The sequence below is a fragment of the Oryza brachyantha genome, chromosome 11 (assembly GCF_000231095.2).
Source record: "Oryza brachyantha chromosome 11, ObraRS2, whole genome shotgun sequence".
NCBI lineage: Eukaryota > Viridiplantae > Streptophyta > Magnoliopsida > Poales > Poaceae > Oryza > Oryza brachyantha.
In genome coordinates, this window is record NC_023173.2 from 16,158,781 (window position 1) to 16,230,489 (window position 71,709).

A 71,709-nucleotide genomic window follows, 5' to 3' on the forward strand; every position below is an offset into this window, starting at 1 on the left:
GTTTAGGCAAGGGCAGGTCACTAGCTTCCGAGGTGACCATCGGCCTGAAATTTTGATATTTTGGTTTTTTTGAAAAACTTATTTTATAAATAGATCTATGAAAAAACTTATTGTATAAATAAACCTTTTTAACCGCGCCAACGTCATTGGCGCCGTCGTTGTATAGGACGACGCTAGTGACATTGATGCCATCCTCCTGACACACGAACCTATACAACGACGGCCCCAATGACGTTGGCGCGGTCAAAAAGGTCTATTTATGTAATAAATTTTTTCAGAGGTCTATTTATAAAATAAGTTTTTTAAAAGAACCAAAATGTAAAAAATACAGCCCATCGGCCGTATCTCCTTCGGCGGATCGGCTCCACAGTGCCAAGTTTTTTTTAGATGAAGTGCCAAGGTTAATTCTTGGTTGGAAAACCGCTCACCTGCGCTGTAGACGATCGTGGCATGCCCGATATGTGTACTATGGGTTTCCTTTGTCCAAAAGTATTTGAATTTTAACCTATCTTACATATGACTGTATAATGTTATAGGATTATAATGCATTTTACTTTTAAAAGTATCGATATGTTTATCTCATACTTTATTAAACTCTAACATGTCATACTTTTCGTTTCCGGTTATACTTAGAAGCTATAAGTCAATGTTTAAATTTTCAAAGTTATTTGCAGTAAATTTTAGAGTTTTTCATCGTAGTTTATTTTTCAGTCTTAGCTTTTATATAACTAAGAACACATATATAAAATTCTATTTATAAATTGATAATTTTGTAAATATGCTGGTTGCCCTTTTATTTTCTGAAAATACCAAACAATCGCCCTCTGATAAATAATTACTTAAAAGAATAAATTCTTTAGAGGGTAAAAAAAATGAACTATATACATCGGATGGTAGTAGCTAAGGTTTATCCGGTCCAGCTATGTCTCGCCGTCATCAGGACTTAAGAGCGGTGCCGGCATGCCCCACAAGCTCTGTGTGTTGTTCTTTTTCAATAGATTATGTTTTGGTTTTTGCATATTTTCTGAAATTATAAACAATATATTTTTCACAAAGTTTCTATATAACATTTTGCATTTATAGAGTATATTTTTAATTTTTTAATAGTTATTTTTATACTATTAAAAATCAGATAAGTTTTTATTTTTCATCGATCAAAATAATACAACCCTTGTCTTTACCTTCTTTTCTCCTTCCCGTTACTGCATGACTTGGTCATCATTTCCGTCTGTTCTTGCTCATCTCATAAATATCAATATAAATCTAAAAAAACTAAAATTAATATTATGTGAAAAAACTAAAATTAATATTATGTACTTTATCAAATTCCATACAATTGGTTTCTATATTATCTAGTCTCAATGTATTTGTTCCTTATTTTCATAGACTTCGATGCTTAAGCTTAAATGTAAATAAAAATAATCTTATTTTAAGACAAGTACATGGAGCTATGGACAATAAATGACTTAGGACAAGTACAATAGGGTGACATAAGTATGCTACAAGAATTAACAAATTAGATTATTTATGCTTACTTAAAAGACAGAGAAAATGAGAGAAAAATATATTGCTACAAATTTTTAGGTATCGACGGTACATGCATTCTAAAAATACTGTGTGTGAGAGGTAAACTATGTAGTATGAATCTAATGCTAACTATTATATGATCTGACTAGATAATCTATAGATGATGTGGTAGTAATTTCTAGAGCAAGTAATTACCTATAGGCCTTGTTGTTTTGAGTTGTCTTTTTCAAACTCAAACCAACCAAATAATTTCACCACGTCTCACGTTGCGATATTAGTAAAATATGATTAGCTTCCGTTTATTAGTGCTTTTTCCAAGAGCATATTAGTGGGTTTTATAATTAACTGGCCGGATTGGTTTTTGTTGTAACGTGTGCATGCTCATCACCTCTCACATAAAGAAAGATGCACACTAGTACTGTAGTAGTGTACGTAGGAGTGCAGTATGGTGGGATATGTCAGCGGCTTCACGTACACCGTCTTTCTGTCTGGGTATGATGTTGACCGCGCCCTGGCTAGCTAGTTTATACACAGGGAAAGCAAGCATGTCTACTCGGATCTCATATGGATCGGCTAACTACTTAGTCCCATTAAAAAAATCAACTTTTTGATTTTGTGTCACCATCCGTTTTATTTGAAAAAATTTTAAATTATTTTTAAAAAATAGTCACACATTAAGTATGGTTCATGTTTTATTATCTAATAAAAATAAAATTATTAATCATAAATTTTTTTAATAAGACGAAGAGTTAAACATTGTATCTAACAACTAAAAAGTTGATTTTTTTTAGGACGGAGAGAGTATGTACGTAGTGCTAAATCGTACCAGAAAAATATATTTTGCACGGTTTATATTCAATGTTTCAAATGCGTCTTATTTGAAAATATTTTATAATAAATGTCTTTATTATTATTATATGATAAAACATGAGATGTGACTATTTTTTTAAAAAATTAAATAAGATGAATAGTCAAATTTTGGACACGAGAATCTCAAATGCAATTAAATTGGGACGGAGGCACTAACTTTTACAAGGATTAAGGTTGATAAAAAAATCTTTAATGGACTTTAATAAATGAGTAATGGATGAGAGTGAGAGGGTAAATAGGAATAAAATTAGAAGAATTTTAAATGAGAAATGATTGATGAGATAAATAATATTGTGAATAGTACCAAACATACTTATATTTTGGTACATTCAAATAATATAAATAATTATATTTTAAAACGGATCGAGTAAATACTGCTAGATGAGAATGATACATAACATGAATAATTGTACTATAGACTATAGTAAGGGCTAGGAGTGGTTTCTGTATAACCTCATTTGCAAACAGATTTTTACAAATTAAAAGTTAGCTACTCTTTTTTAAAGGAATATTAGAGATGGACGACAATGCTGCTATATATAGTGTTTAATTCATTAAATTAAGTTTAAAACTAGTCCCAAAGTTAGTCCGGAAATAGATGTTGCAGCACCATTCTTTTTAGTTTTACAGGAAGAAAAAAAGCTGACACAGAAAGAGGGAGGGTGCAGGCAGGCAGGACTGCAGGCAGGCCTGCAAGAAGCAACGTAGAGACAACAAAGTCTATGGCGTGGGAGGCCCTGCACATAAACCACTAAAACTCTATATGGCTAAGCGCATATAGAGTTTTAAGCAAATAAATTTTGAGTTATTTAAGTATAAATATTTGTCCGGCTAGGAAACCCAGACAAAGTTCAAAGGTAACCATCCAACGTAACCGTGCGGTATTGCATGCATTATTTAGAACAGAAATCTCCGATTAAATTGTGGTAGTACTACCTTAGTAGCATGTGCATTACTACTACTCCTAAAGTATGGCTCCTCGTTGGTTTTTAATTATAGATTTTAGATGTTTACGAACACGCTTTTTATAAACCTCTAGCTAGGGGATGTATTTGGTAGTAGATGAACCATTCGTTTATATTTTTAAATAATTATAAAACAAATTCAGACAATCTCTTGATGATGTAATGGCAGATGTCTTAACCAAAACACACATGAAATGAAATCGTAATGGCTGGGAGGCGACCACCGGCTCACGCTGTTCCTGTTTCGTTGTTCGACGCAATGCACGGTGCATACACCGGTGGATCGAAGGGACAGCTGAAGCTGAGCCGAGGCGCGTCGCGTTCGTCTGTCAGAGAGACATGGGATGTGACTGCCTTTTCTCTTTGCAGCCGGAAATACAATACTGGAGTTCTTAAAAAAGAAAAGAAAAGAAAAGAGAAAAAAGCCAAGCGGGCTCGCAACAGAAGGAAGCAGAAGCTGAGCAGCTGCTCGCCGCCGTGGTACGGCCAGCAGCAGGATGGGTCGCGGCCGGCGACGGCGGGGAAAGGGGGAGGGCGAGCCGCGCGAGGAAGCACGTCCGGCGCCGCCTGTCGCGGTGCCTGAGACGACGACGGCCGCCGGAGGAAGCGCGGCACGCCCACCCGCGCCCGCGGTGGCCACGGCGGCGGCGGCGGGTGAAGGCCACCTCCTCGTCGGCAAAGACGGTGGTTTCTTGGGAGGGCGTGCACCGCACGCGGTGGTGGAGGGCGACGGAGAAGGGCTTCTCCGCTCCCGCTCCGATGAAGGAGCCGATGATGGCAAAGCAAGCTCTTTTCTAATCAGAGCTGTTCTAAGCTGGACACTGGAGGATGTTCAAAATGAAAATCTTTTCGAGGTTAGTCATATAAATACGCGCTATACATCTCTGGTTGCTGTTCTTTTGCTCATTGTTAATCTTTTAGAGAGTGCGTTCGCGGGAGAAACTTGAAAAACCTTCCCCTAATACGCAATACAGGGTGCCTTATTAGTGCATAACTGTATTAAATTAGTATATTGAGTTGAATCAAATAAAATATAGTATCTGCATCTACTCATTCTATTATTATTAGCTTAAAGAAAATCTCTTACTGTGTGTCGTACAAACTTTAACGTGATTTTTATCTTGTGAACCAGATCCCTAAAATGCCAGCCATGTATACTTCACTGCAACAATACTTGGACACTCATTCTAATCTACTTGTGGAAGAAGTCCGTGCGAGTATACATTCTAGCATGTTGGAGACTAGAACAACTCAATATTATAACGTCCTTTCTGTGACATGGAGTGGTCCATCATCTGAGTATTATGTTGATATTGATCTTCATGGTTTGGATGACTGTCACCATGTAGTACATGATGGTGATGTATTTGTATTGAGTAGTCAACTTCCAAGAAATATGGATAATTTAGTTGGTTGTTTGGCCGTTGCGGTTGGAGTTGGTCAAGATATATTTTTCCAAAAAGGTTTTAGAGTTTTGACATCAAAGCATTACAAGGAGGCAGATAGTAAAGCAATTAAGTATGTTAGTTTTTTAACTAATATTATGGATGATACAGTAGTATCAAAAGCAATAGAGAAGACTATGTTTGACAATTTCAGTACTATCAAGTCACTTCTACAACCCATTGAGAAGGTAAAGAAATTCTTTTATTTGGTGAACTCTGCACTCTTTTAAATTAGCTGCACAAGGTTTTATATTTGACTTAAACAATTTTTTGTGTATTTTATTTGTAGATTAAAGATGAATGCATCTATTGCAATGATACACTTGTGGCATGGACAGATCATTCGAATAAATATGATGAAGAGCAATTAGATGCAGTGATAGGTATAACTTCAAAACTGAGATGTACACATCATGATTCTATCAATCTTGTTTGGGGACCTCCGGGTAGTGGGAAGACACGAGTGGCTATTGGTATAGTCAAATTTATGATGGATATAGGATTTAGAACTCTTGTGTGTCTTCCTAGGGAAGATGATATTGCTGATCTCCTAAAGAATTTGAAAAATCACTTTCCATCATTCAACTTCAGTGGTACTGTTGTTCTCAATAAGGTCAATTATCTTGGAAATACAGAGAATCACAACATGTTTCATGACATGAGATTAGAGAATAGGGCCCAAGCGCTCTATTGCTGTATATTTTTATGGAGAAGTTTTGTGAAAGAAATAGGTTTCGTTCTAGGATTGAAACCATATTGCAAGGAGAAATGTGTTCATGATGGGTCCAATATGTGTGACAAAACCAAGTTACTTGTGTTCTCCTGGAGTTCTTTTAAAACAAAAGTCAGTGCACTTGCTATGGAGGTGAAAAAATGTTCACATCTTTTGATTGATAGATTTTCAGATATATCTTTGTCGGATGATGATATTCAGAACTTAAACAAATTAACGAGGGGTATATCACATTTGGAGAACCAAATGCAGAATTGTGATATAACCCACTCTAATGTTGAAAGAATATTTGGACTTGGATCTGGTCTTGGTTTTGACTTGGAAGGGATAGGATTTTACATTACAGAGCTAAATGAGACTAGGATGAATTGTCTTGGTTTAATAGAGATTGTTGTCAACTCAATTGAATTACCACAGCTGAATGATAGAAAGGAGTTTGAGGAATTCTGCATTAAACATTCTCGTACCATTATTTGTACTCCAGCCTGCTCCTCTCAACTACATGATTTAAAGTTGGATTCAATTGATATTTTATTAGTCGATGATGCTGGACAAATTAGGGAGAGTGATATGCTTATGCCACTATCATTTTCACCGAGACATATTGTAATGTTGGGGGATCATCTCCATATACAGCCCATGGTGAAAAGTGAGGTATTTGATACATCCTTTTTAATTATAGAAGCATAGATGTTGTTATTCTTTTATAAACTGAAACCATACTAGTTGCATAATATAAGAGTTTTAAATCGTTTACAATACTTAAATGCATTTTTTATGGTAGATTTAGATTTAATACCGATGCATGACTAGCTTTTTGATGATCTGATCTGGCATGTTCACCATGTGTATTTATGTTAGTTTGAGTTATTACCATGTTTTCACACCTAAATTATTTTTTAATGGTGAATCACTAGGTCTGTCAAGATGCTGGCTTTGGCTCAAGTCTTTTTCAACGTTTGTCACACATATATTCTCAAAAGAAGATACTCTGTAAGCAGTATATGATAAATCCTTCAATTAGTCAGTTTATGAATGAACATTTCTATGAGGGTAGACTTGAGGATGGCTGGATTGTCAAGTCCGATGGCTACAATAATCTTCTCAAAAAATTTCCGAGTTATACTTATGGGTTTTTTGACATTAGTGCTGTTGACGAGTTAAGAGAAAAAGGAAATTTCTTTGTGGAGTCAGCTGCAGTTATGGGCTTGCTTCAGTCCCTTTGTAAAGGTATATCGTTTTTCTGTTTTCTAAAAACGTATTCTTTTCTGAAAAAATCATATATGTTATCTTTTTGTTAGAAGAGAGAAAAAAAAGAAAAATACATTCTTATAACTGTAAATTAGTAGTGTTTGACTTAGCAATGTGTGTACCGGTTAGAAGAGAGAGAAAAAGAAAAAATGCATTCTCATAGCTGTATAAATTAGTAGTGTTTGTCTTAGCATTGTGTGTACCATTTTAGAAGAGTGATAAAAAAAATGAGAAATGCATTCTCAGAGCTGTAAATTAGTAGTGTTTGGCTTAGCTTAGCAATGTGTGCACCATGCTTTTTTCACTATAATTATGTTGTGCTTAGGGATGTGCATATAAATATTTTGTTTAACCAACTTCCCATTACAGGGCTAACAAATGACACTGGAAAGATCAATGTTGGTATGGTTTGTTTAAGCTACAGTAAGATGGATGAAATGCAAAATTTCCTAGGCATTAAGTATGAAAATCATGAGAGAATTAATGTGGAAGTCAGTTCTCTTGATAATTTGAGTCAGAAATGGTATGATGTGGTAATCTTGTCGTCAGTCTTCGATGATAAATCAGAGCTTCCTGAGGGCAACAAAATAAATGTAGCCCTTACAAAATCAAGGCATGTTATACAATTGTGATCAACACGCATATTGCTTATCGGTTTTTCTCTTCTTACTAACAAAAGCTGTACATTGATAATTTTTTTTCTAGGCACTGCCTGTGGATTATTGGTGAAGCAGTAAAACTAGGTGCAAGTGGAGATACATGGCAGAAGCTGATTGCTAATGCAAAAGAACGACGTTGTTGTGCAAAATTGAACAGTAAGGTACTCGCTAAGGTCATGAGACAGTCTGAAGCGTATCATCAGGATAGAGATAGATCCACTGCTGCTAATTCTGCACTTCCAAAAAACATTATGCAGAAGGTAATTTTAAAAAGTCAGTCTCCTTTTTTTTTCAATCAGCTGGTTCTAATGTTCTCACAGGCCGGGAAAGAGGCAATAAGTGTATGTTCATGCATTTTCAAGAGAACAAGGAAAAGTGACATTGACAGTGTATATAGTTCAAATTTCACCAATTGTTTTCTAAAAAAGGAAAATGCAGGGAAAATAAAGGGGAAAGCAACAAGAGTCTTGTTAATAAAATTGTATTTAGAAGAGCGGTTCTTGTTTTTGATACATGCAGGCTGTTTTAACTAGAGTCATATAGTGCAATATATAATTGCTTTGTGATTTTAAAGGTGGTACGAACTCAATCAATTTTTTTGAAGTATATAAATTGTTAATTATTACATGTTGATATCACCCAACAGCAACAAAATGGCGACGAATATTCAAACTACCTCTTCCAGTTAAATACCTTTTTGGCCTCTATGGTACATTTGGAGAACCAAGATGCTATTGCAGGGCATTGGTATAGAGAGGGAGTGGAATTTGTGTGTGAGTTGTTGGGTTTGAGGCAATGGAAGGAAATAGATGCAACTAAAGGAAGGTTTTTCTTTGATGAAGCATGAAGATATAGATAACAAATCAAGCTATCTAAAATAGCGGATGTCTTGGTCTTGTACACCAAGAATCCTATAGAAACAGAAGCCTACACAATCTACAACTTCCCTAACCGAATTATATCTTGCTTACTCTTTCCTAGCCGAACGGCTTTCTCCTCATTCTCATTCAGCCGTCCAGTTGGGCTAAGTGCTCACCACTCCAATTGTGCTGATAGCCTAGAAATGAGTCCACAATACTAATCTTCTGATTAAGTTAAATCAAATTTTCTTATAGGATGAATGTATCAATTAAAGCCATCACCAAAGTCTCGTTCTGCTTGAAGTGACAACTCTCTATATATACAAGCTTGAGTAGTTATGTTTTTCACTAGATCTCAGTAAATGTGAACAAAAGATTGTATCTTTTGCAGCCAGGGGAAGAATTTACATGGGCAGGAAGACCGAACAATAGTAAATACATTCTGGCTCCCCTTCGAGACCAAAAGGCTGCTCCTGGTATGATATACATAGTGCCATAAATAAAAAAATATCCTAAGTTTGTGAGTATTATGATGTACTATTAGTTAATCTTTTTAACTTTCTATTCCTGTATAACTTTTCAGCTGAATTGGTGAATAACATTGCATCTACTTTTTACATGCAGATACTTGTACATTTCAGGCAAGTTTAGGGGCAGTTGAATCGTTAAAAAAATTTCAGTTCTCATGCTTTGATCCTCCACAGGATTTCACATGGACTTTGTCGTTGAGTAACTTAAAGAGTCAGTATGAGCATACTGTTGCTGGAGAGTTTGCATCTGAGGAGACTAAGGAAAGGGGAAAGCGTCGACTAGAAACTGCGCTAGACATTCTAAAAGACCATGGCGTCATAGGCCATCACAAAGTTGAGTTTGAGGTAAAAAATTAACTTTACATGCAAGTGCTGTATTTCACTTTACTCTCTGTTCTACAATATCAGTTTTGTGGCGTTGAATGTAGAATATCAGCTAGAGGTGCTTGCGGATATGCTTTATCACTATATAGTACCTATTTGTTGATTTGGATGGATGAGTTTTAGCTTTTAGGCATTGCTATCTTTAACTCGGCTGCTCTGCGGTGATTAAGCAAATTACCGTCTGTTACCAGAATCAACTCTATAACTCTTAATCAATAGTAAGGAAATCGTTAACTTCTCTAAGGATACACTAGTTAGAAAACTATGGAAGAACTGTGTCTTGTCCAATATCATATCCCATCACTTTCCTAGTTCCAACTTCTTGTACTAACTCTCCAACTGTCTTTTGATTCCAAGTTCCAACTGTCTTTTGATCCCTGATACAATAATAATAACTCCAACAAAAACATTACCAACAAGGGAATGCTAGGAATCTGGTGTTAGTGAAGAAAGGGTAGACCTAGACTCTTATATCTTGATGGGTTAAATACTTAAATCCAGGTTCAAATCAGAATAGAGTAACCCTCTCGTCTAGAAGCTGTGGACCAGCCTGTGGTAACAGAACACAAAATGGTATATCCAGCTAACTTGCACTCTTTATACGTGCAAGAAGCTAATAAAACGGAAAAGAAGAAGAAAGGACAGCGTTTAGCCATTGTGATTGCTTTGCGGTTAGAATATATTGGTACAACGACTTTGTATTTGGTAGTTTAAGATTTATAATCCAATGCTGTCTAACAAGTAATGCACTCTATGAGCTGCTTATATATAATTGTTGCTTGGTGCGGTGCACGCTACGTACCGTGATATGCAACATGTCACTATGTGAGCGATGTTTTTGAATAGGTATATTAATTATTAGTAGTACTAGTATTAGTTTGTGTTCTGTTCACATAATCTTGGATTCTAATTGGTATATACACCTGGACTCTATTCTTAACTAGAGTGGGTTTTTGCAGGATCGCCTCTTCAAAATCTCATCATATGAGAAGGTTGACGTAGATGATTCACAGAAGGTAAGGTCTCTCCTAGAAGCTGGAAATATAATGGTAGGCTATTTCCGTGTCTCGCGCAACTACTTTTATTTGAAGCCAGGAGAGATCTACATGTATGACAAGACTAGACCATACATTCATGCCAAGTCCAATCTGCCAGTTTCACACGCCGTTATGGTTATTGGTGATGGAAGGAAGCCAACGGCCTCTGCTGCCAATGAGACAAGCCAGCTGCCAACCTACAATGAACATGTTATGATTCAAAACAGTGAAGGGAAGAGATTTGGGATAGATGGTTTGGGAAGAGTTGACAAGCCCACCTTGCGTAGACTCTACAAGATTACTTTGCCAGATTAAGTTTTGAGAAGTGATAATCACCTGATTGTTGCAGTTGCAGCGCTGACCAAAGAGACTGATTATATGGAAATGCATCTGCTTGTTTCCTTTACTGTCTGTCTGTATGTTAAGCTTGGGGCAATGTTTGTTGTAATATGATCTTACCACATGTGTGACAAACCGAGCCTTTTTGGCCTTTTTTTTTTCCCAGAGGGTTGAGGTTACACCAGCAGAGCTGCTGATGCGTCATGCATGTATACGGTGGAAAAGGGAGACAAAATCTTGCTGGTTGTTTTGTTTTTTGACTGAGCAGTGAGCGCAAAGTAAATCTGTGATTTGGTAGTGACAGGAACAGCACATGGTCAATCATATCTGAGTGTGAAATCTTTTAATACGAAATATTTCTTTGCTGGGAAGTCGTCGAGCTGGAACAAACATTTCTTTGCTGGGAAGTCGTCGAGCTGTTCCAGGTTGATGTTCCTCTGATTCATACAGTAGTATATGCAGCAACACTACATATCTGCAGACCCTGATTATATGACTAGCAATATACCCATGCTAACGCTACGACCCAATTTAATAGAGATGAAAGAGATTGCATTGTTAAGCGTAAACTGGAACGCAAACTGCTTCACTTTTCATTGAAGAAGGCAAGCCAGTTGGTGAAAGAGATTGGTAGTCAGGTACTCAGTTCCCCCCATCCCCTCATTGCATTCATTTGGAAGTATATGATAAAGAAATTCAGTGATATGAAAGGCAAACAATCACCGCCTTTAACTCAGTAGAAAATCACAACACAGACTAATCAGTAGAAAATCAGTCGAGGGTTCGTGTATGCATAATCTAGCAAAAAAGATAAAATATAGAATAATTCAGAGCATCTGTTTTTTGATTATCCAGATACAACAATTGTTATGGCATTTCAGTACATTGAGTAGCTTTATTATTGAGATGCTAGCAGGACTCATGCACACATATGCTAGCAGTCAGACAAAGTAGGTAACAGGAACAAAATATTTATTTGTTGTCACTACCTAAATAAGTGTGAGATGTGGCTGACTGTCGCCTTCTCCTCGAGCTTGAACTATATCCACTTGCTTGGGTTAAGCGCTGAAAAGCAAGGCAAAAATTGTTAGGTGGAAGAAAATGCGGAACGACATACCACCTACCTATCTTTTACCAAAATCCCTTGATCTGGAGTGCTTAGCTAACTATATAGCACAACAGAAAAATGGTTACATATACAACCACTATAGCACAGGGCTAAAAATGATGAAAGAAATCTGTATCTAGAGCGCTTAGCTAACTGTCTGAAGATTACATAAGTTGCAAGGCTTTCTACATCTAGTCCAATGGATTTTATTTTATGCCATTTTAAGTCATAACTCAGAATTATTTTTTGAGAGGGATAATCTTGGTATAATTTGTGCTAATTAATTTCTGCTACAAGACATTTGTACAAACAAAGACAAAATTGTTTGTCAGTTACCTGCAAATCAGCTATCTGAAATCAACTATCAGCTATGGTTCGTTGCCATGGTTTGATAAGTGATACTTTTTATCACAAATATGGACCAATTGTTTATTTATCTACATATCAGACAAGCTTATCCTTGATAACTAAACAAGCATCCAATTGTTAGTGGATATATTCAGTAAACATGTCCAGTTGAACAATTAAAAAATAATAATCAGAAGTGCATGTTCACCTGGGGTATTATTTTATCACAACTGAAGTATAAAACATGTAAAATACCCATTCCAATATAGCGTTATACTGGATACAACTTTTAAATAGTGATAACATCCAAAGTTATACAACCTTTTATTGGCTCCAACAACCAATCACCAAGATCCTTTGCTGTTGCAGCATGATCCCAATCGAAGAAACATTGCATCGGATTTTCCAATTAACAAAAATCACATAGGAGATAGGAGGATGTGAGAAGGTTCAGGAGAAAGAGGACGAACCGGCGGGGCCTTCCTCTTGCCAAGATGAATCAAATGGCAGACTATTGGCAGTGCGGTGAGGCGAGTGTCAGCGACAGCGGCATGTAGAGGCAGGAAAATGAGGCAACGGTAAGAGGCTGTCCGTCCAATCGTCTCACTGAACAAGAGAAAGCTCAAAAAGAGAAAAAAAACATGTACAGAGAAGGAAGGAAAGTAAATGAGGAAACCTTGTAACACATGAAATTTGCGATTAAAGAGAATGTCATCCGAACGATCAATTCAACCTAGATAGTAATAGTACCATCTCCTATTAATAGTCCACCTTTCATTTAAAGTTGCCCAACTCACTGTAAAAATCGAGCATATACAACATTGGTTTACTATTCTACATATCATGATGATGTACCTTAGATATGTACACAGAAGTTCAAGCTTATTTATTGTTCTAACCCAACAATAGAGTTCTGACCATCATACAATACAATAGCTCGATTATAATACACAAATAGATGAAAATTAACTTGTGGGGAAGAGAGACAATCCACGGTCAGACAAATAATTTAGTGTTGCTTTTGCACCAGGCCTGCATGCTAGCCTACAACCATTTTGGCATTTGGCAGCTAAAACAGTCTCCAATTCTTTTTCTGTGCCAGCCAAAACTGTCACTTAAATATAAAAAACCAATTAAATATGAGACCATATACTGCATATGGATATATACAGCTGAAGTGGATCCTATGAAATAAATAAATAAACCATGTCCTACACTCCTAGTAAACAAAAGGAAATCAGAGACTCTAAAATTTTAAGAGAAAACACATTCATCTCATTGTATACCTGTTATATCAGAATCAATAAGTCTAATGGTACTGTGTATATGTTAGAAATTGCAGCAATTAGAAAACAGATATGAAATGAAACCATACAGGTTGGCTGAGTTATATAATGCTTGATGTTTCTTCAAACAAAACCACCATACTTGCTGCCTAGTGACTGTCAAAGACTTCTTAATGTGAATGTTACCTATCTTTTTAACTCAGACGTGATGAGGAAATTAACGAGGAAAATAGATCAACATTTGTGCAGAACATACCAATGCCTTGTGTGCTGTACCTAACTACCTATAGAACTTCTTATGAACTTCCGAGAGGAACAGTCTGCTTTCTGCTGCTGGTATGCTCTTCACAAAACCAAAATAAATCCCTCAATTAATTACTGTATAAGATAGTGCAGAAATAATAACCGGAAGGATAATGTAAACTCTGCCAATCATTGGGTTACCTTGAAGCGCTGAATCCACCTAAAGAAACCGAAGCAACAATTATGAGTAGAAAAGGGGCTTTATCCAATGTTATATTTGACTGTCCATAAATATAGCAGTGCTGTGACGGAGGTGGGAAAATATATGGAGAACAAATTTAAGCAAGTTGCAGTGAGCTAAATGAAAATGGTTTTAGCAACAGATGGAAATATCACATGATTCACGTCACGTCATGATCTAATAAAATTGTATGATCAGTCATCAGTTCATCACCAAGTTTAGCAAAAGAAATTTCAGGTTCTGCACTTCAGTTCCACTTTAGTAGTTGATTAACAGCAGTTAAAATTCATCCATCATTGTTCCTTTAGCTTATTGATGTCCTTATACTGAAAAATGTTCATATCCACATGTGAATTTGCTCCAACTGATGAAATAACTCTGAGTTAGTCTATTCCATCATTGTTCCGTCAAGACATGGATAGAGACATTTTCTGGTTAAAACTAATATAATGTGCAAATTTAGAAATGTCAAATATAGGGCATTCAAGAACATGAAAGCTTGTTCGAAAAGATGATAAATATATTTCTGAGTTGTTGACATCATGTTTTCTCTGCAGTTAATTATTTAGAATTCTTTGCTGTTTGTCAAAGCATCCATGTCTAATTTAGAACTCAAAATTGCAGGCCGGCGTAGAGGCGTTCACTGACCAGGGCTTACAGGTGCCGGCGAAGGAGGCAGGGATGGGGGCGGCGGCGGAATAACCAGATTCGGCGAAGTCGGCGGCGGCGGGATCGGCGCTGGAGTCGACGCACTCAGCGAATGGAGGAGATGAAGGAGGCGGCGTCTGGCTCGGCGGAATCGGCGCAGCCGGTGAACTCGGCGGGGTCGCCGAAGTGTGCGCCGGAGGTCGATGGACGGATGGAGGCGGTGATGGAGGGGCGGTAGGGCGGCGCCGGCGGGGCGGCAGGGCGCGGAGGCGGGACGGAAGCGCCGCGAAGGAGGGAGGGCGACGGAGGAGGGAGTGGCGACGGCGGCGGGGGAAGGGCGACCGAGGAGGGAGTGGCGGCGGCTAGTGTTTGGGAGGCGTCCGGGCGGAGGGAGCCGGCGTAGAGGTGTCGGCGGGGCGGCAGGGCGCGGAGGCGGAGCGCGACCGAGGAGGGAGGGCGACGGAGGAGGGAGCGGCGGCGGCTAGGGTTTGGGAGGCGTTCGGGCGGAGGGAGCCGGCCGCACGCGGGATGATGGGAGGGAGGAAGCATACTGATCTGGGCGTCCGATCCAGCGTAGATCGATTCCGAAAGTTGGATGTGTAACATGAGTATGAATACGAGTAAATTAGTTGGTGTAAACGAATCCGATTCTGAGTGGCAAGTAACATAAATTATCTTTATATAAAGGTTCGTAATGCACGGAAACCTATTTATCCCTGACTCGAATTGAATTCAAATCCGAAACTTGTTTGGATATTTATATCGGCAGGTACGTACACACAGACCACGTATTGTTTATATATATACGAAGAGAGAAGAGGAATCAATCGTAGCAGCTTAAACTTAATTACGATCGACAGAAGAGGCCATGGAACACGCCGTCGGCGAGTCAGAAGGCGGCAATGACGAGCAGCCCAAACTTCAGCAGCTGTCACTGGTTACTGGCGCACTCGACTTAAGGTACTACGCTAGCTGTATATAAGTCAATTTTGAATTTTGCAAGTTCTTTTTTTTTGACCTCTAACAAAATACAACTTTAACTTAGAGATTTGCTCTGGTCCAACAAAAAGTACCTCGATATACCGATATCTCGAGGTACCAATCTTCACCAAATGAGTAAATTTTTTTTTGTTGTCAAACCAATCCTGTAACCAAAGGAAAAAAGTTCGTAGAGAGACCTAAATTAGACATACTGAGGTAGATGGAGACGCGTACGAAAATGTAATCGGGTGCGACCCAACCACACCCGAACCCAAATTCCCAATCCCTAAAAGCAGAATTCCCAATACCCAAAAGCAGAAATCCCCAGCCGCCGCCGCCCCCGCCATGGACGCCGGTGCCTTTGCTGGCGACGTTCCAAACCCTAGCCGCCGCCGCTCCCTCCGCCCGAACGCCTCCCAAACCCTAGCCGCCGCCGCTCCCTCCTCCATCGCCCTCCCTCCTCGGTCGCGCTCCGCCTCCGCGCCCTGCCGCCCCGCCGACGCCTCTACGCCGGCTCCCTCCGCCCGGACGCCTCCCAAACACTAGCCGCCGCCACTCCCTCCTCGGTCGCCCTCCCCCCGCCGCCGCCGCCCTACCGCCCCGCCGCCGTCGCCACTCCCTCCTCCGTCGCCCTCCCTCCTTCGCGGCGCTTCCGTCCCGCCTCCGCGCCCTGCCGCCCCGCCGGCGCCGCCCTACCGCCCCTCCATCACCGCCTCCATCCGTCCATCGACCTCCGGCGCACACTTCGGCGACCCCGCCGAGTTCACCGGCTGCGCCGATTCCGCCGAGCCAGACGCCGCCTCCTTCATCTCCTCCATTCGCTGAGTGCGTCGACTCCAGCGCCGCGCTCGTCGATCCCGCCGCCGCCGACTTCGCCGAATCTGGTTATTCCGCCGCCGCCCCCGCCATGGACGCCGGTGCCTTTGCTGGCGACGTTCCAGCTGGCCGGAGACGCTTGACCTTATTTGGTGGGAACTCTCCCACCAACTGTCTGCCTGGCCTCAGCCGAGCCCACTTCGCTACACTGGGAGAAGAAGAAGAAGAAGAAGGGTGTAGCGTTGATGAGCGTCGTGGTGGTCGAGGTCGTCGGTGAGCTCCTCTCCTCTCCTCTCCTCTTTCCTTTCTCCTCCCCCCTCTCCGTTTCAATGGCAGTCAGCGGAGAGCCTCCACCACACAACTATTTTTGCGTAAAATGTTCGAGCAATATAATGTGTTGTGCGATGTGGATTACAGTTTATTTCCGCAAAAGAGCAATTTTGGGGGCACTCTGATCAATATTTCTGCTCTCCCCTCCATCCAGCTGCTGTCTATCTTCTGATACTCCAACCCAATTGACCCTGCGGGCATTACCTTGTGCATAGCAATCAAAATCGCAACTTTAAAAATTGCACATGCTTCTTCTACCTCTGAAACCATTTTACAGCCAGAATACTGTTTCTATGTAGCAGCCACCGAAGTGGGAAATTACTAGTTTTGAAGGGTAATTTTCATTCTCCACAAATATTCCTGAGTAGAATAAATCTTCCATGCTGTGCTCATGCTGACTTGTGGTTTATAGGTGCGGAATATTTTGTTTTCTGCCCTGAATGTTTTCTTAGCAAATTTTTCAATATATATGCGTATGGATGCTAGTAAAACTTCACCAAAATTTTCAACCTTGACAGGAGACTTGGAGATGCACAGTCTGGAGCTAGAGCTCTCATTCGGCAAAGTGCTCTTTATTCAGCTCGCCGGAAGCGATCCCGAGGCAGACGAGGACAAGTAAAGTGGGTATCTTTCTTAATTAAAAAAAAAAAAACCCTACTCTTTGGCCCATTTTGCAATACCTTCATAATATCTGAACAACATGATCTACTCAGGGCTGAGAAGGATGCAAGTGAGGTTAGCAGTAGTGAGCTTGGCACTACAACTACGGACATGCCAAAATTCAAGACACTATCGCTGAATGATTCACCCTCTGCACCTGATTCAATTGGCAGGTATGACCTTGATTCCTTTGAAATAATGGGGTGGTTGTTAATATGTTACTATCCGCAAATATCAGTCCACTTCCAAGGGTTATAAATCTAGTTTATGTTAGCAGACAATCATATGATAGTCCTATATATTAGTTCATCCCGTAGCATGACCATATCTTAACTTGGTGGTGAGCTCCTCCTTTGTCCTTCCCCTTTTTGGAGCGCCCCCTGCTCGACACACACACGAACACACAAAAGAAAGGGCACAAAAATCTACTATTGAGTAAAATAGTCAAGGAATTATTTTGTGCAATTTGCGATTTACATGTTATTTCCCTTGAAGAATCATTCTGGGTTTTTGATCGAGCACGATACTTCTGTTATGACCAGAATATTCAACTTAGTTGGTACTTCTGTTATGACCAGAATATTCAACTTATTGGATCTACCACATCACCTGGTGCATTGCCATCAAAAGTGCATTTTTTTAGCAAATGTCACATGTTTCTATTCATTGTTTATGACAAAGGCCAGAAGTCCCTGCTTATATTTAAAGCAAAAACAGAGTGCGGCTGCATGTTTTAATTCGGAGGATAGGATTGAAATAGTTATCACCATTCTCCTTGCTTTTGTCCACTACAATTGCAAGCTGTTCATGGGCACCCAGGGCTTCCCATAGTGTTTAGCTGTGTTCTTCAGTAGTCCACTGAGTGATCTTCTGACCTGGCTGGGAAGGTGTTGTAACGTATGTTCATAAAAAAGTTGTATTTCTGCTGCGTCTTTCCTTCTTTTTTTTTTTGATTTATTATGTGTTGTCACAAGCTCCCCCGAGACTAATGATTTGATTGATTTCTTGTTACAAAAAGAATCTAGAGACAATCCAAACTCTCTTTCTCTATATTTATGTGTGTTTATTGTTAGTTTACATGAAAAATCTTACAACCTTCACAGGGAACCTGGACACGCAGAAGCTGGAAGTAAAACTCATATTCGACAGAGTTCTCTCTATTCACAGCGGAAAAGGCAGCCTAGACGGAAAAGAAGAGAAGCAGACTCACTAACCTTACCGTAAGTTCCACTAATTATTTTTCCCTTTTCATTTTAGCTATATGAATGTGTACCCGTGGTTATAAATATGAGTTATGTTTACGAAAAATTAATCATATGACTATTTTTTGCAATTTCAAATGGACATCTTGCTGTAACAGAACCTATTAACTGTAGCTGATTTATAAGAAAGTAACATTCGAAACTAACCAAGCTAGTCGAGGGTGATCATGGTGGTGTCTAGATAGATACCGTAAATTTTCCAAACTCCTGTTGATTTTGCATTGTCACTGCATATGCTTTCACTGCTGCCTTTGCAATTAGTACAAAGGGAACTGAATTAAGCCAATGCCCACCCTGAACCTAGTAATATATTCTGCATTAATACTATGAATAGGCGCATACTGCCCTGGGTAATTAAATATTACTACTGCTTATCCTAGCACCTCTTGGCGAGGTACTTAAAAGTTCTGTCTAGTAGTGTTGCACTTTCCCCTTATACGATCAAAAAGCCACCACTGTGACCCCAGTGATCCGAGGCCTGTTCTTCACTATCCTCCTATGCTACTGAGTTAGCTCCTGTTTTGCATTGCCTTTCTTCTTTATGTAATCAGAGAGTAGCATCTGCAAGTCTCAATATGCGTCAGTGTCCCAACTACTATATAAGTTGGTAATCCAAACTAAGTCAAGCTGGACTGAACTAACTGGGCCCAAAGGAGTGATAGTGTGATACGATACCTAAGTTCCACAGCTTAGAACTCCCCCACACTATTCTTTTCACTGGTGAAAGGGTTGGCTTTGCTTTGCCCTCACCATCAGCAGCTGTCCATGGCTCCATGCCTTCAGCACTGCATGGACAACAATTCCAATCCAGGGGGCCAAATCCTCTGTGCATTGTCGGTCTGGTTGAACTTCCCTTTTTAGTCCTTTTCATTTTCTCAACAGTGCCTTGATTACGGTTAGAAAAAAAATGATTTCCAGAGAACTGTGCAATACTGCAAATACTATTACAATTACTGTCAATGAGTGATTTCCGTTGAAATAACAAACCTCTTGAGATGAGCCAGCATGCTGCTGCTATGGATTGCTCACGACACCAGTAGCAGCTACCTTGTTTGTTCCACACCCTCAAAAAGTATTTTCAGTGCATTATAAGGTTCAGTTTCTGGTTCTGCTAATTTATTTTAAGCTGCTGTAAAAATTTGATCATGTAAAAGTTTTAATCAGATCAAAGTTTAATATTTTTTATCAAGAAGTGATGCTACACTTATGAGCTTTAACGTATGGCTTCTTTACCATGAATCAAATCATATCTTCAACTCGTTGACTTCTTTGACCAAAACTTTGGCCGCATCGGGTCAGAAATAAACTTTGAGTAGAAGGTGCTTGAACTGGCTTTTATAGTGAGAATGAATATTATATTTTCCATCTGTAAAATATCTCCTCCATAGTTGTCGCTGACTAATGGCCATGGTGCCATATGTTGGTACATGTATTATCAGGGTTAAGGAGCGTGCTGATGATGTGAGGAGCAGTGATCTTGACCCTACAAACAAAGATCTGTCAAAAGTTGACGAACTGTTGCTGGATGATGAACCGTATATACCTGGTTTAACTCACAGGTATGAGCATTATTATTTGTTTATTTCGAATGAGGAGTTTGATTCTTACTATGTGTATGACTGACTGCATCGGTGTTATGGTGCATATGCTGGCAGCAAGGGCAGTGCTGGACCTGATTCTACATTTGCAAAGCCATCAGCACATAAGGAAGCCTCACAACCGTTGTAAGCGCTTCACAAGCATATGACATTTAATGTGTATAATCATTTTTATGTTTGATTGTCAGTCTCTGACACCACCACTGCATGACTTTACTAACTACATACGTACTGGTCGGTAGACAAATTAATATTGTACTGATTTTTCATCTTTTCAATCACTTGCATGACAGTTCTGATTTGTTCTTTAGCTTTAGAGAGTAAGCTCACTTTCTGAACGATAGATACCCTTATCTAATTTATTGTTTTGTATGACATAATTTGTTGGCTTAATTTTTCCATTTGGAATAATGTAGTATGATTTATAGCCACTGTATGACATAATGGAAAAACGTTAATTCTTCCATTTAGAATAATCCTCTAATTCATTGGATGTTACATATTAGACATAAAATAATAAGTTTCGGTAATCATATCATCATGATTTTAATTAGGTCCGAGTGGCTACAAGAACTTGAGGATTACTTGAGAGAAAATACAATCAATAGTCTTGAGGAGTTCTTTGAATATATGCGTCCTCCTCAAGGTTATCCTTCACCCGAAACTAAAGTAGTGGAGGATGAAGCAATGACCCATCAACAGTCTTCACAAGAAAGATCAATATTGGCACCAGAACATGCCCAACTAGATCCGGCCGAAGGACAATATGCTGATGACTCTGACAAAGAAATTGCTCAGAATGGGATGAAATGGATGAGTGAGGAGGCGATGGTGGCATTTCAAAAGTACATTGCAGAAACAGACGATCTGAAGGTTTTTCTCTAATCTTTTCATTGATTGATTGAATTGCATGTAGCTAGCTTAGCTTTGACTAACCAGTAGTGTTATTTTCAGGGGTACGATTATCGATTTGATGAGCTTCTCCTCCAATGTTTCACCGTAGAACATTATTACAAGATTTTTCATCACTTCAACTTCACCGTTAAGATGAAGGTAGCCAGTGCAACTGAATGGACTTCAAAGCTGTACTTTGCCGAAGTCCATGAAATGCTTGGGGAGAAAATTTACTTCTGCTCTCCTTTAGAGCCGGATGAAAATGGTATGAAAATATATCTGTGTTACTAGAACTTAAATCTGTCATGAACAACCTTTTGGCCTCTTGTTTATAGTGAAATCTCTCTCACTATGTATATGTATATTTTGTTAGGTAATTGCTTTGCATGCAAGAACCAAGGGATGGATGATTTGAAGCATCCAATAGTCGGTGTATTTGATCGAGGCTCTCCAGATCTATCGTTCCCCTACACGTACTCGAGTGGCTCTGATGACGAAGCTTGGCTCTAATGATCATGAAGCTTATTGATTGATTAGTAGCTAGTGGCGTACATGTTAATTTGTCCTGGATTGATCAGCTCCAAAGTCCAAACCTATCAGCCTATTTTGCATGCTTAAGATGAGGGGTCATACATGTTTAATTCTGCCGGTGTTTACGTAAATTTGTGAATGCATCGTACGTTCATGCATTATAATGATCTATTATATACTGGAGTACTCCTAAGTACACTGTAGGAGTATAGGTTGCCTGCCTGATCAAGTGTGTCGAAAACCTCGTAAATGGGTGCTTTTGTAAATTTATCACTTGTTTTTCCTATTTCGTAGGTACGACACTCGAATGAGAATTTTACATTTTTATGATATTTTTGGAATAACGATAAACAAGTGGTAAAATTAGAATTGCTCCTTGAAAATTCCAATTGTTTAGACGGTAAATACTAAATCCAACAGTGTAAATTTGTACTTTTAAAGAGCCGCTATTATTTTCCTAAAAATAAGGTGTAATCGAAATTAATCAACATATAACGACCAAAACAAAAATCAAAACAGAATAGCTAATGAAGTTAAAAGGGTTACTATTATCACACAAATTAAAAGACATCCCCACCTTCAACAAATATATACAATGCATGTATGTTTTCAAGCTCTAGGTGGCGTATTTCCTAAAAAAAACACACACACTATTGTTATCAATATTTCTCATAACATTTTAAAAATTAGCTCATCAACTTTCTACTAACTAGTTAGCGTGCACGTGTAAGACACGTCAAAATATATATCGAACGGAGTAAATACTCTTGTATTGTTTACACAAACAATAGAGAGAAATTGATTCAAAGTCCTGAAGCATCTTACAAAAAGGATAAACAACATTGGTACTTATGGAGAACATATATCTTATTATTTAATATAAATTTAAATACCTTATTGCCAAAAGCATATGTGTTCCTATTCCCTAGATCGAGAAAAAACAAAATTAAATGACATATTTCTAAGAGCATCCTAATAGCTAATTTATCACACATACGACCTACCAAACAGTCCTAATTGTTTATCCCATCGATCGTGCAAGGGTGATCACAAAAATGCTATTTAGCGAATGTTTGTGCACCACAGCCCTACGCAAACTCTCGCTATTTTCTTTTTGGTATTTGTCTGAATTTCTTTTTTGAAAAGATTACACGTGAAGTTTGTACATGCAAAAGTTTGTATATTTGACTCTGATTCGGACCAGGATTCAATTTCTGATTTGAATCCATATGTTCATATATCTATATGAAAATTTTACGTGTGCAAAGTTTATATTCTTAAAGTTTATAAGTGTAAAATTTATATGTTTGAAGTTTGTATATGTAAAGTTTATATGTTAAATTTGTACCGTGTATGCTTAAATAGGGTGTTCCATGCTTGGTCTCCAAATAAATGCAAGGAGAGAGATCATAAAAAAGAGCTATCATTCAATTTTCCATTTCCACCCAAAGTGCACATATTGATCATGACTTTATGATTAGATATCTTCTTGGATCCTATTTTTGACTTAACGATATATGTGATATAAGTATGCCTCTCTTATTCCTACCATGAGCTCCAAGTAAGCTTTACTAGAAGTAGGATAAGAAAAGAAATGCAAAACAATTTTGGTGAGGAATCGAAACACATGAAATGATCGTGATTCTCTTCAAAATCGTGTCCTATGGTAAGGTTGACATCGATGAATGACAGAAGATAAAATCTCTCAGAGAGGCTGAAAATATAACGGTAGGACATTTTCGTGTGTAACGCAACTACTTTTATATAAAACCAGGAGATGTCTACAGTTTCACATGCTAAGTCCAATCTGCCGGTTTCACATGCTGTTATGGTTATTGGTGATGACCCCTGCTGACAATGCCACAAACCAGCCACTCTACAGTGAACATGTTATGAATCTATTCTCGATCAAGTCCTCGCGAGTTCTTTATTTAATTCGTCGATATGAATCTATTTAACTTGGTTCTGTCTCGGTTTAGTCCGATCAATCTGGTTGACTAGATTTGTATCGTCAGATCGGATCGAGTGCCCGTGAGGGCTTATCGCTGGAGTTCTAGCCAACATTATCTCCAGTAATCCATCGGTTTATTTATTAAACTTATCGATCTTCATGTTTCCTATAGTTATATCGTGCTTGACTGCATATTGTCTTGGTTAGGTCCGATCTATGTACGTTTTGTTCTATCTGGCTATAGGAACTTGTCCGATCGGCTAAGATTAGTGAATCTATTGATTGGTCACGCTGGTTTGGTATCTGTTTACTCATACGCTATAATATTTTACTGATTTCATGCATGACTACATTTAGATCTGAACTGTCTTGGTTTAGCCTGATCTTCTAATCTAGTGCCAGCTTGTGTGTTTAGTTTTTCTTGTTTTGTATTAGTAGTAGCTATAACAATCCAGTTTATCTCGAATTCCATGTTTAGTCTCCTATCGGCTGCTGATTGTGCATGCAATAAGCACTAGATCGGTCCAATCGGCTGATGAACCTTAAAACTGTCTCGGTTAAGTCCGATCTTTTAAAATTAATTGGTTGATCGAGCTATTTGGCAGTTATCCTACTCCTGATTCACCTGATTGGACATATTTTCATCTGTTACCATGAAATTCTTGTAAAGCCGATCGTCTAGCTCCTCGACGGTATCGGCTATCCAGCCGATAGCGGTTTAGGTTTAACTGCTTTTTCTATGTTATATCTTATCAGTTACAAGATCAAACTAACTGGCACGCCCAACAATCTAAGAATGTAGGTTCTGCACTAGAGCGGCCTTAGAGTAACTTTCAGGCTTTCGTGTGTGATACGTTGTTGTCATTTTCAGTGTCTAACACCGCTGGCCCCACACAACTAACCTGTGCATCTGCCGGACGTCGTCAAACCCAATACAACCCTCCCCGAACAAGCCTACGACTTCACCAACCAACAACCAATCCCGCGACTGTGCCGATATTTCCGGCACCCCCACTACCGCAACGCCAACGTCACCTAGCAGGGGAGCACACTCGTCGTCGAGTGGAGCAGTCAATGCTGGCCAGATCTAACACTACATGCTCGCCTCCGGCCGTGCTCCTGCAGTAGCCAGCCAAACAACGGAAGTTGACGGCTACGCGCCCCAGCCGGCCACGCTTCGTCGTCCCCTTCTGCTCCGGTGGGGCTGTGGGGGCGCCCACCGCGCCAACCCCGTCTACACCCTATTGCCAGGGCACGACGGCGAGCAGCGGAGGGGGAAAGGCGGCCCAACCCTCCTTAGGCCGGTGACCCAGATCTGGCGCCAACGGTGCGCGCTGCCACTACGCCGGTGTCGGTTGCCTCCATCCGGGCTCCTCCTCTGGTCGTCGCCGCAGCGCGCGATCGCCCGCCAAGGCTACCGCGCACTCCGGCCCGCCGCCGCCACCACACGCTCCGCCCCGCCCTTTGCTGCCCCGGTCCCCCATCCAAAGTCGCCTGGGCTGGGGAAAGCCCCGTCGCTGCCGTCATGGCAACTGGCCGCTCAGGCGGCGGCGGCGAGGAGGGGAGGGGAGGCGGACCGGTTTTGGGGTGTCGCCCGTGCCGCCCTGAGGAGGAGCGACACGGGCCTCTAACGGTCCCGATCTCTCGCTGCGTGAGCTGTTCCAAGTTGATGTTCGTCTGATTCATACAGTAGTATATGCAGCAACACTACATACCTGCAGACCCTGATTATATGATTATAGAAACGAATCCGATTCTGAGTGGCAAGTGACATAAATTATCCTTGTATGAAAGGTTCGTAATGCACGGAAACCTACTCGTCCCTGACTCGAATTGAATTCAAATCCGAAACTTGTTTGGATATTTATATCGGCAGGTACGTACACACACGGACCACGTCTTGTTTATATATATACGAAGAAAGAAGAAGAGGAATCAATCGTAGCAGCTTAAGCCCAAACTGCAGTCGGCCGTGCTCCTGCAGTAGCCAGCCAAACAACGGAAGTTGACGGCTACGCGCCCCAGCCGGCCACGCTTCGTCGTCCCCTTCTGCTCCGGTGGGGCTGTGGGGGCGCCCACCGCGCCAACCCCGTCTACACCCTATTGCCAGGGCACGACGGCGAGCAGCGGAGGGGGAAAGGCGGCCCAACCCTCCTTAGGCCGGTGACCCAGATCTGGCGCCAACGGTGCGCGCTGCCACTACGCCGGTGTCGGTTGCCTCCATCCGGGCTCCTCCTCTGGCACCGTATACATACCTGCAGACCCTGATTATATGATTATAGAAACGAATCCGATTCTGAGTGGCAAGTGACATAAATTATCCTTATATGAAAGGTTCGTAATGCACGCAAACCTACTCGTCCCTGACTCGAATTGAATTCAAATCCGAAACTTGTTTGGATATTTATATCGGCAGGTACGTACACACACGGACCACGTCTTGTTTATATATATACGAAGAAAGAAGAAGAAGAAGAGGCCATCGAACATGCCGTCGGCGAATCAGAATGCGGCAATGACGAGCAGCCCAAACTGCAGAACGTTCAGCAGCTACCACTGGTTACTAGCGCACTCAACTCTAGGTACTACACTAGCTGTATATAAGTCAATTTTGAATTTTGCAAGTTCTTTTTCTTTTGGACCTCTAACAAAATACAACTTCAACTTAGAGATTTGCTCTATTATTAGTAATACTAGTATTAAGTTGTGTTCTGTTCACATAATCTTGGAATCTGAATTGGTATATATACCTGGACTCTACTATTCTTAACTAGAGTGAGTTTCTGCAGGATCGCCTCTTCAAAATCTCATCATATGAGAAGGTTGTCGACGTAGATGATTCACAGAAGGTAAGGTCTCTCCTAGAAGCTGGAAATATAATGGTAGGCTATTTCCGTGTCTCGCGCAACTACTTTTATTTGAAGCCAGGAGAGATCTACATGTATGACAAGACTAGGCCATACATTCATGCCAAGTCCAATCTGCCAGTTTCACACGCCGTTATGGTTATTGGTGATGGAAGGAAGCCAACGGCCTCTGCTGCCAATGAGACAAGCCAGCTGCCAACCTACAATGAACATGTTATGATTCAAAACAGTGAAGGGAAGAGATTTGGGATAGATGGTTTGGGAAGAGTTGACAAGCCCACCTTGCGTAGACTCTACAAGATTACTTTGCCAGATTAAGTTTTGAGAAGTGATAATCACCTGATTGTTGCAGTTGCAGCGCTGACCAAAGAGACTGATTATATGGAAATGCATCTGCTTGTTTCCTTTACTGTCTGTCTGTATGTTAAGCTTGGGGCAATGTTTGTTGTAATATGATCTTACCACATGTGTGACAAACCGAGCCTTTTTGGCCTTTTTTTTTTCCCAGAGGGTTGAGGTTACACCAGCAGAGCTGCTGATGCGTCATGCATGTATACGGTGGAAAAGGGAGACAAAATCTTGCTGGTTGTTTTGTTTTTTGACTGAGCAGTGAGCGCAAAGTAAATCTGTGATTTGGTAGTGACAGGAACAGCACATGGTCAATCATATCTGAGTGTGAAATCTTTTAATACGAAATATTTCTTTGCTGGGAAGTCGTCGAGCTGGAACAAACATTTCTTTGCTGGGAAGTCGTCGAGCTGTTCCAGGTTGATGTTCCTCTGATTCATACAGTAGTATATGCAGCAACACTACATATCTGCAGACCCTGATTATATGACTAGCAATATACCCATGCTAACGCTACGACCCAATTTAATAGAGATGAAAGAGATTGCATTGTTAAGCGTAAACTGGAACGCAAACTGCTTCACTTTTCATTGAAGAAGGCAAGCCAGTTGGTGAAAGAGATTGGTAGTCAGGTACTCAGTTCCCCCCATCCCCTCATTGCATTCATTTGGAAGTATATGATAAAGAAATTCAGTGATATGAAAGGCAAACAATCACCGCCTTTAACTCAGTAGAAAATCACAACACAGACTAATCAGTAGAAAATCAGTCGAGGGTTCGTGTATGCATAATCTAGCAAAAAAGATAAAATATAGAATAATTCAGAGCATCTGTTTTTTGATTATCCAGATACAACAATTGTTATGGCATTTCAGTACATTGAGTAGCTTTATTATTGAGATGCTAGCAGGACTCATGCACACATATGCTAGCAGTCAGACAAAGTAGGTAACAGGAACAAAATATTTATTTGTTGTCACTACCTAAATAAGTGTGAGATGTGGCTGACTGTCGCCTTCTCCTCGAGCTTGAACTATATCCACTTGCTTGGGTTAAGCGCTGAAAAGCAAGGCAAAAATTGTTAGGTGGAAGAAAATGCGGAACGACATACCACCTACCTATCTTTTACCAAAATCCCTTGATCTGGAGTGCTTAGCTAACTATATAGCACAACAGAAAAATGGTTACATATACAACCACTATAGCACAGGGCTAAAAATGATGAAAGAAATCTGTATCTAGAGCGCTTAGCTAACTGTCTGAAGATTACATAAGTTGCAAGGCTTTCTACATCTTGCCAAGATGAATCAAATGGCAGACTATTGGCAGTGCGGTGAGGCGAGTGTCAGCGACAGCGGCATGTAGAGGCAGGACAATGAGGCAACGGTAAGAGGCTGTCCGTCCAATCGTCTCACTGAACAAGAGAAAGCTCAAAAAAGAGAAAAAAAACATGTACAGAGAAGGAAGGAAAGTAAATGAGGAAACCTTGTAACACATGAAATTTGCGATTAAAGAGAATGTCATCCGAACGATCAATTCAACCTAGATAGTAATAGTACCATCTCCTATTAATAGTCCACCTTTCATTTAAAGTTGCCCAACTCACTGTAAAAATCGAGCATATACAACATTGGTTTACTATTCTACATATCATGATGATGTACCTTAGATATGTACACAGAAGTTCAAGCTTATTTATTGTTCTAACCCAACAATAGAGTTCTGACCATCATACAATACAATAGCTCGATTATAATACACAAATAGATGAAAATTAACTTGTGGGGAAGAGAGACAATCCACGGTCAGACAAATAATTTAGTGTTGCTTTTGCACCAGGCCTGCATGCTAGCCTACAACCATTTTGGCATTTGGCAGCTAAAACAGTCTCCAATTCCTTTTCTGTGCCAGCCAAAACTGTCACTTAAATATAAAAAACCAATTAAATACGAGACCATATACTGCATATGGATATATACAGCTGAAGTGGATCCTATGAAATAAATAAATAAACCATGTCCTACACTCCTAGTAAACAAAAGGAAATCAGAGACTCTAAAATTTTAAGAGAAAACACATTCATCTCATTGTATACCTGTTATATCAGAATCAATAAGTCTAATGGTACTGTGTATATGTTAGAAATTGCAGCAATTAGAAAACAGATATGAAATGAAACCATACAGGTTGGCTGAGTTATATAGTGCTTGATGTTTCTCCAAACAAAACCACCATACTTGCTGCCTAGTGACTGTCAAAGACTTCTTAATGTGAATGTTACCTATCTTTTTAACTCAGACGTGATGAGGAAATTAACGAGGAAAATAGATCAACATTTGTGCAGAACATACCAATGCCTTGTGTGCTGTACCTAACTACCTATAGAACTTCTTATGAACTTCCGAGAGGAACAGACTGCTTTCTGCTGCTGGTATGCTCTTCACAAAACCAAAATAAATCCCTCAATTAAATACTGTATAAGATAGTGCAGAAATAATAACCGGAAGGAAAATGTAAACTCTGCCAATCATTGGGTTACCTTGAAGCGCTGAATCCACCTAAAGAAACCGAAGCAACAATTATGAGTAGAAAAGGGGCTTTATCCAATGTTATATTTGACTGTCCATAAATATAGCAGTGCTGTGACGGAGGTGGGAAAATATATGGAAAACAAATTTAAGCAAGTTGCAGTGAGCTAAATGAAAATGGTTTTAGCAACAGATGGAAATATCACATGATTCACGTCACGTCATGATCTAATAAAATTGTATGATCAGTCATCAGTTCATCACCAAGTTTAGCAAAAGAAATTTCAGGTTCTGCACTTCAGTTCCACTTTAGTAGTTGATTAACAGCAGTTAAAATTCATCCATCATTGTTCCTTTAGCTTATTGATGTCCTTATACTGAAAAATGTTCATATCCACATGTGAATTTGCTCCAACTGATGAAATAACTCTGAGTTAGTCTATTCCATCATTGTTCCGTCAAGACATGGATAGAGACATTTTCTGGTTAAAACTAATATAATGTGCAAATTTAGAAATGTCAAATATAGGGCATTCAAGAACATGAAAGCTTGTTCGAAAAGATGATAAATATATTTCTGAGTTGTTGACATCATGTTTTCTCTGCAGTTAATTATTTAGAATTCTTTGCTGTTTGTCAAAGCATCCATGTCTAATTTAGAACTCAAAATTGCAGGCCGGCGTAGAGGCGTTCACTGACCAGGGCTTACAGGTGCCGGCGAAGGAGGCAGGGATGGGGGCGGCGGCGGAATAACCAGATTCGGCGAAGTCGGCGGCGGCGGGATCGGCGCTGGAGTCGACGCACTCAGCGAATGGAGGAGATGAAGGAGGCGGCGTCTGGCTCGGCGGAATCGGCGCAGCCGGTGAACTCGGCGGGGTCGCCGAAGTGTGCGCCGGAGGTCGATGGACGGATGGAGGCGGTGATGGAGGGGCGGTAGGGCGGCGCCGGCGGGGCGGCAGGGCGCGGAGGCGGGACGGAAGCGCCGCGAAGGAGGGAGGGCGACGGAGGAGGGAGTGGCGACGGCGGCGGGGCGGTAGGGCGGCGGCGGCGGGGGGAGGGCGACCGAGGAGGGAGTGGCGGCGGCTAGTGTTTGGGAGGCGTCCGGGCGGAGGGAGCCGGCGTAGAGGCGTCGGCGGAGCGGCAGGGCGCGGAGGCGGGAGCGCGACCGAGGAGGGAGGGCGCCGGAGGAGGGAGCGGCGGCGGCTAGGGTTTGGGAGGCGTTCGGGCGGAGGGAGGCGGCCGCACGCGGGATGATGGGAGGGAGGAAGCATACTGATCTGGGCGTCCGATCCAGCGTAGATCGATTCAGACAGTTGGATGTGTAACATGAGTATGAATACGAGTAAAATTAGTTGGTGTAAACGAATCCGATTCTGAGTGGCAAGTAACATAAATTATCCTTATATAAAGATTCGTAATGCACGGAAACCTACCTATCCCCGACTCGAATTGAATTCAAATCCGAAACTTGTTTGGATATTTATATTGTCAGGTACGTACACACAGACCACGTATTGTTTATATATATACGAAGAGAGAAGAGGAATCAATCGTAGCAGCTTAAGCTTAATTACGATCGACAGAAGAGGCCATGGAACACGCCGTCGGCGAGTCAGAAGGCGGCAATGACGAGCAGCCCAAACTTCAGCAGCTGCTACTGGTTACTGGCGCACTCGACTTAAGGTATTATGCTAGCTGTATATAAGTCAATTTTGAATTTTGCAAGTTCTTTTTTTTTACCTCTAACAAAATACAACTTTAACTTAGAGATTTGCTCTGGTCCAACAAAAAGTATCTCGAGATACCGATATCTCGAGGTACCAATCTTCACCAAATGAGTAAATTTTTTTTGTTGTCAAACCAATCCTGTAACCAAAGGAAAAAAGTTCATAGAGAGACCTAAATTAGACATACTGAGGTAGATGGAGACGCGTACGAAAACGTAATCGGGTGCGACCCAACCACACCCGAACCCAAATTCCCAATCCCTAAAAGCAGAATTCCCAATACCCAAAAGTAGAAATCCCCAGCCGCCGCCGCCGCCCCCGCCATGGACGCCGGTGCCTTTGCTGGCGACGTTCCAGCTGACCGGAGACGCGTGACCTTATTTGGTGGGGACTCTCCCACCAATTGTCTGCCTGGCCTCAGCCGAGCCCACTTCGCTACACTGGGAGAAGAAGAAGAAGAAGGGTGTAGCGTTGATGAGCGTCGTGGTGGTCGAGGTCGTCGGTGAGCTCCTCTCCTCTCCTCTTTCCTTTCTCCTCCCCCCTCTCCGTTTCAATGGCAGTTAGCGGAGAGCCTCCACCACACAACTATTTTTGCGTAAAATGTTTGAGCAATATAATGTGTTGTGCGATGTGGATCAAAAAAAAATTTACTCATTTGGTGAAGATTGGTCCAAAAATTATATTATAAATATTACCTTAAGTCGAGTGCGCTAGTAACCAGTGGCAGCTGCTGAAGTTTAGGCTGCTCGTCATTGCCGCCTTCCGACTCGCCGACGGCGTGTTCCATGGCTCTACTGTCGATCGTAATTAAGCTTAAGCGGCTACGATTGATTCATCTTCTTCTTTCTTCGTATATATATAAACGAGACGTGGTCCGTGTGTGTACGTACCTGCCGATATAAATATCCAAATAAGTTTCGGATTTGAATTAAATTCGAGTCGAGGATGAGTAGGTTTCCGTGCATTACGAACTTTTAGAATCGAATTCGTTTACACCAACTAATTTTACTCTTATTCATACTCATGTTACACATCCAAACTACGCTCGATCGGACGCCCAGGTCAGTATGCTTCCTCCCTCCCATCATCCCGCGTGCGGCCGCCTCCCTCCGCCCGAACGCCTCCCAAACCCTAGCCGCCGCCGCTCCCTCCTCCGTCGCCCTCCCTCCTCGGTCGCCCTCCGCCTCCGCGCCCTGCCGCCCCGCCGACGCCTCTACGCCGGCTCCCTCCGCCCGGACGCCTCCCAAACACTAGCCGCCGCCACTCCCTCCTCGGTCGCCCTCCCCCCGCCGCCGCCGCCCTACCGCCCCGCCGCCGTCGCCACTCCCTCCTCCGTCGCCCTCCCTCCTTCGCGGCGCTTCCGTCCCGCCTCCGCGCCCTGCCGCCCCGCCGGCGCCGCCCTACCGTCCCTCCATCACCGCCTCCTTCATCTCCTCCATTCGCTGAGTGCGTCGACTCCAGCGCCGCGCTCGTCGATCCCGCCGCCGCCGACTTCGCCGAATCTGGTTATTCCGCCGCCGCCCCCGCCATGGACGCCGGTGCCTTTGCTGGCGACGTTCCAGCTGGCCGGAGACGCTTGACCTTATTTGGTGGGAACTCTCCCACCAACTGTCTGCCTGGCCTCAGCCGAGCCCACTTCGCTACACTGGGAGAAGAAGAAGAAGAAGGGTGTAGCGTTGGTGAGCTCCTCTCCTCTCCTCTCCTCTTTCCTTTCCTCTTTCCTTTCTCCTCCCCCCTCTCCGTTTCAATGGCAGTCAGCGGAGAGCCTCCACCACACAACTATTTTTGCGTAAAATGTTCGAGCAATATAATGTGTTGTGCGATGTGGATTACAGTTTATTTCCGCAAAAGAACAATTTTGGGGGCACTCTGATCAATATTTCTGCTCTCCCCTCCATCCAGCTGCTGTCTATCTTCTGATACTCCACCCAATTGACCCTGCGGGCATTACCTTGTGCATAGCAATCAAAATCGCAACTTTAAAAATTGCACATGCTTCTTCTACCTTTGAAACCATTTTACAGCCAGAATACTGTTTCTATGTAGCAGCCACCGAAGTGGGAAATTACTAGTTTTGAAGGGTAATTTTCATTCTCCACAAATATTCCTGAGTAGAATAAATCTTCCATGCTGTGCTCATGCTGACTTGTGGTTTATAGGTGCGGAATATTTTGTTTTCTGCCCTGAATGTTTTCTTAGCAAATTTTTCAATATATATGCGTATGGATGCTAGTAAAACTTCACCAAAATTTTCAACCTTGACAGGAGACTTGGAGATGCACAGTCTGGAGCTAGAGCTCTCATTCGGCAAAGTGCTCTTTATTCAGCTCGCCGGAAGCGATCCCGAGGCAGACGAGGACAAGTAAAGTGGGTATCTTTCTTAATTAAAAAAAAAAAAAACCCTACTCTTTGGCCCATTTTGCAATACCTTCATAATATCTGAACAACATGATCTACTCAGGGCTGAGAAGGATGCAAGTGAGGTTAGCAGTAGTGAGCTTGGCACTACAACTACGGACATGCCAAAATTCAAGACACTATCGCTGAATGATTCACCCTCTGCACCTGATTCAATTGGCAGGTATGACCTTGATTCCTTTGAAATAATGGGGTGGTTGTTAATATGTTACTATCCGCAAATATCAGTCCACTTCCAAGGGTTATAAATCTAGTTTATGTTAGCAGACAATCATATGATAGTCCTATATATTAGTTCATCCCGTAGCATGACCATATCTTAACTTGGTGGTGAGCTCCTCCTTTGTCCTTCCCCTTTTTGGAGCGCCCCCTGCTCGACACACACACGAACACACAAAAGAAAGGGCACAAAAATCTACTATTGAGTAAAATAGTCAAGGAATTATTTTGTGCAATTTGCGATTTACATGTTATTTCCCTTGAAGAATCATTCTGGGTTTTTGATCGAGCACGATACTTCTGTTATGACCAGAATATTCAACTTAGTTGGTACTTCTGTTATGACCAGAATATTCAACTTATTGGATCTACCACATCACCTGGTGCATTGCCATCAAAAGTGCATTTTTTTAGCAAATGTCACATGTTTCTATTCATTGTTTATGACAAAGGCCAGAAGTCCCTGCTTATATTTAAAGCAAAAACAGAGTGCGGCTGCATGTTTTAATTCGGAGGATAGGATTGAAATAGTTATCACCATTCTCCTTGCTTTTGTCCACTACAATTGCAAGCTGTTCATGGGCACCCAGGGCTTCCCATAGTGTTTAGCTGTGTTCTTCAGTAGTCCACTGAGTGATCTTCTGACCTGGCTGGGAAGGTGTTGTAACGTATGTTCATAAAAAAGTTGTATTTCTGCTGCGTCTTTCCTTCTTTTTTTTTTTGATTTATTATGTGTTGTCACAAGCTCCCCCGAGACTAATGATTTGATTGATTTCTTGTTACAAAAAGAATCTAGAGACAATCCAAACTCTCTTTCTCTATATTTATGTGTGTTTATTGTTAGTTTACATGAAAAATCTTACAACCTTCACAGGGAACCTGGACACGCAGAAGCTGGAAGTAAAACTCATATTCGACAGAGTTCTCTCTATTCACAGCGGAAAAGGCAGCCTAGACGGAAAAGAAGAGAAGCAGACTCACTAACCTTACCGTAAGTTCCACTAATTATTTTTCCCTTTTCATTTTAGCTATATGAATGTGTACCCGTGGTTATAAATATGAGTTATGTTTACGAAAAATTAATCATATGACTATTTTTTGCAATTTCAAATGGACATCTTGCTGTAACAGAACCTATTAACTGTAGCTGATTTATAAGAAAGTAACATTCGAAACTAACCAAGCTAGTCGAGGGTGATCATGGTGGTGTCTAGATAGATACCGTAAATTTTCCAAACTCCTGTTGATTTTGCATTGTCACTGCATATGCTTTCACTGCTGCCTTTGCAATTAGTACAAAGGGAACTGAATTAAGCCAATGCCCACCCTGAACCTAGTAATATATTCTGCATTAATACTATGAATAGGCGCATACTGCCCTGGGTAATTAAATATTACTACTGCTTATCCTAGCACCTCTTGGCGTGGTACTTAAAAGTTCTGTCTAGTAGTGTTGCACTTTCCCCTTATACGATCAAAAAGCCACCACTGTGACCCCAGTGATCCGAGGCCTGTTCTTCACTATCCTCCTATGCTACTGAGTTAGCTCCTGTTTTGCATTGCCTTTCTTCTTTATGTAATCAGAGAGTAGCATCTGCAAGTCTCAATATGCGTCAGTGTCCCAACTACTATATAAGTTGGTAATCCAAACTAAGTCAAGCTGGACTGAACTAACTGGGCCCAAAGGAGTGATAGTGTGATACGATACCTAAGTTCCACAGCTTAGAACTCCCCCACACTATTCTTTTCACTGGTGAAAGGGTTGGCTTTGCTTTGCCCTCACCATCAGCAGCTGTCCATGGCTCCATGCCTTCAGCACTGCATGGACAACAATTCCAATCCAGGGGGCCAAATCCTCTGTGCATTGTCGGTCTGGTTGAACTTCCCTTTTTAGTCCTTTTCATTTTCTCAACAGTGCCTTGATTACTGTTAGAAAAAAAACGATTTCCAGAGAACTGTGCAATACTGCAAATACTATTACAATTACTGTCAATGAGTGATTTCCGTTGAAATAACAAACCTCTTGAGATGAGCCAGCATGCTGCTGCTATGGATTGCTCACGACACCAGTAGCAGCTACCTTGTTTGTTCCACACCCTCAAAAAGTATTTTCAGTGCATTATAAGGTTCAGTTTCTGGTTCTGCTAATTTATTTTAAGCTGCTGTAAAAATTTGATCATGTAAAAGTTTTAATCAGATCAAAGTTTAATATTTTTTATCAAGAAGTGATGCTACACTTATGAGCTTTAACGTATGGCTTCTTTACCATGAATCAAATCATATCTTCAACTCGTTGACTTCTTTGACCAAAACTTTGGCCGCATCGGGTCAGAAATAAACTTTGAGTAGAAGGTGCTTGAACTGGCTTTTATAGTGAGAATGAATATTATATTTTCCATCTGTAAAATATCTCCTCCATAGTTGTCGCTGACTAATGGCCATGGTGCCATATGTTGGTACATGTATTATCAGGGTTAAGGAGCGTGCTGATGATGTGAGGAGCAGTGATCTTGACCCTACAAATAAAGATCTGTCAAAAGTTGACGAACTGTTGCTGGATGATGAACCGTATATACCTGGTTTAACTCACAGGTATGAGCATTATTATTCGTTTATTTCGAATGAGGAGTTTGATTCTTATTATGTGTATGACTGACTGTATCGGTGTTATGGTGCATATGCTGGCAGCAAGGGCAGTGCTGGACCTGATTCTACATTTGCAAAGCCATCAGCACATAAGGAAGCCTCACAACCGTTGTAAGCGCTTCACAAGCATATGACATTTAATGTGTATAATCATTTTTATGTTTGATTGTCAGTCTCTGACACCACCACTGCATGACTTTACTAACTACATACGTACTGGTCGGTAGACAAATTAATATTGTACTGATTTTTCATCTTTTCAATCACTTGCATGACAGTTCTGATTTGTTCTTTAGCTTTAGAGAGTAAGCTCACTTTCTGAACGATAGATACCCTTATCTAATTTATTGTTTTGTATGACATAATCTATCGGCTTAAATTTTCCATTTGGAATAATGCAGTATGATTTATAGCCACTGTATGACATAATGGAAAAAAAAGTTAATTCTTCTATTGAGAATAATCCTCTGTGAGTCATTGTGTGTTACATATTACACATAAAAGGTAAAAAGTTTCGGTAATCATATCGTCATGATTTTACTTAGATCCAAGTGGCTACAAGAACTTGAGGATTACGCGAGAGAACATACGATCAATAGTCTTGAGGAGTTCTTTGAATATATGCGTCCTCCTCAAGGTTATCCTTCACCCGAAACTAAAGTAGTGGAGGATGAAGCAATGACCCATCAACAGTCTTCACAAGAAAGATCAATATTGGCACCAGAACATGCCCAACTAGATCCGGCCGAAGGACAATATGCTGATGACTCTGACAAAGAAATTGCTCAGAATGGGATGAAATGGATGAGTGAGGAGGCGATGGTGGCATTTCAAAAGTACATTGCAGAAACAGACGATCTGAAGGTTTTTCTCTAATCTTTTCATTGATTGATTGAATTGCATGTAGCTAGCTTAGCTTTGACTAACCAGTAGTGTTATTTTCAGGGGTACGATTATCGATTTGATGAGCTTCTCCTCCAATGTTTCACCGTAGAACATTATTACAAGATTTTTCATCACTTCAACTTCACCGTTAAGATGAAGGTAGCCAGTGCAACTGAATGGACTTCAAAGCTGTACTTTGCCGAAGTCCATGAAATGCTTGGGGAGAAAATTTACTTCTGCTCTCCTTTAGAGCCGGATGAAAATGGTATGAAAATATATCTGTGTTACTACAACTTAAATCTGTCATGAACAACCTTTTTGCCTCTTGTTTATAGTGAAATCTCTCTCACTGTGTATATGTATGTAATATTTTGTTAGGTAATTGCTTTGCATGCAAGAACCAAGGGATGGATGATTTGAAGCATCCAATAGTCGGCGTATTTGATCGAGGCTCTCCAGATCTGTCGTTCCCCTACACATACTCGAGTGGCTCTGATGACGAAGCTTGGCTCTAATGATCATGAAGCTGATGAAGATTACTAATTAGTAGTGCGTACATGTTAATTTATCCTCGAATATTGATCAGCTCCAAAGTCCAAACCTATCAGCTTAATTTTGCAGGCTACAAGTCGGGTTAGCATTGACTGGACTAGGTAGTATGTATGTAATTTTCTAAGCGTCACTATCTTAAGATGAGGGGTCATACATGTGTATTAACGTAACACTTAGGCCACTTTCGTGGCTGGGATATAAGTTAACTTATGCCCTGGCATAGAAAATATAGTAAATAATATAGTAATAGATTAGTATATTATTAATTAATTATTAATTATTAAAAAAATATAAAATAGATTAATATGATTTTTTTAAAATAACTTTTTTATAGAAAATTTTTATAAAAAATACACTGTTTAGCAGTTCGGGAAGTGTGCGCGTGGAAAACGAGAGATAAGTTAACTAACGGGGGCTACCGAACTCGGCCTTAATGCAATGGATGCTAATTAACCTTGATTGACTCTAATGATGAAGAGTGGCTATGATGTTTTAGCCTTGATTGATGCAGGTAGCCTTTGTAATTCAGGAAGCCATATGCATCCTATATGGAGACAACGAAGCCAGATGCATCCTGTATGGAGACAAGGAAGTATTACTTCGGAAGATCAATCGCTCTCGGAATAGAGTTAGTCATGAGCTTGTTAATTATGCTAGAATTTATGGTATTTCTATGTTTCGGAGAGACAACTCTTATGACCTCGTATCAATAGAGGATATTGCTCTTACTTAATATATTCATGATTCCAGTGATACAATATCCTCTTTATCCTCTTTGACTCTACTGATGACTCTACTGTCATCAGTAGTCGATGCAAAAGTTAGCTAATCTGATTTCACGAGGGGTCGATCGTACGTGTGGACTCAAGCACGGCAGCACGAGGGGTCGATCCAGCGCGTGCGTCTCTGACTAAACGGAGCAAGCGAGGCCGGAAGACAGAGAGAGCATGATTGCCAAACGACATATTTATAAATAAAAAATGATTTGTGAATAAAAATTTTATATACGTGATTTAGGTGATCTAAAGTTAAGTCCAAGTAAAAATTTCTCACCCTCAACTTGGTTGAAAATTTAATTTTTAGCTTATACGAGTATAATAAAAATGGAAAGACAGAGATAGCCCGTAAACCGTGCTTACTTTTCTGCTTCTTGTGGACAATCGTGACATGGCCGATATGTACTGTCTATTTCCTTTGTCCAAAAATAAATATTAAGCTATCTTACATATAAATGTATAATGTTACAAGATTAGAACATATTTTACTTTTTTAAGTACCAATATATTTATCTCCCGCTTTATCAAATTCTAACAATCACATTTTTTTTTCTCTGCTTATACTTATAAGTCAATATTTGAATCATTGACCTTAAATTTAAAGTTTTTCATTGTAGTTTATTTTTTAGCGTAATTTTTATACGACTAAAACACACACATATATAAATGTTCTATCTATAAATTATTTTTTATTTACGAATATACATGTTGCCTTTTTTCTTGAAAAAAATTCAAAGAATGACTCTCTTACTTAAATAATAAATGCAAACAAAATGAGCTAAAACAGCGGGCGGAGGCAGTAGCTAGGTTGATCGGGTCTATCTATGTCTCGCCGTCGTCGGGAGCAGTGCCGGCATGCTCCTTATTTTTTTAACAAATTATTACTTAGTTTTTATACATGTTTCCTTAACACATATACAATATATTTTTGAAAAAAATTCTATATGAAAGTTTAACTTATATTTATGGAGTAATTTTTAATTTTGTATTAATTGTTTTAATATTATTAAAGATCAGATAATTTTTTATCTTTCATCTATACTCCTATAAAGAGCCGTGTTAGTGGTGAACCTGTCACCTATCCCACCACCAACTTCCTCCAATTTTTTGAAATTAAAAATAACTAAAACATATATATCAAACCACTTTTATTAACTGTACTTTAATAATATACTAATATATTTTTAATAAAATTTTGTTACAACGCACGGGTGATATACTACTCAATCAAAGGAATACAACTCTCGTCTTTACCTTCTTTTCTCTTTCCAGCTATTGCATGAGTTGGTCATCGCTCCATCTGTTCCAAAATAATTTATTCTTTGTTCATCTTACAAATATCAATAAAAAGCCAAGAAAATAAAATTAATACTATCTATTTTATCAAATCCCCATGCAATTGCTTTCTATATTATCTAGTCTCAATGTATTTATTTCTTATTTTTATAGACTTCGATGCTTAAATATAAACAAAAATGCTCTTTTTTGAGACAAGGTATTATATGAAGCTGTGGATGAGAAATGACTTAGGACAAGTACAATAGAATGACATAAGTATACTACAAGAATTAATAAATCAGATTTGTACTTAATTAAAAGAGAGGAAATGAGAGAAGAAAAATGTGCTACACATTTATAGCTATCTACCATATATGCTAAAAACACTATATGTGTGAGAGAGGTAAACTATGTACTAATATTATAATATATGAATCTAATGCTAACTATTATATAATTTGACTAGATCATTTATAGGTGATGTGTAAGTAATTAGTATAGGCCTTGCTATTTTGAATTATCCTTTTCAAACTCAAACCAACCAAATAATTTTTATCACATGATTCACGCTGCAATATTAGTAAATTGTACTACAGTACAGGGTTAGAAGTGGTTTCTCTATAACCTCATTTGTAAAGAAATTTTTATAAATTAAGAGTTAGCTACTCTTTTTTAAAGGAACATGAGAGATACACATGTTGTAACATACTAAATTTTTTTAGGAAATTGTTTTGCGAAATTATTTTAAAAAGTTTCGTTTCTCGTTCGTTGAGCTGAAACTTATAAACTCTCTTTTCCTTTTCTTTTATGTATTCGTTCATCACCGTCCACTAAAATATCTACCACTAAATTTATTTTCTTTCACAATCATTCAATATCAAACCGCCACCAAAATCACGAACCATACATCCTCTACTCAAAATAGCCCAAATCCTAAACTCCCATGTACACAGTTTATCCAAATATTCCAAACACATCTCAAATATAAATTCTGAAATTCCCTCTTATTCAGATGTGTCCTCTAAGCATTATTCAAATCTTCCCCTATCGAATTTCTATTTGAATTTCCCACAAATAATATTCCAAAATCCTTAATATTTGTTTTCAACTGAAGCTTAACCTCTAGACCGACTCATCATGTACATCAATCCAGCTAGCCAAGCGACCTACTGTTGCTCATTTGGTGTCGTCACAAGCCAGCGCGCCGCCGTTTCGACCCTGTCTTGCAGCAAACCGTGATGTCCTAGTTCCTGACAGTGTGCGAGCAGCTGACGCCCTGGCCACATTGCCGCATCGCTGGTGCTCTGCATGTTGTCCGCATCAACCGAAGAAGCTAGAAACCGCCAGCTCCCGACATCAATCTCCCCAGCCAGCCACTAGATAAGCTAGCAGACCCCTCCCTCTCCTTCCTTTACCAGCCCTCTTCCTTTGCTAAGAAGGAAACCAAGCTCCCGAGCTCTTCTCTCTTCAGTTCTTCACACCACCATTGGAGTTGTCACGTACTTCGCCATCTCCGACCAACTCGTGCAGCTTCCTCGCCCCACCAGCACCTCCCAGCAATAGGTAAACCTCCTCTAAAGTTCCCCTTCCGCCCAGTGACCGTGGTAAGTAGCCATCGAGCTCCCACTCGCTGCCATGGCTGCCAGTGTCGCCAGTCCAACCAGCACCTCTTCTCTTTCAAGAAACTACAAAAATAGAACCTCCTTGACCTAGAACACGTGATGCTTCCTTAATTGTGAATACTATTTTGGTGTACGATTTACTTATGACATAATATTGTTACATTAGTTACTCCCTTTCTATATACTTGTTATTGTAGTCAATACATTGAATTGTTATATCCTATACCTTGATAGCCTAAGTATAGCTTTGCATACTTCAGAATAACCTTATAGTGGATAATACCACCAAACTTCTACACACATACATCTATTGTGCCCGTCGTCACATGATGACGCTATCGGGTTGCATAAAATATTGTTTTGATATAAATCACTCGCCTTGAGTGATATGGAAGGTGACTTCGGGTGAAGGTTGATGTTCTGGATATTATGACATGTATTACTGTGTTTACTATATGCATGTGTTGTGTTAATTTATTTGCTTCCCTGGATATAAGGATAAACCATCTTATACCATGGAAAGTGATATAGTCTGTGCCCATCCACAGGACCAAGTAATCAGACTTAACCTAGTACGTGGTCCCACTATATGAACGACTATTAGAGGCTCTAGGAGCATATAGGAGTGGACATATGTAAGAGACCGCGGGCCAAGTTGACATGATCTCACAACGGTGGCACCCGTGAAAGCAGCGACCCTACTATACCTTGCTTGTGGCTGAGCAAGTGGTCGATTGCTAGGACGGACGATATCCCACTGGGCAGTAACTAGTAGTAAGTGGGACTAATGAACGGTTTTTTTATCTCGACTCTGATCCAGTCGAGGTATCGTCTGGGTAAAGCTGGGCAGACGCTGTAGAGTCGTATTATATTCGAATACGCCGTGCTCCCGGTTAATGGAGATGTGTCATTGGGTGATTCCTATTTCTTATGGTATGAGTAGATTTTATAATTAAAATTTGGATTGGAATAAGATAAGGATGATGGTGATTAATATTGCTACGTTTTAAACTGTCGATTTATAAATGTTTACAAATAAACTGTTTTACCAAAATAGGGAAAAACCTACTTATAATAGGCTTGTTATCAACCCATCTTGATGAACCCTATGTCCTTGTACTACTTGCATGTATTCTAGTTGTTTTCTTGAGACGTGGTTTGCTGGGTACATCAGTACTCACCCCTTGCATATAATGTGGTTCAGAGGAGCAGTTCTTCGCCGAAGCAGCGCCAGAAGGTGAAGAGTTCTTTTGTGGCGAGGAATTCTTTTAGGTTGGCCTGCTCTCAGGCATGCCTGTGGTGTTTAGTTGGGTTTTGTGTTTGGCTCTTTTGCTTGTAGGTTAGCTTGTGTGTGAGTTTGGCCGGTTGGCCCCTAAAAGCTATTGTAGTTGTCTTTTGTACATTATTTCATGTAAAATATACTGGTATTGTAATCAAAGATGTTCTGTTTATCAATCTGTGCACGATCGAAATCCTGGACGATCGTGGGTGGTTTCGGGATACCGAGCTTAAACAGGGTATCCCCACAGACTTGGTATCAGAGCTTAGCTTGATAGTAGGTTGACCTAGATAGTTTAGAATCGTGTTTTGACAAAAACTTATGTTCAAAATAAGAAAATTGTTTCTAAAAACCATAAGTTTGATTGCTTTTTGTCCTTCTTAGCTTCTTTTCGCCTCCCTACCCCCCTATCTTAGTGCTATTAGCTAAAATAAGTTTTGTTTTCTAAAAAGTTTTCATCTGTTTAGCCCTCCTAGCTTTAAAATTTTTTTGTTTCCCTGCATTTTTCTCGTCTAGAGCTAGTTTTTGCCCTTGATAGATGTGTTGTTTTGTTGGCTTTGTGCAAGTTGTTAGCAAAATCCCCTAAGATTTGTAGCTACATCTTGTTAGTTTGGAGTTGCTTTTAAAAACTAGTTTGTTTTAGTAGCTAGGTTTATGCATCATACTTGTGAAAATTGCATTTCTATCTATTCTTTCCCTCCTAGTCTTGTTCATTTTTCTTTAATCCATCCTATTCATGCTTGTTCTCAACCACTCTATAAAAACTGTTGAAGATTTGACTGTGCAGGACAGTTGTCAGCATGTCGGGTCAGAATGGTAATGGTGGTGGAGAGCCAAGTTTGGCTTGTGTTCTTGCAGCACTTGAAAGGAGCCAGTATCAATGCAGAAAATCAGATGAAGTTACTTGATCAGATAGCTACTCAGTTGCTGAACAGTCGCACTCTAGGCAGATCCTCATCAGAAGGATCTGTACTTGGCAACAAATGGTCAGATTTCCAGAATACCAAGCCACCGGTAAAGGCTGATGACTGGATTCGTGACATTGAGAGAAAATTGAACACAGTCCAATACAATGATCACGAGAAGGTTTTATATGCATCCCATCAGCTCACAGATAGTGCCTCAGCCTGGTGGAGCAACTATGAAGCCATGCATGCCAACAAGGATACTATCACCTGGGCGGAATTCGTTAAGCTCAGCACTATGCTTAAGAGCTCAGCTTAAGTATAGTTCTTAGCTTAATCATATTATTAAGCACCTCACTAAGCATCATGCATTAGAGTTGCCCTAAGCGTTATATGATAAATCTTTAAATTAGTCAGTTTGTAAATAAACACTTCTACGAGAGTAGTGGAGGATGGATTGTCAAAGTATGAGGGTTACAATAATCTTTTTAAAGAATTTACAAGTTATACTTTTGAGTTTTTTTTATAATAGTGGTATGGATAAATTGAGAGGCAAATGCATTTTTTTGTGTAGTCAGCTGAAGTTACGTACTTGTTTCAGTCCCTTTGTAACTGTATACTGTTTTTTCAAAATATCTTTTTTTCTGAAAAAATCATATATGATATCTTTTTGTTAGAAGAGAGAAAAAAGAAAAAGAAAAAGAAAAAGAAAAAACACATTCTCATATATGTAAATTAGTAGTGTTTAGCTTAGCAATGTGTATGTCATGTTAGAAAATAGAAAGTGAAAATAGGGAAAAATCTTATAGCTATAAATTAGTCGTGTTTGGCTTAGCCATGAGTGAACCATTGCTTTTATTCACTATTATTATGTTATGTTTAGTGACTGCACATATAAATATTTTATTTAACCAACTTCTTATTGCAGGGCTAACAAATGATATTGAAAAGATTAATGTTGGTATGGTTTGTTTATGTTGCAGTATACTGGATGAAATAAGAAATTTACTAGACACTAAGTATGAAATCCATGATAGAATTAATGTAGAAGTCAGTTCTCTTGATGGAGACAATGATGTCCAAGTAGACTGTACTCAGTAATGTTCTAATATTTCGATAGTTATTTCAATTTGCTGATAAAAAAGTTTATTAGAGTATATATTTTAATATGTTCGAGGTTAAAACAGCTCAACATTATAATATCCTTTGTGTGTCATGTATTGGTTAATCACTTAAGAATTATATCGATGTTGATATACATAGTTTGAATATTGTCATCACATAATACATGATGGTAATATATTTTTATTGAATAGTCAAGTAACAAGTAATTTAGATAAAATGTTTGATTGTTTGGCTATTGCAATTGGGGTTGGTCAAGACGTCTTTTTCGATAAATGTTTTAAGTTTTTAAATATACAACATTACATGGAGTCAAAATTTAAATAAGTTAAGTTTGTTATTCTTTTAACTAACATTATAAATGATATAATAGTATAAAAAACAATTAAGAAGAATATGTTTGGCAACTTAGTTACTATCAAGTCACTTCTACCACCTAATAATAGGTTAAAGAAATTTTTTTCAGTGATGGATTCTGAAGTTTTTTAAAATTAGTTGCACAAGTTCTTATATTTGACTCAAACATTTTTTGCTTGTGTGTTTAATTTTTAGATTAAAGATAAATGCATCTATTGAAATGATACATTTGTGTCATATACATATTATTCAAATGAATATGATGAAGAACAATTAGATACAATTACAAGTATAATTTCAAAACTGAGATGTTCACATTGTTGGTTCTAATTGTTTGGTAGAATATATTGAGAGCAAGGAAACATATCATTTGTTTTGCTTAGTGTCTTTCTAAATAGGAGAGTTTGTGTGGTGTATGTTGTGGTGTGTTGTTAGTCAGCTCTTATTCACTTCAATGTAGAGTAGTACACTATTACTCTACACATACCCTTGTATGTCTATTTAGAAGGCGTCATACTACATATTGGATAGCTAAGCTAGACCACTCTAAAATTAGCTAGATTATTCCCTAGGCTTAGTAGGACATACAACATACATAGGAATAATACACTGTTCTAGAGACTTCCATACTTTTCTAGTACTTGACTATTGATTGATGAATATTTGAGAACCTAACCATGTACTGAATTAGCCAGAAACTTCATGAAATGAATTAACCTCAACACCCATCATGATTCTGTTTATCTTGTTTGAGGTCCTCCGAGTAGTGGGAATATATTTCATGACATGAGGTTAGAGAATAGAGCTCAAGCACTCTATTGATATATGTTTTTATGGAGGAGTTTTGTGAAAGAAATAAGTTCCATTCTAGTATTGAAACAATATTGTAAGGACAAATGTGTTAATAATGGGTGCAATATTTATGACAAAACCAAGTTACTTGTGTTATCCTCGTGTTCTTTTAAATCAAAAGTCAGTACACTGCTATAGATGTGAAGAAAATGTTCAAATATTTTGATTAATAGATTTTTGGCTATAGACTGCTATATAGAGTATGTGGATGCTTGGTCTGCTATGTGAATTGAGTGAATGTTGGTGAGGTGGGTTTGTGTGAGGTCCAATCGGGGCTTCGTCTCCATACTCCTTATGTATGGTATAGTAAGGAAGTTGTACTCGACAAGAAAATATTAGTAGTCTGATCCGAGTATGATTCTACCTGACTGTTTTGCCCAAGGACTCCGAGGAATGCTACTTGGCTTCTACCAAAGCTTTTTATATATTATCCACACTTATCTCCCTAGTTTAACATTGACAAGGGGAAACCGTAGGTACAATTACAAGATACTAGAGGGATATACGATAAAAATGCTTGTGAGGCCAATAGACCCTAGGGGGAGTTAGAAGCTAGACAATGCAAGTCTCATCAAGTTGACATTGGAGAGTCCCGAGAATGCCTAGCCACCGGTATCCACTCCCGTTCTAACATGCCGATATAGTTGTATACTAGATTAGAGTTTTCTCCTTGTATGTTTTACTCATGCGAGATTGATATAATGGTGAAACTGTCTCCAGCCGATAGAAGCAGTGCTATTACTCATCATTACGGGGGCTAACCTGTATAAAAATTCAGCGCCCTTCTCATTGCTAACTTTTCACGCATAACTTTGCATCAACTGAACTCTATGTTCTCAAATATCGTAGTTGGATCACTGTTTGATGACATGCACGAATGGAACCCTACCAACCCACATGCTAATCAGTTTCAAGCCCACGTGCACATGTCCTTTTCTTATTTTGAAGCCTATGTATTTGTCGGCCTTTTCACTTTGGCTAATGAGTACATTCAACTAATACATTCAACTTATATAATGTTAAAAACTTTATAAAAAACTTTGTGCATTGGAATATTTGGGATGCAAAATTTATATATAGAAATATTTGGTTTTAAAACTCTATCCATATAAACATTCAGATTAAAAAAAATGCCAAGCCCACGAACATTATACATAGGAATATTGAGCATTCAAACTTTATAGGTAGAAATACTTGTTATACAAACTTTATACTCTACATATTTGGTATACAAACCAAGTATAAACTTTATACATAAAAATATTTGAACTAAATGAAAAAAAATACAAACACTTGATTGCCAGATGGTTCAGCCCCAAATGAACCCATAAAAACTCCAATTGATTGAGCCCATAAAAACTCCAAACAGTCCCACCAACATCCCTTGTATTGCAAAAATAAAAACATCATAGCTCACAAAAACATTGCTCGGGCAAAAAGGCTGCCCGAATTGCACGAGCGGGTCTGTTAGGGCAACCACAATGTGACATAAGAATAAGCCATAAGCCCTTATGACTAGCACACTATACATTATAAACTTTGGCCATAAGACAATGATGACAAAAGTAGCCTTAAGCTTAAAGCTTGACCTTAAGAAATAAAATAATAAAGAGAAACTAGTTTATTTGTTAGAGGTAAAAGTTGGATTTTATACATAGATGTGGGACCCATCTTAATATATTTCTTGTTTTAACCATTGTGCCAATGACCATACTGTATGGTGGGACCTACCTTATTTTCCTAAAAACATAAACATTGATGATGACCTTAGCCTTTTCATGTGGCAAAAAAGTATATACGTTATTTATACCACGTACTCTCTGTTTCAAAATATAAGTATATATGATTTAAATATTATACTAAAATATATATATTTTTGGTAATAATTATAGTACTAGTGTACTACTTCTCTCATTAGTTAGTTCTTATACAAAATTATTTCTACTTCATTCCCAGCCGTACCCTTCCATCAATATCTATTCTTTTATAAATGGGCATCAAAGTCTTCTGTTTCCAACCTTAACATCAGTGTTTAAAATATGCTTATATCGGTGGAAGAAACAAAACAAGAAAATATCGAGTCTACCTCAATCATATCCAATTGATTGACAATCCAAATTGGACGAACTTTTTTTTTACAAGCGATGTATTTGTATACACAAGATCAATATAATCGAATAATTAAAAAAGTTTCGACGAAAACACGTCACAGAATTAAGCACAAAGAAAGTTAATTTAATTTCTGTATTCTCTGCAATCCTCTATTTTTTTTCCCTTTCGAATTCCACTGAATCAATCTACGGCGCGAGCTATGTATATGTACGTGTATGTATGTACGGCGGCGTGCGTACGTAACGTAGTATACGTCAGTGCTTGCCGCCGCGGTATCGCGCGTCCTTGGTGAGCACGGCGACGGAGACGGCGCCGGCGGCGAACGCGCAGATGGTCGCCGACGTGGTCACCCTCCAGCAGAACGCGCCGGCGAACTGGCAGAACCCTCCGTTCACCCACTGCCCGGCGACGTCGACGTTCGCCCCCGCCACGCCCAGGTACAGCGGCGCCATCCTCCGCACGGCGAACACCGCGCCGGCGGCCGAGAAGAGGAGCCCCATGGTGACGACGTCGAGGAGCGTCACCACCCAGTTCCTCTTGAACACCGACAGGTACAGCGCCGCCGCCGAGCACACCGCCGACGCCACCGTGGCCACCACGAAGTACCTGTTCGATCATCAGCCAGCAGCACACGATCGAATCTTAGCGAGCAAGCCAATCGATCAATGGAGCAAAACCCTAGCTAGCTGCCGCTGGAGAAGCTTACACGAAGGCGCTGTATCTGGTGTAGGAGACGCCGACTTCGCCGTAGGGGAAAACCTGGCTCGCCGTGGCCATCACGACGGCGGCCGCCACCGACAGCCCGACCACCGCGATGCGGAAGAAGAGGCTCACCGCCCTCGCCAGGTCCACCTCCGTCATGGCCGGCCGGCCAACCAGCCCGTCACCGGAGACGACAGAGACGATCGACAAGCTAGCTAGAGCTACAAGATCACTTCACGTACCCCCAACCCCAAAGCCAAAGATGCAAGCGATCCACACAACGGCCAATCGCTCCGAATATTTATTCAGATTCATGAGCATTTGGGCTGGGCAAGCAACCCATATACTGCCCACTCACGCATTCAAAGATCACGCATGCTTAAATCATTAAAATCTGCAGACGTGAGATTAATTTGTTGACATAAAATATGGCGCTTTGGAGATTTTGGATCGTGCATGTGGCATTGGATAATGAAGAAGATTAGATCAGGGATTGTTACAAGTTGGTGAGCGAGACAGACTCAACTGCCGAGCTACATACAGCTAACTACTATACTTGCTTGTCCACATCGATGAATAACCTTAAATATATATATTGAATTCTTTGTGCCCTTTGTACGAAACAACGGTCAAGCTTGTTAACTGGGATACGAATTCAGAAAGCTTTTTGTTTATTTCAAGAGTTGTTCAACGGCCGAATGACAACGATTGATTTTGACTTTATTTGTAATCAGCGTGCCAGTAGGAACAAGTTCAAATTGTTACTGATATTTTAAGTGAGATCAAGTCGTTATATAGAACGGATTTGGGACAATATGTATACATCTCAGCTTCCTTTGTAGAAAAGATAACCGCAGAACAAATAGGACAAAATTTGCTACATGCCACTCAAAAATCGTGTAATTTACTAATAGACAATGCAAAAACTTAATTGTCACCGCTGAAAGATAATTTTAAAAACGAGTAATTTGCTGAAGGAAACCGAAATCTATTTTATTATGTTCAGGGCCAAGTGGAGTTCTTCCTTCATTCCACACTATACTTAAAGATTTTTTTTTGTCTTGCCTAAATTCATATAGATACTAGTGAATCTATGCAAGACCAAAAAATTTTATAATATGAAATGGAGAGAGCAATAAATTTTTTAAAGGATGAGAATGTTCATTGGTCCACGCTTTTTTAACCTGGTGCTACAATGAACATGGAATTATATATGATGCATGGCAGTAATGTACTTGTGGTTATAGTAAATTAAGAGTGGCATAATGTCTAAATGAAAAAAAATTAATAAACTTTGAAAGAACATCAAAAATACAAAAAAAAAATCCTAAAATTTTGGAAATTTGGGAAAGCTACAAAATATACTTTTGGCCACCGCTCTATGGTTATAACTTATAAAAGATATGGGAGATATGGCATGATAGGACCAAATAAACCCGAGTAACATGTACGTGCTGGCATTAATTAGAAGCAAATTGGTCATTTCAAAGCGATTCCTCTCACTAATTGGATCGATAATTATACAATTAGCGATGAAAATAGATTGGGTCGGACGCGGGTAAAGCAAATCTATGCTCAATCCGATAACCGTATTTGCACATTCAATACATACCCGATATGGTTAGTGGGTAAAGCTATATGTCCATATCCATACCCGCGTGGCACAAGTATGCTCGATGGACACCCAATGAATTTAACATGAGTAATATCTCAGTATATATTTTTAAAAAGAGGAACATGATAAATAAATTGTGAAATTATTATTAACGGTTCAAAAGCAACAAAAGTTATCACTAAGCTAACAAAATTTCAATAAAATTCAACATGTTAACAGGCTAATGAAAAAGAGGAACGAGATGTAGACCAAAATCAACATAACATATATATCAGGTCAGACATGATTTACCCATGCATTGGTAGGTGTGGGAATGGGCCAAGATCCGTGGGTTCTTTTATAACTATATTTAATTCTTAAAAAGAACTAGCTCAAAACTATACAATTTTATTTTTAACCTATTTTAAATCCAACATTTAAATTTTATAGAAAAAATTGTTGAACCCATTACCACACCTAAGGGTAAACTATAAAATCCAACTACCACCAAGTTTTTGGTTGTGTGTGGGCATGGCACACATAAAATTTTTTTAAGCCATAACCAATTGGAGCGGGTACTGTGGATACCCGAATCTATAGACAAAATTGTCATCTCTGTATACAATAATGGCTATTATGTCCTTGAACCGATTACCAGATTTTTCAAGTGTCCTCTAGCTATACTGTATATGTTTTTGTTATATATCTACCAGCAAATTACCCAGACTTAATTGATTATCCTACCAAAATTTACCAACAAATAAACAGAATCTACTTAAATTTATACAACTGTTTTCATAGGCATCCAAATGACTTTTCACACTTTCTGGAAACAGATTACCTGATACTTGATACCAACAACTCCGTGAATTTTTTTTTCAGCAAAGTCAACTGCTTAACCTCCATCGTCAAGCAAACGTAACTGAAACTGGCGTACCAACATTCCATAGTGACGTATATGTATGTACGTGTCAAACTTGAAGGATTAAAACACTAGGATTCATAAAGCGTACAATGATGTACTCCCTTCGGGGTTGAATAGATTGATAATATCGCTAACTTTTTAACACACGTTTAATCATTCACTTTAGTTAAAAACTTACGTATGTAATTATATACCCAGACGTGTATGAAAAGTTAACGATATCATGCATTATAATCAATGGGAGGAATATACATTTTGTGCCGTAAAAGCATATAGATAATCTGGTGACAAAACCTTATACATGATCACAAGTGCTGAATAGTTGTAGAGAGAGGAAACCCCACGTTAGAACGCTATATTCAGTGTCCTGCCCTCCCCCCCCCCCCCCCCACACCCCACTGAAAAGCTATAAATATTACTCCCTCTGTTCTATGATATAAGATTTTTTAGCCTTGTCTAGATTCATATGGATACTAATAAATCTAAATATATATATATAAATTATATATATTCATCAATTGATGAATTTAAGCAAGGCTAGAAAGTCTTACAATATAAAATGGAGGTAGTATTTCAGTCTAATAAGTGTTTCCTCCTATTTTAATAGATAACATCATTGATTTTTTGTCGCATGTTTGACTATTGTTTCATTAAATTTTTTGTTTAATTATCATTTTTTGTTGGGATTATATTTATTACTAAATATATTTTAATTTTAGATTATATTTTTCACATATTTACATAAATTTTTTTAAATAAGATGGATGGTTAAATGTATGACAAAAAGTTAACAGTGTCATGTATTAAAATATGGATGGACTTTATACAGAAGTTGTTACTGATGCATTGCTAATGCTATGATTATAGGCAGCTATTGCAAATCCAAAGGCACTACATACAGTACATATATACTTTACAATCTGTGAAACCAAAAGAGCGAAAATATTTTATCAACATGGAACAATCTGAAGAACTAGTTCACATGCAGTGTTTAGGCTTTAATTAAAGGGCTTTTCCTAATAAGGTGGGCCCAGGAACATGCTAAGGCCTATTTAGGCCCAAAACTCGCCCAGTGAAGGCCCAGCAGTGGTCTGTCCTGTACTTTGTGCAATCAGTGGAGCCCATAAGTGAGAAATTTCTTTTCATTTCTTGCAAAAGTTAAATCGATTACTAGGAAAATCCTATGAAATTCTTACATATATTCCATGGAGGCGTATGGTACAGTACCTTCAAAATACACAAGTACTTAGACTGATAGAATTAATACACAATGAACAAATTAGGCAGAAGAAATATGCAGACTCATTTTCTTCATGTACTTGCCATAGTAGGTAGAACAAGTGCATCTAGCTCTGCTTGCTTTGATGTACTTGCACACTGTGGCAACTTGCTTGCTCACTGTTGGTAGTTACTTACCTGATTTTTCGGTTAGGATTTATAAATTAAATTCTTCTTCCTCGTGCATTTATTTTTCCTATTTTTATTGAAAATACACCTCAAGGATTAATTTATGGTCTTTTTTGCATATTAAAATTTACTTAATTATCCTTTTAATATATGAAACATTATATCAATAATCAGTATCAATTTTCCAGTGGATAGGGCTGGGTAGAAACGTGTCACATTCAGTGTCTTGTACGCAAGCTGTCGATCAAATGATTGCTGAGAACATGGAGAAATTGAATGTGTTCTGGTGAAGGAATATGATTTATCTTTTGTTTAGTCTCAAATTGTTTGTTGCTGAGAGCCTAAGAAGAAGACTTGATCATAGACGACTTGGATTACTTACAAGTGGGGTATTGTTATTTTCTTGTATGAGAAAGTACAGATCATCTAAAGTTGTGTGAACAGAAAAGGATGTAAGCCTTTGTTTAATTTATTGTTCTTAATTATGGTAGTTAGATTTGTCAAGTACAAATGGTGTGGTCACTCTCACAACAATATAAATTGCAAACTGGGGTTGAATAAATGGATCATTATTTTGTTTTACTCCTACTCCCTTTTTTATGATGCAAAATCTTGAGTCAATGTCTAGTGCATGCACAGGAAGGGAACAGTCAAGGCAACCTAACCTTTTTTTTCAGAAAATTTCAGTTATGTATAAACTTTAACTTTGGTAGTGTATATTAATTCGTAGGAAGAGATTTGTACAGATGCTAAACTACTTTAACAGCTTCGTAAAGAAAACGACAGGAATAGCATCAATAAACTTCAAAATTAGTACCCAGGCAAAATTTTATAAAATTTTGAGCCTGGTTATACTCAAAGTCTCAAACCCTTCTAGCTAGTTACCGCTTCTGAGGTGTGAGTGGCAACAAATTTACCATTTTTCAACAGGAGGCACCTCGAAAGGGGATTAAACAGATTTGGTAAAGAGTGGCAAACAGTTAAGTCACATTCGATTTACTACCTCCATCTCTACTCCATGCCTATATGTTTAATCCCATTGACTATTTTATAAATATTTGACTATTCATCTTATTTAAATTTCTTTTGTCAAATATGTAAAACTATATATGCATAAATATATATTTAGCAATAATAAAAATAATTAATAATTATGTAAAATCTATGAATAAGACGAATAGTCAAACGTGTATAAAAAAGTCAACGGCGCTAATATTTAGAAAACGGGGGAGTATTTCATAATTAATGGCCGGCATCTGTATCAACATCCTTCCGTCTCACATTTCCAATTTTCACTTTTCGTTTCCATGTTCTTAAAATCTTAAACACTTCGACCATATCATTCAGGGACGGATCTACCACCAGGGTTAGGGAGGCTTCACCCCCTCTAACCCTATCTGTATTGTTGAAGCTCCCTTAGCCCTCGAAACAAAATTTTTAGGATTACTAAAGAAATAAAATGGCTAGAAATAATTCTCTTTTATCTAGCCATCTTAATATTTTTAATGAATCCGTAACTGATATCGAGAAAATAATCGACATGGAAACTAAACGGATGAACCAATGGTGGCAAATGGCACCAATGCGCGGCCGGGCCATCGAGCAGATCAACTCCCGGCGGTCGCACAGACGTCGACGCCGACCCTCCGGCCGCTGGACTCCACGGGAACGACGACAGCGCTGTGTCGAAGAGCTCGGCCAGCGATGTCGCTGCCTTGCCTGTCCCTGCCTCTCGCCGCCGCCGCCAGTCACTCTCCGGCCGCCGCCTGAAGAGCTGCTTGTAAGATCATACTCATGATCTATATTTTGTGATGAACAATTGGGTTGTAAATTGATAGATTTAGTTGGTAAACAGTTATTATGTTGGTGTGAGTGTGTGTGACTAATGCGGGTCAGGTTGCGATATCTGTGCCCAGAAACGGTTTGTTTGTCTCTGTGTGTGCAGGTGACTTAAGGTCAACTGTGGTCAATGGCTGGTAAGGACCATGACTAGGTTCAGGGAAGAACTGAGGTCTGGATGGTCGGGATGCGGACCATGACTAAGTTCAGGGAGGAACCGAGGTCTGGATGGTCGGAATGCCATGTGACATGGTTGGAGTAGAGTCGTGATTCTCGGAGGTCAATACCAGTCACCGGCGGTGGGATCGTGACTAAGCTCAGGGAGGAGCTGAGGTCCGGACGATCAAGGATGTCGGGTGACAGTGTTGAATACGAGATGGCACATGGTGGAGGAACACTGTGTGGGATGGAGTCGTAACGGGCTTCACATGTTGCATGTGTAAGCATTGGAAAAATCGCGAATTAAATCGGATCAAGATCGGATGAGAAAAAGCGAAAAGGAGTTGGTCGGGTACTGTAGCCATGCGGGTACTGTAGCGAACCCGGATTACTGTAGCAGAGTCGGACTACTGTAGCAACCGCGCACTGTTCATGTTCGGACACTGTAGCGCGCGGGTACTGTAGCACCGAGGTTTGGTTTTGGATTCTAATTAGAGATAATTTTGGAGATGAGTCCTACTAGGATAAGGAGACTGATTCCTAGTCAGAGATAGATTTTGTTGATATAAATAGGTACCGAGGGGTATGTCCTCGGTACGCTTTTTGGAGATTTAGAATTAGAAAATTAGAGTTGAATAGTTGTTGATTCTAGATCAACAATTTTGAGAGGAGTGCTGTTGTTGCACTTTGAAAATACTAGTTGAAGCAATAAAGTTGAGAGCATTCAATCTACAGATTCTGCTTTCATCTAACGGTATTTCTCTGAATCTCGACGATCTGATTGACGGCACAGGAGCAACGCGATCAAGTTAATTTCAGGAGCGGCGTAACCAGATTGGCGGCATAGGACGGCGTTACCAGAGGTAATCACAGGAGCGGCTAACCAGAGGTAAACTTTTATTCCGCGAAAGATTTTTGGGTTTTGGTTTTCTCTACCATTCACCCCCCTGTGGTAGGTCTGTTTAACTCTGTTTCGATCCTACAAGTGGTATCAGAGCCTCGTTTGCATCTTTTTTTTGATTTGATCTTCGGTTGCTATGGCTAATAAATTTTCAACTAAGCCCCATGTGTTCGATGGTACTGATTTTTCCTATTGGTGCAAAAAGATGAAATCGTATATTATGGCTGAGGATTATGATATTTGGTTAAAAGTTGAAAATCCCTATGAAATTCCTGATCAGATTAATACTGCTGCTCGAAAAACTCAATTTGAAAATAATTGCAAAGCTCGTAATATTTTACTTAATGGAATATCTCGTTCTGATTTTGATCGTGTTTCTCATCTTGAAACTGCGAATGAGATTTGGACAGCCCTAAACAATTTTCATCAAGGGACTTCCAATATCAAGGAACTTCGCAAAGATGTTTTTAAAAAAGATTACATGAAATTTGAGATGAAATCTGGAGAGTCCTTGGATGACTACCTTGCTCGTTTCAATAAAGTTTTAAGCAATCTTCGATCAGTTGATGCTTCTTTTGAAACGAACTATTCTCAATCTGAAGTTTCTCGACACTTTTTGAATGGTCTTGATATGTCTATTTAGGAGATGAAAGTTACATCTATTCAGGAGTCTGTAGACATATCTGCTTTGACTTTAGATTCGCTTTACACTAAACTCAAAACTCATGAGATGAATATTCTATCCCGTAAAGTTGAGTCTATGTCTAATGCTTTGGTTCTCCTGCATCCTCTTTTGATAATGGCTCTTCTTCATCGGCACCTAATGCTTTTTCTGCGTTTAACGCCATGTCCGATGATCAACTCGAGCAACTCGAGGAGGAGGACTTGGCTGCGCTTATTAACAAGTTGTCTCGAGCTATGAATAATATCAGGTTCAAGAAAAGAGGAGGTCCAATTCGTTGCTTTGCATGTGGAGGGCTAGATTACATCCGATCTCATTGTCCCAAGCTAGGGAGAGCGAAGAAGGACGACAATGGAGACAAGTTCAAGGATGATAAGCCGAGGAGTTCATTCAAAGGTAGGAGGTCAAAGGAATCTCTCAAGAAGATGTTGGATCAAGTCTGCGCCGCCTTTGAGCCACTAAGCGATGTAGATGGAGATAGTGAAGAAGATGAAAATAAAGGAAGGCACATCTCCGGTGTTTGCCTCATGTCGCGTGATGAATCAGATTCAGAGGATGAGGACAATGAGGTTTTGGTTTTGGTTTTCTCTACCATTCACCCCCCTCTGATAGGTCTGTTTAACTCTGTTTCGATCCTACATCATTACCTGGACCGCTGAACGATCGAGCTGTCTAGTACTCTAGTCACAGTAGGAGGCGATGCTGCTCACTGGGTCGATCGCCGCCGGCGGTGCTGGGCGACGGCCATGGCCACCATCAACGCCGACGACATAGCCACCGTGGCGACGCGCACCGTCAGGCTGGCGCCACCACGCCGGCCTGAGCTCGAGTAGCTCAAGCTAGCTATCTAGCTCACTCCAAGACAAGGCGATGCTTGCATGAGCAGCAGTCAGTGTTAGCTAAGCTAAGCTAGCTAACCAAATGAGCAGACTCTAATTAATCAATCAATTAAAACCAACAAATGCATGATTAATTGAGTTTGTTTGTTAATCCGGGGTTGCCAACTCTGATAGCGATTCGATAATAATAATCTAAATGGTCGATGGCCAGTTAATTAATGCTAATGAGCGTATTAGATGAAGGCTACATGGTATAGTAGTAATTAAGCAACAGCTAGCGATCGATCACTGTCAGGAGCTAACAAATATTAACTCAAGTAGTCAAGTTGGGCAATCATTAATTCGAGGCCAGCTTACATGAGCCATTGACTTAGACATGCTAGCTAGCTACGCAAAGTTTGCCCCCGGTTTGGACCCATTGCCATGTTCAATCAAGAAATCATTAATTTTTTTTCTAACAACTTTTATGTTTTACATATTGTTTTTTCCATGGATGATTATTGCACGCATTCTTATCCACGGCAGTGAACTGTTTGTGCTTGCTCATCATAGAATAAACAGAACAAATTTGAATTTTGTCTGGTTAATGCAGAGCTAAATCCACAGTTGGGTTCCTGTCTCGATCAGCCACCAAAATTAATCTGATGTCACCTTGGTCAAATTCGACAGCAAAATGCAGCGATGGATTGAGACATGGTGGAGATGAAATACAATGGTTCAGGCAAGAGAAGAAACGAAATTAATTAGCTCTATCTGGAGCAAGACGAAGCTAGTGGCCAAGGTGCTGATACGACGTACTATATAAATCTTAACAATATATATTATAAGATATTTTATATTATAAGATATTTTATATTATATATATTTCTCATCATAGAATAGACGAAGCTCTATTTTATATTATAAGATATTGCTCATCATAGAATAGACGAAGCTCTATTTTATATTATAAGATATTTTAGTTATATCTAAATTTACTTGTTGATCAATATATATTATTTATATATTTTTTAGATATATTAGTATATATATAAATCTTAACAATGCTACAAAGCTCGCTAGCATGGAAGCAAGCAGACTGGTATGTATGGCAACATTTTGGACTGGTCCTATGGCAACATTAATTTTTGGTGAATAATAGAGGTTAGATTGGTGATGTGTCGAGAGGTTGAAATGGTATGAGAGACGAAATGCTCTTGTTCCTACTCGTCCATGTAAAGTTGTACCGAAGATTAAATCGGTTACTCATAAGTAACCGGTTGACTTGGCTGAATGGAGTTGCTAAAATCTCATCAACTATGTAGTCTATCCCAAAATAAACCAGATTCTTTTTTGGAACGAAGGTCGTATAGATAATAATATAGTATGCATCGAAACTGGTAGCCGGTGACCATGAATTATAACATTATATCTATTTAATTTGAATTGGTCCACAATATATTCAATCATAGGAGGCATTAAAACTAGGTGGCTATATATCGACTACGTGATTCTTATTCGTGAAATATGTCTTCTCTTCTGTTGATAATATTGGACGTCATGTAACTGACGTCGACCTAACGTGGCATCAAAAGATGTATTCTTTTGTGGTTCATTTCCGTTGACTACTGCGGTGGAAATGAATTGTAAAAGAACTCCCAAAAGAAGAGTTATTCTTTAAGGACTAATTTGTTTTAAAATAATTTCCTATAAATGATTGGCCTGCATTCTTATCTAGAGATAGAGAATCGTTTATGCTTGGATATAAAAAACAAAGACATTTTTGAGTTATGTTCGGTCTAGCTTGCTAAACCCATTAGTTGAGTTCATGTCTCAATCAGCCACAAAAATGAATATAATTTCTCCTTAGGTTTATGATAGCGAGATACGGTGACAAGAGCGTGGTAAAGAAAAATTAGCTTAGCTAGCGACGTAGAGAAGAAAAGAGGAGGAAGCGTCAAGCCGTCAACGAGGGTAGGGATGGAAATGGACTCTAATCTCTCGAGGGGAGGTGATTCTGTGAAAGGGGAATATTAATTGTTGGCATGGGTTTGGTCGTTTGGTGAACAAACGACATAGAATGAGGCAAAGAGAAGCGGCGGCCAAATTAATTAATGGAGTTAAATGACGTATATAAGAAAGTGATGTAGAGAAAGAGATGAGAAAATGATAGTGCTAGGGACAAATTATGAACCAGCATTCTTTCTCTTGATCCACAAATTCAAGATGTTAATTACTCCAGCACAGAAACTTCCATTCCTGTCCATTTCAGTGATGAAAGAAAAATGTCCTGTCAAAGACAAAACTATATACTAATTATTTCATCTTCGTTATTAAAAAGATAAAGTAAGGGTCAATTTGTTTTGTTTAGTTAATTCTCAGAGGCTGCATTAATGACTGCCCACATGCAGTTAATTGTTCAGAATGATTAGGTGCAGATCGATGCAAATTAAGGTGGTAGCAGCATGTTCCCGTCATTGCCGGCTTAAGCCATGGCAACTATTTTTTCAGTCGTAGACTTGTAAGCGAAGTTGGTTGGAAGTCTTCTCTATCGACCAGTTCATCACTTGCCACGTGTCAAACTATTAATTACAGCAGTACATTACATCCCATATATCACAGATTCTCACCAGCTCATACATGATCAGTTTCAATGCATAGTTTTATGATGCATAGTTTTATGGTATAATTAACAAGACTGTAAACTAGGTAACCGAGCTAAATGAGTTTTATGAGAATAAAACGTCTTTGTCATCTTATAAAACTCCCTTATTTAATGACACTGCCAAGTCAGCAATTTTATTGATGTGATATCATATTTAATATACATAACACCTCTATGAAACATGATTGACACTGGTCTAATGGAAAATTTCATTGCAATTGATTAATTTTGCATCCATGATCCATGGTAATTATGCAAAAGATTAAACAAGAAAACAGCCACAAAGTAATAATTACAAGAAGTACAACATATTGCTGGCCTTTGACTCTGAGAGAGTTTGAGAACTCATGCATGCATGGCATTTTTTTTGTGTGTTTTTTTTTGGACAAAATGGCAAATTAATCAAGCACGATTAATTCAACTAAAGTTCTCGTAGTAGTATTAATTTCTTGATCAGAAATAAATATATACCTAGCTAGAGTGCTGGACTAATGCTTGCTATGGCAGCCATGGTGGCAGGGGGACTTGTCGGAGTCGGAGTCCGACCCGCATCCGCCCCCGCATTCCTTCTTCTTCTCGCCGGTCGGCCAGTTCTTGACGATCTCGGCGAACAGCACGGAGACGCCGGCGGCGAGCGAGACGTACATGGCAATGTGGACCTGGTTGCAGAAGTTGCCGGCGGCGGCGGTGGTGCAGACGCCCACGCGCTTGCCCACCGCGCAGTACGACATGTCGCCGGCGGCGAAGGCCGCCGCCGTCGCCGAGTAGAGCAGCACCGGCACGGCTGCGTCCAGCAGCGGCAGCAGCACCTTCGCCGGCTCGTCGTCCTTCTTCTTGCATACCGTCAGGAAGATGGCGATCGCCTCCATGAACGCGCCTATCGAGCTCGCCACCACCAGATACCTGCACGCACGCACACAAATTACACCACGTATAAATACACGCACAATACGCTATACGCAAGCGTATATACATATATTTGTTTGTGTACGTACACGAAGGGGCCGAAGTCTTTGTAGGTGATGGTGTGCAGCGGCCCGCCGTAGTAGAGGAAGATGGTGCACTGGCTCGCCGTCGCCATGAGCGCCGCCGCGGCGACGGCGAGCCCCATCACCACGATGCGGAGGGCGAGGTTGACGCAGTAGAGCGCGCCCTTGCACGACTCCTTCTTCTTCTCGCTCTCGCACATGATGATCGCTTAATCGATGCAAGATCCCAACGAAGAAGAAGAGTAGCTTGCTTTGCTAAAGTTGTTTAGTTGACTTGATGAGCTTGAGAAGAGATGAGATGATGACGAGAGTATTTATAGATGGATTAGCGATGATGATCTACAAGCTGGTGTGATGAGATGAGGACATGGTCAAACATTCAAAATTTAAATGTGAAGTAGTACATCTATCACTAGACTTTAGCTACACATGTGCATTGTGATTGGGGAGGTTGATGCTTCAACTAACGATGGCCAGGCCAGCTCGAGCCCTAATTAATGGCGCTCACACAAATTATTGCTCTTCCTGTATTCAATTGCTGCAGGGTCTCTCTTATTCGTCGGAGTGGTTATTAATTACAAACCTGGCCTTTTTGATATGGATATATGATTGATTAGTTGATTAGTTTATTTGCCCATGTTTTTTTTTATTTTTTTTGCTTGGGTATTTGATTAGTTGATTGATTTCTTTCCACGACCAAACCATTTTTTACTTCATTTTCGGCCGTTGATGAGAGGACATGGTCGATGATTAGGCGCCGCGGATTGTATTTTATTATCTGTGATCGCTGAATGTTTAGCTGTTTTTTCTTCTTTTGAGTCAGAGATGGGATTTTTTTTTCCACTCCAGGGAGAATTATTTCGGATTTCTGGGCTATTGGTCTGTCCGTTAAGGCAGAGGCCCAATTGAATTAACTGAAGGCCCATTGGACCAGAACACACCGCTCTTTTGATATCTCAGCCCATGCTCACTTTTGGCCCATTACTAATGACACCATACGCCTAATAAGCAAAATATACATGCAATCTGAATTACATATTACAAATTCATATATTACAACTAGAACATTCATCTGCGAAAAAAAACAATAACATTTCACAACTTTAACACGTACAAAAATCTTATCCTTAGAAATATAAAATTTGTACCAAAATCGTGTAGATCACCTGTCATGCCATCTCCAGTAGGCCCAGAAAAATAAATTAATTACTGCATATATCATACGAAATTACTGATGGTATATATGCAACTTTGACTCTTTGACACGTCAGTCTGACGAGGTGGGCCAGAGGGAGAACGGCAGCGACACGTCCCTGAAGACGACGGCGAGGCCGACGGCGGCGCTGGCGCCGGACGAGAGGAGCTTCGACTGGTGCACCTGCCCGCAGAACCGGCCGGCCCCGGCGCCGCAGGCTTTAATCTGCGGGCCGTACGCCGACAAGGAGGCGAACGCAGCGCCGGTGGCCAAGTAGACGAGCGCCTGCACGGCGACGTCGAGCACGACGAGGAGGATCCGGGGGAGCTTACCCGAGAACCCCTCGCCGTCGTCGTCGTCGCCGCCGCCCTTGCTGAGCTGGAGGTAGATCGCGGCCGCCTCCAGCACGGCGGCGACGATGTTGAACCCGACGAGGTAGCCGAACGGCGGGAAGTCCTTGTAGGTGACGGTGGCGACGACGCCGTTGCGCTGGATGATGGTGCACTCGCTCGCCGTGGCCATGACCACCGCCGAGGTGAGCGCCAGCGCCAGCGTGGACAGCCGGAGGAGGAGGCTCAACGCCTTGGACCCGTTCGTCTCCTCGTCCTTCTCATGGCAGCCGTACGACATGACGACGCACCTTCAAAGCTACATCCACATCAAAAATGGCGATCAAATCAATTAAGGAAACCAACCAATAAATCTCAATTAGTTTGCTGGGAGACATGATGATCCAGAAGATTACGATGTTGTACGAAGTAATTAATTTGTGATTTTAATTTCCATGCATGTGGTTGGTTTAATTTTTGTAATTATGTGAAGTGACTAATAAGCATGCATGCATATGCAAGTGAGTAGTTTAGTGAGTTGTGATTTTGTTCTAGTTGATGCAAACTACTCCGTACTTTGTCAAGCCCAAAACAAGTTAATTAATTAATTTGTAGCAACAGATTTTTAGAAAAAGGACCAAAGTGCCTACAACTTTATAAATTACGGATCAAGAACTTATGTTTGACAATTTTTATAGGCTAGAAATAAGATTATTTTGGGACATAGAAAGTATAGAATACTTAGTAATATATATATGCAACACGCATATAATTAATAAACTGAACGAGTATACCTAATTTTTAATGTATTACCTTGATGACGTCGATCGATGGATAACACTTTGCTGTGTTCTTCTCTTGATCGATCTGCTAATAATAATTGGATCTCAGGCAGAGCAGTGTATTTATATACACTCTAAAGTGTAGAATAATGTACCTCAATTCTAGGTCCACGTCACCGTTGACCAGCTGGGGTCCACGTCGCATTGACTAGCTGGGTCGCTCAATACATAACCATGCATAGTCCCTAGCTCGATCGAATCTTCGAATTAGTCTTAATTTTGCCAAACTAATTAATTTATTTCCAATCAAGTCAATACATAATTCCAAATTCATCGTACATATGTACCACTCATGGCCCCGGATTATAAGACTAATCAAATTAATATGAACGCATGCACGCACAGCGTTTACATATATATTTACATCCAGGTCAATAAATATACTCCCTTCATTTTTAACTGTTTAACGTTGTTAACTTTTTTATACACGTTTAATTATTCGCCTTATTTAGTTTTTTAAAATACGTAAAGATATATATATGCATAAAATATATTTAATAATAAATGAAATAATATAAAAATAATTAATAATTATGTAAATTTTTTGAATAAGATAAATAGTTAGACATGTATAAAAAATAACTTTGTTAAATATCTAGTGACGGAGGAAGTACATAGTTTGGTTACCATTTGGATTTTTCTGAGCCTCATCTTGCCCAATTTCCAAGTGATTTGAATATATATAATAATTGGATTACTATAATATCCTTAGTACGAATGTACCAGGTACGTGCCTTCTGGGCCAGGTTACGACCGATTTTTTTGTCTATACTGTCAAAAAAAAAAACACCGTGTATCAACCGGCTGGAATAGTAGTGGACTATATGCGACCTTGGGTTTTTAGACAGACTTGAAATTAATCATGGCCATAGGAAATAACTAATACTCCTTACAATTTTAAACGCACCACGCCTTTCACTTTTGGATATAACGGCGAACTGTTCGTCTTATTAAGTTTACAGTGTTTCAAGAATAATAAGATAAAAGGTCAAATGTTATCTCCAAAATTAATAGGTTCTGGGTTTTAAAATGGGCTGGCCGGTATAAATGATTGATTGTTTCCTGTGTCAAGATAATTTTATCTTTTTGGTTCAAAATTTAAACTTAAAAGATAAAGTTATTTTAGAAAAGAGTAAGCATTTAGTAAGTAACATCCACATGGTAGAGAATTTACTACTGCAAGTCTGTCATTTTACTTATATATTGGAGGCGGCCAAAAACACAAGGACATCATATTTTTGTCTTTTCAAGAAAAAAACTCAAACAACATATATGCAAATGAAAAATATTTTTTGAATAAAATTTTTCTTTACATGTTCTCAGCGATCTAGAGAAAGTATTAAAAAATAAATCATGTTGAAAAAACTCTAAATTCAAGGTTGAAAACTTAAATTTTAGCTTATAGAGAAAAACAAAATGATGGGGTTGATGTATATAAGGTTAACCAGTTGGTGATTAGTCCATGCATGCCATTTCTTCACGCTGTTAACTACCTAACACGAATTGTGTGTCAACTCTACCTTGCATGCCTTGCCATGTATGATTTTCTTGTATTTTTTATGACGATGTTAGTCTTTGGGAAGTGGAATTCTATTACCATGACGGTGTGATAACAGAAGTATTTCCTTACCTAAAATTGTAGCCTAGTTAGGAAGTGGAATTTTATAGTCATGATGTGATCACAAAGGCACACATTCTTACCCCTAAAAAGATGGTTTCCTAGCTAGGAAGTGGAGTTATGTTATCACAAAGACACATTTTCTTACCTCGAAATTAATTAAGAGGGTAGCCTAACTATGAAGTGGAATTTAACAACCATGATGATGAGGTCAACCCACTTTGGCCACAAGTCCAGCGGTCAAACCACTATGCCACCGGTTAAACCATCGGTTTTTATTTATTAATATTATATTTAATTTATATTATTTTTAATATACAACTATCGTAAATTTATAAAATATGTATAAACAAATCAATATACCTATTAATACATGGGTACAACATTAAAATTAATTATAGTATGGTAAACTAATAAATTTACATTGCAATATTGCCATATGACAAATTAAAAACCAGATTGCTATTTTAAAAACCATCTGGTTTACTGGTTTTTTACCGGTTTGATTGCATGGAAGGTTTTTGAGCAAAACTGACCCACCAAGGTTCTCTGTTTCGGTTTTTCAGTTCAGCTGTTGGTTGGGTCGGGTTTTTTTACTATGTTCCAAAGACATATTTCCTAACCCAAAACCCACTCCATCCATTTCGTATCCTAATTTTTTTAAATACATAGATTCATCTATCCATCAATATATATTACTAGTATATATATCTAGATTTATTAGTATCCATATAAATATATACCAGAAAGTTTTACACCGTAAAACTGAGGTTGTAGTAGTTTAATTAGTTAATTACAAGTGGAATTATATAAGCATGATATGATCCAAAGATGAGTAGATAGGTATGCAATAAGTTATAAATTGACTTTTCTAGTCCACGTGTGCCACAGCAACTCGGAAGCTACCCAACAAACTGATGAAACGTATGTGTGCGGTCACAAGTAGTGGAGTCTTTACTCTGATTTCTAGGAAATAAGATGTGATAAGATCGTGAGTTGGGGAGAAGACAGGGACAATTCTTTAGAAATTTTATTTGTAGTTTCCTTTTTGTAATTTAGGGGATATTTATGCTGTTTATCAGTACGTGTAATATAAATTATGGGATCCCAATCATGCACTTCTTTTAAATGAATTCTAACTAATTGATCCCTTGCATACATCATTGGTTTGATGCCAAAGAAGATTAATTAAAAGCTACGGTGATCATCGTTGCAATAGGATTGCTGCATAATTCCATCACTCCATTGGGGCTCAACTATTAGTTCATTTATTATTAGTGTTCTTCCACTTGTTATGTTTCGCTAAGTTTTATTCATAAAATATTTTTTTTATTTGCAAATATGCCGTCGCCCATTTTATCTGTTAGTGTTCGGCGTACTATATATAAGGTTTTGTTCCTTGCTTACCTAAGCAACCAAATGCTACCCAATCACGAGGAGTTAATTAACAAATTAAAAGATCGCCAGTGACAGTGGGCTCGGCGTGCCTGATTTTTAATTTGCTCATCCTAATTAGTCATCCTAGCTAGTCATTTTTTCCATCCTTTCACTTAACAATCATCAATTTCAATGATAATTTATCTTTAATTCTTCCTTAACAAACGAATTGCATTTCAATAATTCAAAAGGCCCGTACACATCGAGATGATCATAGTGCCATTCCCTTGTCCTAGACATGTACTGTGCCTCCGTTTCTTTTAACGTAAGATTTTATAATTTTATCTAGATTCATATATATGCTAATAAATCTTGCTATACATACAAACAATATACCTCTATCAATAAATGAATCTCGACATATCTAAATCGTCTTACAAATACAAAACAGAGGAAACAATTACCATACGAAATAAAAATATAACCCCGCACGAAAAGTTACCACTTAACTAAGTTTGTCTTCAGTAACCTACATATATATCTTTGCGGTTGATTGTAAGGTTGGTTTTTACGGGTTTGCTAATTTTCATTCCACGGTTTTTTTCCTCCCAAATTTTTGGTCTATGGACCATAGGATCGCTTCAACTGTAGGATTGGATTTACGGTATGCTTATCTAATTTTCTTTCCACAGTTTTTATTTCCCCGAAACGTTCAATCTGGGACGACCATCAGAGATCGTTTTGGAGATTTGTGCTACCTTAATGTTTAGTCACATAATTAAGTTACATTTGTACTAGTTATGGTATTGTAAAAATGTGATTACACCGTAGTTACATTTGAAGGTTTTTAATTTACTCACAAACTATGGAATGTTGGATAGCTGGATAGCTATTCCGTTGGATTTATAGGTTCATGGAAACATCCAACGTGGATAAAAACCAAATGATGCTTTGCTCTGTGAATCTCTTGATCGCCTTATTCTGAACGTATAAATGTGCAGCAATATTCCAAAAGAATTGAAGTATGAATGGAGCAAAGCACTATTAGAATATATGCAAAGCATCAAAAGAAGAAAAAACATAATTACTTGTGTGTCACAGACTCACGGTATCAAAAAAAAAACACACACACACACGCACAGAACACCCTTGATCGATACATATATAAAGAAGATCGAGAGATATGTCTCAGGTAATCTAATCATATACACTTAATCTCTTTTTCTACCACTTGTTCATCACACATATCTTATTATATGGTTGCACATGTAATAACAATAATCAGCAATTCTATGTAGTTTGCATGATATACATATGATCATCAAATATAATTCAACACAATCAAATATAGTAGTATAAATTATGTGACTAGATGGAGTCATTTTCTGCTTTGCGATTCGTGCTGCACGCATCTCATTTTTACACACACTGCAGGCAGCTGCAGGTGAACACGCCGTGCGAGTGACGGCCTACGCCAAGGTCGACGCGACCCATGTCAGCTGGCCGAGGGGCCACCAGGGCGTCCCCGTGCTGGTGCGCGTCGTCGCGCCGCCGGCGGCGTCGGAGCGCGCGCCCATCGACCTCGTCACGGTGCTCGACGTCAGCTGCTGCGGCGGCGGCGGCGGCCGAGGGGCGGCGGCGGCGAACAGGATGGAGCTTCTGAGGAGGGCCATGGAGATCGTGATCAACAAGCTGGGCGAGCACGACCGGCTCGCCATCGTCCCCGTCCAGGCCGCCGAGAAAGATGAGCTCCTCAGGATGAACGCCGAGGGGCGCACCGAGGCCACCACCAGGGTGCACTCGCTCGTCGCCACCGGCGATAATAAGCTATCGACCGCTTTAAAGAACGCCGCCGCGGTACGAGTCCATGCAATGCATCTTACACAAACTTACATGCCATTTAAATGAGATTTGCTCCAATCCAACAAAAAGTATCTCAAGGTACCAAATATCGTTTTGAACCGTTGGATCTAGCTGAGTAGGATGTGCATTGTTAGATCCAATGATAAAAATAATTTGGTACCTCGAGGTACCGATACCTCGAGATTGGACCGAAGAAAATCTTTATTTAAATAGCTATAAAAATATTTATTTATAAAAGAATTGATAAGGATAAGTTAAACTTTAAGCAGTATACTCGTATTTATAGTAATATTTGTTTATTTATGTTGTAACATGTAGTGGTCACACTTGATCTTGCTACGTGATCGTTTAGTGATATATCACAATATCAACCTATCTTATGAAATACCATTTTTATGATCATTTACAAGGAATGCAGAACGATGGGACATCCTCGAGATTATTAATTTTTTTCCCTAACTGTCATGTATGTTTTGGTGACTGATAAGTTAAATCAGTACAAAACAACTTATAAACCGCAAAACTCAAATACAAAGGAAAGTTAATTTTTTTTCTTCTATGTTTCTGTAGTTATATATTACATCCAGTCAAAAAATTTATTATTTCAGACATGATTTAGTAAAACTTCTAAAATTACGAGAACCAATTTTTTGTTACAATAAATTTATTAAATTAATTAAATAATTTTATGATATTATGATACTACATTCCGATTAAAAAATATATATCCTTTGTTTTTATATTTATTATAAGCATTTACAAAATAATTTATCATTCAAAAGTCATGTAAGAAACGACGGGATATCCCTTCAAGAGTTCAAAAGAGTTCTTCAAAATGGCGTGTATGTTTTGGTGACTAGCAAAGTAAATTGAAAGAAAAACATTCAATACAGAGCAATTTATAGACATAGCAAACTAATTAAATGATTAAAAGAAAAAAAAGTTGTTTTGCTAGGTTTCTATAGATATATTTTCGTGTGTGTAGATATTGGACGGGCGGAGTGAAACGGAGAAGAGGAGAGCGGCGGGGTTCATCATCCTCATCTCCGACGGCGACGACGGCTCCGTCTTCCGCGAGAAGATGAGCGGCAACTACTCCGTCCACGCCTTCGGCTTCCGCGACGCGCACAACGCCAAGGCCATGCACTACATCGCCGACAACTCCACCGGCACGTACGGCATCCTCAACGACGACCACGACGGCATCACCGAGGCCTTCACCGGCAGCGTCGACAGCATCGTCTCCGTCGTCGCCGTCGACACGGAGGTCGACATCTGGCTCGCCCCCCCCCCCCCCCCCTGGGAGTGGGAGTGGGACCACGGCGACTCTGTCGGCGATCGAGTCCGGCAGGTTCAGGTCGCGCATCAAAGACGACAAGAAGAGCGGCTTCATCATCCCCGGCGCCCTCCAGGCCGGCGCGGTGAGGAGCTTCCTCGTCTACGTCGACAACGTCGGCAAGGACGAGCGTAGCAAGCTGCCGGAGCTGCTCAAGGTCGGCTTCAAGTGCAAGAACCTTTCGTCGCACCACGCGGAGGAGGAGCCGGAGAAGGAGGGCAGGGCGCGGGATGTGCAGAATCAGGTCCAGGTCGTCGTCGTCAGCAAGGGCGATGAGCGGTCGAGAGTGGTGGCGGCGGAGATCGTCTGCGTCGAGGCGTTCAAGATCGTCGACGGCGTCTTGAAGAAGTACACGGACAACGGGAATGTGCTCGCCGGCGCCATCGACGAGCTGCGCAATCAGTGGGGCAGCCTGAAGGCGTCGGAGTACGGCGCGGAGGCCGGCCAGGCGGGCCTCCTCTCGGGGCTCGACTCAGAGATCGAGGACATGGTAGCCAGCATTCTCCGGTGCTCCGGCATGTCGTATATTCTCTCGTGGCAGACGCGCCACTCCCTGCAGCACCATACTTCCTCGCCGGCGAGTGGGGTGCCGCCGAGGCCGTCACCGAATCCGAACGGCATTGCAGCCGGAGCGGCGGCGGCGGCGCCAGGGACGATCACGGCGGCCGGCGCTCACCACGCTGCGCATGGGGTCGGCTGCGGCGGCGGCGAGAGGAAGCGCAAGTACCAGTACAGGTCGGAGCTGGAGATGATCGAGCAGCGGCTGGCGTACTGGTCGAAGGTGAAGTGCGAGCTGCCGCCGATGCATCACGACGGCGAGTGCGCCGACCACATGACCACCCTTCCGGGAGGCCTCCCGTGAGTCCATCGACCGCGCCATGTACCACGACGTCTTCTTGGTATAAATTCATTGCTCCTGCTAAGTATTTGGTTTGTTTTAATTAATTGATGTAGTTGAGTTTTAGATTTACGATGGACCATGTGTACTATTTAAAAAATTATATAATTACAAATTATTTGTTACGATTTCATTTATGACTAGAGTAACTTTAGATATGATTTATAATTTTACAAATTAGTACAAAAATTTTGAATAAAAGATTAATAGTAAAATGCAGATCTAAACGTCCACGACGTCGATCAATTAAAATAAACTGAGGAAGTACATGCAGATTAATTACTAACAACATTGTTAGTAGTTACTGATATATCTGGACGTGCAGGCCGTGGTGCATGCCACCGGCCGGAGGAGTTCGAAATCCGGCGGTGGCGGTGGCGGCGGCGGCGGCGGCGGGTGTTCATGCGGCCTCTGAGACGGCGGACCTCCATTTCTGCATGGTGAGCAGGAGAGCTCGACGTCAACCAGCTGCCGTCTCATATGCATCAAGAAGATAAAAATACGACTCGGATACGGATACATAAATAAGTAAGATTACATATACTCCCTCCGTTTCATAACTCAAGATGTTTGACTTTTTTGCTTGCAAAGTTTGATCATTCGTCTTATTAAATAATTATAGAAATATCATTTTTTATTTGTACTAAATTTCTGAATAAAACGAATGGTCAAACGTTGTAACAAAAAAAATCAAACATCTTACATTATGAAATGGAGGTAGTACATGGATATACATGTATATGTTGTATGTGTAGCATATTATGCATGCATACGCTATAGGCGGACGGTATATATACGCCATATATAAACACGATATGTATTTTTTTTAGCGCTGTGTAACTATACGCAGACAAATAAATGTATATGTACGCATCAGTGCATTTATATACCCAACTGTTCAAGTGCTAATTGCCTCTCCAACTGTTCCTATATATAGTACCTCGTGCCAGACTAATATAGCTAGCAAGCTATATATATGTATAGTAGTATACCCTAAAACAAATTATATTAATGGCATGTTCTCTTTGTTACCCGAATAAACCTTATCAATATTTGGCATCGCCAATATTTAGAATGATTGATTTTGGAAACAAACTGATCATACACTACTTCTGAGATCAAATGCTATATGATCACAAGTAATTGGAAGAGTATTGATGAATGTAAGGGTAAGAGCAAACCCAGCAGCTCATGCATATCATCTATATGGTTATTTGGACCAAAAAAAATGTTCATCCATATTACATTGCACTTTAAGAGATCAACCATATTATATCATTTATATTTACTTTATTAATATTTTACAACCACTTACTCTTATAGTAATATTAGTGGCATCTTTCCAATTTAAATGACCATCTATTTTTGCATGATGAGATATATGATCTGCTAGAGCCTATTTTTCTTTCATATCATCTATTTTTAATATAAATGATGAGATGCATAGGCTGCTGGATTTGTTCTTTATTTTTAATATGAACTATAGAATGCATAGGCTGCTGAATTTGCTCAAAGACAATCGATCGATACATCTGCAATTACATGCATGCACTCAGTACGTGGAATCGTGGATGTACGTG

The 71,709-nt window shown here is 39.8% G+C and overlaps 5 protein-coding genes, 2 long non-coding RNA genes and 1 pseudogene across 13 annotated transcripts; 3 read left to right on the forward strand and 5 right to left on the reverse strand.

Annotated features, from left to right (window-relative positions):
• Nucleotides 1–11,390: 11,390 nt before the first annotated feature.
• LOC121055758 lies at nt 11,391–15,040 on the reverse strand. 4 transcript variants are annotated; one of them, XR_005812759.1, is made up of 4 exons: nt 14,475–15,040; nt 13,787–13,866; nt 12,527–13,685; nt 11,391–11,665 (listed from the first exon to the last, which is right to left on the reverse strand). It is a non-coding gene; the product is annotated as an uncharacterized LOC121055758 (long non-coding RNA). The 4 variants fall into 4 exon arrangements; XR_005812758.1 differs by having other exon boundaries at nt 13,787–13,887; XR_005812757.1 differs by lacking the exon at nt 14,475–15,040 and having other exon boundaries at nt 12,527–12,662; nt 13,599–13,685; nt 13,787–14,465.
• Nucleotides 15,041–16,102: 1,062 nt separating this feature from the next.
• On the forward strand, nt 16,103–21,904 carry LOC102711651. Its single transcript, XM_040528838.1, has 9 exons — nt 16,103–16,544; nt 17,120–17,221; nt 17,315–17,434; nt 18,365–18,481; nt 19,963–20,082; nt 20,179–20,247; nt 20,676–20,994; nt 21,076–21,280; nt 21,389–21,904. Exons 1-9 carry the CDS (start codon nt 16,363–16,365, stop codon nt 21,523–21,525), a joined length of 1,371 nt encoding a protein of 456 aa, XP_040384772.1. The 5' UTR covers nt 16,103–16,362; the 3' UTR covers nt 21,526–21,904.
• Nucleotides 21,905–27,496: 5,592 nt separating this feature from the next.
• On the reverse strand, nt 27,497–30,225 carry LOC121055757. 4 transcript variants are annotated; one of them, XR_005812754.1, is made up of 4 exons: nt 29,940–30,225; nt 29,252–29,331; nt 29,064–29,150; nt 27,497–28,629 (listed from the first exon to the last, which is right to left on the reverse strand). It is a non-coding gene; the product is annotated as an uncharacterized LOC121055757 (long non-coding RNA). The 4 variants fall into 4 exon arrangements; XR_005812753.1 differs by having other exon boundaries at nt 29,252–29,352; XR_005812755.1 differs by lacking the exon at nt 29,940–30,225 and having other exon boundaries at nt 27,497–28,126; nt 29,252–29,930.
• Nucleotides 30,226–31,418: 1,193 nt separating this feature from the next.
• Nucleotides 31,419–37,914, forward strand: LOC102711923. Its single transcript, XM_040528839.1, has 9 exons — nt 31,419–31,469; nt 33,233–33,334; nt 33,429–33,548; nt 34,479–34,595; nt 36,077–36,196; nt 36,293–36,361; nt 36,796–37,114; nt 37,196–37,400; nt 37,514–37,914. Exons 3-9 carry the CDS (start codon nt 33,487–33,489, stop codon nt 37,648–37,650), a joined length of 1,029 nt encoding a protein of 342 aa, XP_040384773.1. The 5' UTR covers nt 31,419–31,469; nt 33,233–33,334; nt 33,429–33,486; the 3' UTR covers nt 37,651–37,914.
• Nucleotides 37,915–47,965: 10,051 nt separating this feature from the next.
• On the reverse strand, nt 47,966–48,851 carry LOC107305307 (CASP-like protein 1U1). Its single transcript, XM_040529158.1, has 2 exons — nt 48,697–48,851; nt 47,966–48,596 (listed from the first exon to the last, which is right to left on the reverse strand). The coding sequence occupies exons 1-2, from the start codon at nt 48,849–48,851 to the stop codon at nt 48,245–48,247; spliced, it is 507 nt and encodes a 168-aa protein (XP_040385092.1). The 3' UTR covers nt 47,966–48,244.
• Nucleotides 48,852–59,869: 11,018 nt separating this feature from the next.
• LOC102712207 (CASP-like protein 1U3) lies at nt 59,870–61,119 on the reverse strand. The gene is made up of 2 exons (XM_006663019.3): nt 60,678–61,119; nt 59,870–60,585 (listed from the first exon to the last, which is right to left on the reverse strand). The coding sequence occupies exons 1-2, from the start codon at nt 60,869–60,871 to the stop codon at nt 60,171–60,173; spliced, it is 609 nt and encodes a 202-aa protein (XP_006663082.2). The 5' UTR covers nt 60,872–61,119; the 3' UTR covers nt 59,870–60,170.
• A 517-nt stretch (nt 61,120–61,636) lies between these two features.
• On the reverse strand, nt 61,637–63,059 carry LOC102712480 (CASP-like protein 1U2). The gene is made up of 2 exons (XM_006663020.3): nt 63,009–63,059; nt 61,637–62,514 (listed from the first exon to the last, which is right to left on the reverse strand). Exon 2 carries the CDS (start codon nt 62,494–62,496, stop codon nt 61,939–61,941), a length of 558 nt encoding a protein of 185 aa, XP_006663083.1. The 5' UTR covers nt 62,497–62,514; nt 63,009–63,059; the 3' UTR covers nt 61,637–61,938.
• Nucleotides 63,060–67,215: 4,156 nt separating this feature from the next.
• On the forward strand, nt 67,216–70,544 carry LOC102708571 (annotated as a pseudogene).
• The last annotated feature ends 1,165 nt before the right edge of the window (nt 70,545–71,709 follow it).

Coding starts and splice junctions, on each gene's coding strand:
- LOC102711651 (XM_040528838.1), top strand. CDS start 16,363: ATGGACGCCGGTGCCTTTGCTGGCGACGTTCCAGCTGGCCGGAGACGC. Junction 18,482..19,962: donor GCAGACTCACTAACCTTACC/GTAAGTTCCACT, acceptor ATGTATTATCAG/GGTTAAGGAGCGTGCTGATG. Junction 21,281..21,388: donor TTTAGAGCCGGATGAAAATG/GTATGAAAATAT, acceptor ATATTTTGTTAG/GTAATTGCTTTGCATGCAAG.
- LOC102711923 (XM_040528839.1), top strand. CDS start 33,487: ATGCCAAAATTCAAGACACTATCGCTGAATGATTCACCCTCTGCACCT. Junction 34,596..36,076: donor GCAGACTCACTAACCTTACC/GTAAGTTCCACT, acceptor ATGTATTATCAG/GGTTAAGGAGCGTGCTGATG. Junction 36,197..36,292: donor ATACCTGGTTTAACTCACAG/GTATGAGCATTA, acceptor ATATGCTGGCAG/CAAGGGCAGTGCTGGACCTG.
- LOC107305307 (XM_040529158.1), bottom strand. CDS start 48,851: ATGACGGAGGTGGACCTGGCGAGGGCGGTGAGCCTCTTCTTCCGCATC. Junction 48,597..48,696: donor ACCAGATACAGCGCCTTCGT/GTAAGCTTCTCC, acceptor ATGATCGAACAG/GTACTTCGTGGTGGCCACGG.
- LOC102712207 (XM_006663019.3), bottom strand. CDS start 60,871: ATGTGCGAGAGCGAGAAGAAGAAGGAGTCGTGCAAGGGCGCGCTCTAC. Junction 60,586..60,677: donor AAAGACTTCGGCCCCTTCGT/GTACGTACACAA, acceptor GCGTGCGTGCAG/GTATCTGGTGGTGGCGAGCT.
- LOC102712480 (XM_006663020.3), bottom strand. CDS start 62,496: ATGTCGTACGGCTGCCATGAGAAGGACGAGGAGACGAACGGGTCCAAG.